This window comes from Peromyscus leucopus, chromosome 3 (assembly GCF_004664715.2).
Source record: "Peromyscus leucopus breed LL Stock chromosome 3, UCI_PerLeu_2.1, whole genome shotgun sequence".
Taxonomy (NCBI): Eukaryota; Metazoa; Chordata; class Mammalia; order Rodentia; family Cricetidae; genus Peromyscus; species Peromyscus leucopus.
The window spans coordinates 46459879-46531967 of NC_051065.1; the positions used below are offsets into that span (position 1 = coordinate 46459879).

Genomic DNA, 72089 nt, shown 5'->3' on the forward strand with positions numbered 1-72089 from the left:
GAGAACTGTCTTCTCTTCGTGGGGAGAAGATATTTAGGAAACAAGGAGTATGCTCTATGTATGTGTGCTTGGGATATGACACTGTTCCCAGGGCACAAGAATAACTAAAGTAGGAAGCATACACAGTATACAGACAGCTGTACACATGCACATGTATTTCTAAATCTGTCTATCCATATTGAGAAGCTGGGAGTTTACTGATGTTTCTAGTTCACTCCAGTGAAGGCACTCTCCCTTCCCATGTCTGCAAATTTCTTAGGCAGTGCTGAGGATCCTGTTATCTGCTATTCTTATAAGGTATCCATGTCCCATCCCCAATCTGCGTGCAGCCAGTGGACTATTTCAGCTCTCTCCCTCTTGCACCTGCTAACATCTCCCCACCCTATCTATGTTTTGTCCTCTAAAGCCTGAACAACAATATGTAGAAGGTCTCCTCATTTCAGCTCAGGTTTCCACATCCCACACTAGGTCTGTGCTGTCTTGTCTGACCTCAATCTGCTGGGGCTTCAACAGCCTACATGAGGCTGCTTCATGTGACCCAAACTCAACTTCGGATATCCTCTTCACCTTATGCTGTCTCCATCTCCTTGCCCAGAACCCTCTTCTGCAGACACAAATGAATTCAGTCTTTAGCCTTCTGACCACAGTGATCTTTTGATTGGCAGTGTGTGTGGTCAGATTTTCCTTGGACTGCCAGCTCACAAGTAATGACATGGAAACACTGATTATTAATTTTGAAAGCTTGGCCTTTAGCTTAGGCTTGTCTCAACCAGCTCTTATAAATTAAATTAAACCATTTATATTAATCTACATTCTGCTATGTGGCTCTACCTCTCTTCCACCTAGTACCTCCTGTTTCTTTTCCATATCTGGCTTGTGACCCTTGTGCCCCTAGATTCATTCTGAGTTCCTCTCTTTGACAGGAAGTCCCTCCTGTTCTCTCCTGCCTAGCTATTGGCCATTCTGCTCTTTATTAAACCCATCAGATGATCACTTGGCAAAGACACATCTTCATATTGTACATAAATATCCCACAACAAGTATGCTTATTGTGTAATTTGAAGCACCAATAATGTGATAGAAAGGGAGTCTGTGCCTGAACCCACTTGCTCAAGATAGATCCTCCAAGGGTGAGGCTCCTGGTGATAGCCACTGAACATATACTTGCATCACTCGGGCACTCTGAGCCTTTGGTGTTTCTCTGTTCTTTTTCATTCACCCTGGGCTTTAGGAAGCATTGGTGATATTACAAACCCTAGAATCTTGTCCTACTTCAATCATTTTGTGCTTTGTAAAAATATCTTATGTGCATTTGGTCTTCATGAGGTCATAGTTTGTACCTTAACCACTTCCTTTGCTGTCCTTCCTGTTACAGCCTCAACCTCAGGTACCAGTATTTGGAAATCACCTAAAATATCCATAGAAGTTGCAAAGTGGAGGGGTAAAAGCATCTAGGCTTCAACACTGCACAAAGAACAACAGGCAACTAAAGAATCGTGAAGGGTGGAGAAATGGTCTTCCCCAGAGAAGAGCACACTAATTGGTTATTCAATACTAAATAGTCAACACTGAAAACATCCATACAAGCAATATTATACAGACCAACCAGGTTATATACATGTAAGAATAATTAATGAAAAAAGATGCCGTGGATTTCCAAAAGACCAAGGAGTAGTATATGGGAGGTTTGGGGGGCAGGAAAGGGAAGGGAGAAATGCTGTAATCATATTGTGTCAGAAATGAAGGAAATAATTAAAAAAATGAGGAAAAAGAAAGTATGGTGCTGAAAACAGCAACTGTTCCTGATTAAGTGCCTTTAGCCCTACACACCACTTGCTTCCTTGAAAGTGGACCTGGGAAGTGTGAATATCTCCAGGTGTGAAAACATTCTAATCACCACCTATTCATTGTCCTCACACTCCAGGTTTCAGAATTACAGAAAAAAAACTGTTGTCTCAGCATTAGAGAAACTTCCCTGAATTATGTTCTCCTAAGACTTTTCCCTGCTATGTTCTGGACACCAAACATGTTGAGTGTTTTCAAGTTCACTGATTGTAAGGAACAAAAGTGGACATTGGGAAAACTAAAGATAAATATTTTTTTTCTCTAAAAATATAGTCTGTATGTGTTTGTTATATTATGTGTGAATTTTGTAAATGGACAACCAGCACTAAGGTGAAAAAAACTTTTAAAATCACACTGCATGATATACAGACTATTGAAATCCATAATGCATAGGCTTCTGTCTTCTTAGCTTGGAGGGCATTCAGGGAAGGAATTTTAGGGAATGTAATTTGAGAAGACAGGTATGTGTCAAACCCTGTAATCTAGCCAGTCTTGGACCCTATTCTCTCTGTTTTAGTGGGGAGGGGGTTTCGAGGACAGATCTCACTCTGTAGCACAGGCTAGGTTGGAACTCAATACATATCCTCAGGTGACCTCAAACTCAAAGAAGCCCACTGCCTCAGCCTCTCAAATCTTGGAGTTACAAGCATGCATCACCATACCTAGCTTTTTTTTTCTCTAACAAATTCTGTTTTCTAAGAACTTAAACTACTGGCATGTGCTATCCAGCAACAAGAAGCCAGTTTTATGGGCATTTTTAAGAATTCTAGCTGCTATATAAAGAGAGAAAAGTGTCTTTTCTGGGTTGGCAGTTGACTTTTCTTGACTCACATGTTAACTGATTTAGAAGCCACACTGTCCAGTCACATCTAGCCTATGGTGACCACTTAGGCTGTTGTGACTGATGTCCTGATCCTGTGATTCCAAGGTGCAGTTATCAGAGCCAAAGCTCCGCAGCACTAAGGACAGAGTTTTCTCCTTCAACACAAGACATAACTTTCAACTGGAGGATTTGGAAGGCACTTTGGTGAAGCATAGAGGCTAGGTGATCCTTGGCAGGAAGTTGTAAATGAGGCTCAATCATCCTTCCAATAGAGTAAAGAAGCACACTGCTGCGCCTAAATTTGGAGCTTAAATGCAAAACTTATGTCTTACTGGAACTTAAAAATAATTGAAGAAATGGACAAAGAAATCAAAACTCTCAGCAATATTACAAAAGCCAAGCTACAACATAACTGGATCTGTAACAGGGTACAGAATGACAAAAGATGAACAAAGGCACCTAAGAAGTTTTGAGAAAATGCGGATGAAGGCAATAGGAGACAGAAGAAATTTCAATGACCACTCTAAGAACAGCTCATACTTGGGATGATCTTAGATGGATAAGTAAAAGATTTATCAGTTAAAAAATACAGAAAGTTATTGGATCCACTCATTCAGCAATTATTCACCAAGTTAATACTATGTGCTAGGTTCATGCTCAACTTGAGGGACAATAGTTAGCAAGCAAACATTGTATCCTCAGCAAATTTAAACTGCCTGGAACAAACAATGTATATACATTGTTTCACATAAATAGTATTTAAGTGGAAGTAATCCTAACAATGGGAAATTAAAGGCTGTTAGGAAAGCTTAGGAAGGACTGAGTTTAGCGGGAGAATGAAGTGAGAGGTGTTAAAAGTGAACAGAAGTTGACAGGGTGTGTATTGACCAGTGTGTTGGGAAGGCTCAGAATGGGCTAAGCTCCTTTGCTGTGCCCCAGAATTTAGGTATGACCTAATCTCAGTGTGGTGTAGCTAAAGGATTTTTAAGTATGGAGTTACATGATCTATGTCTATTTCACATCTAGTTCACTGCTGTGGAGGATGCACTGAAAGAGAGAGGCCATATCAGAAATAAGAATTTTAATAGCACTGTTTCAGTAGCTCAGCAGGGAGAATGTGATCCTGAACAAGGTAAGACACAGGTATTGACAAAGAAATTATACAATGATAAACCAAGAGTCTGTGAGATGAGCAGAATCTTCAGGGTTGATATTTGACTGCACATTATGTATAAAATGAATTGCAAAGGGAGGGGAGGCTTCCATGTTTCAAGTCTGAATATCTTCCTTGCTCTCTCCCTCTCTTCCTTATTTACTCTTTCCCTTCATCACTTTCTCCTTCCTTCCCTCCCTTCCCCTCTCTCCCTTGCTCTTTTGTTCTCTCCCTCCTTTACTCATTCTTTTTCCCTTGCTTCCCCCTTCCTCTCTTTCTTCTTGCTACAAATTATTATTTTTAATAGTACAATTTAAGATAACTTTAACTTACTGAATTATTTCTACAATGCTAGACTTCTACTTAAATTTCCCATTGGGTAGGTACTATATTTTAAAAATGTTCAAAAGATTTGATGGGAAGAGTTAAAAGTTTAAATAGTAGGATGGTTCCATTTTATTGCTTTGCTGGATACTTAAGACTTGGTCTTCTAGACACAAGTTTTGAAATAAAGCATAGTCTTTACCTATTTTGATCCCTCCTTCTCACCTCTGAATAGTGGCAGTGATGGCTACAAGAGTGCCAGAGTCTAGACTCATAACAAGACCATCTGCCCCCTACTAGATGTTCTGTGTCCTTGACTGCTGGATATCTCCTGTGTTAGGCAAATGTGATAATCACTACACTATGGAAACCTGCTCTCCTGTGTGTTTACGAGGGTTGTCAGGAGACAGACAATGCAGTCAGCAGCTCACTATTACAGTCTATAAGTACAAGCCCACTCAGCTCCTCTGGGCTGTATCCAGTGTCACCTGAAGGCTTCTTCCTTGGCTGCAGGTTAACTGACTTCCAGTGTTGGAGAAGGCCCGGGCAGGCAAAGAGATTTTAGTTTTTGAGAGAGAATGACCACCAAGTTTTTCAAAAACTTCTGTTGTCTAAATTTGGCTTCATAGCCAAAGGAAACTAATTTTGCTGGTATGGTGTTGTACAAATTTTCTCAGGCACTGCTGACAGAGCAGAGGTTTTTTCTTTATCCGTATTTGCCTCAGGGATAATCTCTTTCCTCTGCTGCTTGGACTTAGCATTTTTTCTGTCCCCAGGCCAAAAGCTTCCATAGAAATCTTTTTCTCCCTGTTTTTACTCGAAATTTTCTGATTGTGTTCATAGCCCCATAATAAGAAAATTAAGGACATAGTTCCTCTGTCTTGATGCTTATCTTAAGTTTTCTTCCCAATATTCCTACTCTACCTTACTCTAATTTTTTTAACACTATATTACTACTCTCTACTTCCCTTAATTTTCATGGAGAGAATTTTAAGAGAGCAAGAGAAACCTTGATAGAGAAGGTTCTATGCTGCAGCATTCTAAGGACACATTTTCAGTTCCCTTTTTTCTTTTTCTCCCAAGGATGAAACCCCCTGTCTCATTTTTCTTTTTTCACTACAATACTGGCCGAAATGCTTTCAGCACAACCCAACTACCACTATCACAAAGGATCTGGTTTTTTTTTTGTTGTTGTTGTTTTTGGTTTTTTGTTTGTTTATTTTGTTGCTGTTATTGTTGCTTGTCTTTGTCTTTGTCCCTGTTTGGGCTCCAGTGGTTGGGGAAATCCCACCCACACTTTTCCCCAGGGTACTCTTGAGCAGAAAGAGAAGGAAAAATTAGATAGAAAGATAACTGCAGAGAGATAGACAGAAACACAGGATAGCCTCATAGGTCTTGGATCCTAATCCATTGGGCCAAAACTGTCTCTGCAAAAGGGGTTTTAAACAAATGCCAAGGGGTGGAGCAAAAGACCTCCCCACAGCACAGCCAAGTGCAGACCATCCCAGACACCTGGTGACCATACATGTGGTCAAGCCATCCCTTAATGCACCCCTGCTATGCAAAAGCAAGCTCAGATCGAACTAGGAAAACTCTGTGGGCTCCAACACTACCCTACTATTTTCTTCAAATATTCTTAACACAATCAGGGTAACAGCCCAAGAAATGATGCTGAAATGACCCCTAATTGAAAAAAAATTTTGTTTCACAGGAGGCAATGTTAGTTTTAAGTTCTATTAATTTTTAAGAGATAAAAAACAGATGATTATGTCATTATTTTTCATTAATTGCCTGGAAGATAAGAAGAAACAAATATTGCTGTATAGTTTCCTTCCTGGTAGTTCTAGCTGAACTAGAAAGGCAAGATCTGAACAGAGAGAACCCAGAGGTAAGTCTGCAATCCATAGCAAGGTCCAGGCTTCAGTAAGAAAAGTTCATGGAGGATGTGTATGAAAATGAAACAATTGTAGCTTGGCTGTCACCTAACAATAGAAGTATATAGGAGCAGTGGGGATGGGGCTGAAGGCGGGAGAAGAACCAGAACAAACAGGAAATGGTCTAGGCAACAGCCAGGTGCTTATTCTGGTCCCTGATCCTGAATTTGGTTTCTTTGGGCTCCTTATATTTGCCCACACTGGAGAGTGTATTTTATTTGAAAAAACATAGTATATGATCTTCCTGTTCTGTATATGAAATCATCTACTTTGGACCAAAACTTCCTTTGTCGCTTCTCCTTTGGGTGACTTCCATCAGAATAAACTCCTTGAGCAGTCAGGGGACACTGCTGAGTGCTCTGGCAGAGCAGGATGGTGACAGAATGTCCCACAGCCAGGCTGTCAGGTGCTTATTACTGCACAGGAGCCCCAGGAGATTCCGTTTTCCCAGATGTTCCCCTCCCTGGGCTCAGGCTGTTTCTCAGATTTCCTAAGGAACAAGGCACAGGGCAGCCTTTCTGTTCTGCTCAGAGAGGGGTGGATTACAGTGGCTCTGACCCAGAAGAGAAAAATCAGTGTTCTCACAGACAAAAAAAAATCCCAACAGTTAACATACATACTGTTTATTGTTATTGACAGTTTCCCAAGTAAAAATTCAGACCAAACCCAAGGAGACATGACATTACAGGCCATTTGCCCTCCTGCTTTACAAAGTATCAATTGTATTGTTTGCCTTTTTAACTACTGAATTCTTATCTGTCCTCTTAAAATAATGACATGTGTTATTTGTACTATTATATGGATCACTAAGCATTTAATCCAGTTTCTTGTAAAGAATAATTAAAAATACTTGTAATATATTAATTATTAATATCATTAAATGTAATAATATAAATTATAGACCCTTTTTAGTTTTAAAAGTGGTAACATTTTACCTTATTTTCAAAATTGGGAAGAAGTTGGAGATATTTTATATGACTACTAGTGAGAAAAATCCAAAAGATCATGATTTCAATGCCCTAAATTAAAGTCCTCAGTATATAATTTTAATTTTCTTGCTAGACCTGTGTGTACTTGTTTTTTGATGTTCATAATTCTCAGCAGATTTGGAAGTAGCTTTTGACACAGAAAAATATGTAGATTTCAACTTAGAAAATTGAGTTGGTAATCTTAGTATATTTCGTTGTTTTCATTCAAAGATGAGCTACAAAATTAACCTTTACAGAAAAGGAAATTTTTTCCATTTCAAAGTTTTGGTTAGACTCCTCCTTGGTGCAGTATGGTGGGATGTGTTTGGCAGTATGGTAAGATGGCCTAGAACTTCCCTCTGCTACCTAGCATCTGCCATAGAAAATGTAGTTTTATGACTTTCCTGGATTTCCAAGAAGCAAGGGAATTTCCAAATGCTGTAAAGGTGAGTTGAGCCTTGTGTAAAAACACATTGTCTCAGACCTGTGTTCTGGGTACCAGTCAATGCCATTAGCTTTTCTATCTCTAGGTATCTTGATAGCATCAAAATGTTGGCCCTAGTTCCAGGGGTATTTGTAGATAGAGACAGGAGTTTTAAATAGAGTCCACACAGAGTGTGTTCCTGCTATCTTTTGGTGTAGTTGCTGCTATTTTGATGGAAATTTTTTAATCCCAGAAGAAATGCTTATTGTGTGAATGGATGAATTTTCATTCTTCAAGGATGGAAAGGACCACTCTGGGCTCCAGTAGATGAACAGCAACAAGACCTCTCTGGTATAATTCCTTACTAGTATGGCATGAGGGACATAGAAATGAGACTCCTGGTCTCTTGGCCTCACCCGTAGATTTCTGTTATATCTCAAGTGTCCTGAGGAGGCCCTGGTCTACAGCATTCATTGTTGGGTATAGGAGCTCACATCACGAAAGGCTGGATAGACTAGACTTGACTGAGCTAAGGCATAAAATCTCCCCTCCAAGAGCTTTGTTTATTCCTTTCAGGCAGGTTCTCCACCTGCACCTGCCTGTGGGTTCCCAGCCTTCTCACCACAAACCCTACTTTCTAATCCCTTGCAAGATCACATACAAGAAGTCAGCCAGGCCATCTGCTGGAACTTCAGTTCAGAGAAAGTCCCTTCACATGACAATCCCAGCTCACAGCCTCTGCAGACCACACTTTTCCATGCTATAAATAAATCAAAGTTTCTCCTAACCCTTTCTTAACCAATGAATTCTCTCAAATCTTCCTTAGAAGGCTTAATCTCAGAGTCACAGCTCCTCCTTGTGGACAGTGAATTAAAAAGCATTCTAAACTTGATCCCTATTTGCTTTCTGTTCATATTTGTGTTACAGTAGACATATTTGAAGGCAAGGTTGAGGTGTAGCAACTGAATAAAGAACAATGTAACCTGAAGTGGGGGAGGGTATTCTGAAGAGACACTGTATATCTCATTTTGGCTATCAGACTATTGAAACAATGGACTTCAAGACATCAGACTACTCCTGGGAATCTTGTTGGAACATTAGAAATTTAAATTTTCTCCCAGAAAAAAATGTGCCACTTGTCAGTCTACTTGTCAGAAGGATGAAGTTGAAACACTGTTGGACAGAACCACACTGTGACCAGTAGAAATTGCTTAGATATGCACATCTCTGGCCCTCTGTTTAAAACTGAAATGAAACTTTTTATCGGTGGAAGCCTGAAGATGGACTTTGGGGATTCACTGGGTCTTTCTGACCTTCTTTCCATTGTGAGCACAGTGTATAAATCTTCCTTTCCTGCTTTTCATTATTCAAACAAAATACAAAAGGGAAACAAAGCAAACAAATAAGACAAAAAATGTTTTAGAATTTAGCATTTCTGCTGTGTACTACTATAGGTGAGTGGCAGAGTTCTTAGAGGCAGGGATACACACAGGAGGGGGATTGTCATTGGTCCAAGGCTTTCCCAATCCAAACTGATTTCTCAATAGGCAATATCTGAGAAAGTGGTCCTCAGGGAATAAGCAAGAAGGCGGGAACAGGGTGAAGCAGGGGCTGACTAAGGCCACTATGGAGAAGTGGATTCCTAGGGTGCTGCTAGAAGAGGGCAGCCATTGTCTTCAGGCACCCTTGACTTCAGAAGCATCTTACACAGAAAAAGAGAAGAGCTTTTGTCCACAGAGGCCACAAGCCTGACCCTACCTCCATCTTTCACTCAGCCTGAGTCACACAAAGCACATGGTTTCAGGCTCATTCACAGGGGTAAGCTATGAGAACTAGAGCATGATTAAGTTCTAAAACTTAGGAGTGGTAAGCCCTGAAGCAGAGACTAAAATGTAACTATTTGATAGTTGTTCTCTTGCTGGATATAATTTGAAGAAAAGTACTGTTTCACAGATTCTGCAAATGATGTTTGAGTTCTCAACTAGACATTGAGTGGTCCACATTTTTTTTGTGTGTGTGTGTGTGTAGTGTACTTTCATGTAAGGAGGTCTTGATGCCCTTAATTATTGATCAGGTTCAAATTTAATGCAACACATAGGAAACTGTCATTCAAATATTCTGAACTAGATGCCAGTTCGGATCCCATTGCTAAATAATGAGAATAAAGACTTACCAGAAACATGTATCAGTATTTCATAAGACCCTAAAGAGTACTCATACCCTATGTGGAAAACAAGAGATGATATCATTCAGGTCACTAAAGTCAAATATCTTTAGATGAATTTATACGCTGGGGTTTCTAGCCGTGATGCTAGAACAAGTTGCAGAAGGTTGAACTCCTTACTTTCTTAAGGGTGTTTCCACCCCAAATGTGAGCATGCTCAGAATGTACCCTGGCTTTCAGTGTTGGATCGGATTATTAGAAAAATCAACTAGAAAAGATTATTAAATAGAAATGATTTGTGTTTGGAGACATTTGTGGGTGCAAAGACAGTAAGGACACAAAAGGCCAAAAGTTCACAGCAAATACAACTGACAGGCATTTGCTTTAAGACCATTTGCCAAATTAGCACAATCTGCTAAGTGCCTGACGGAAATAAGGCTGAGAGAGTGGGGTGCTTCCTAAAGCAACCAGTAGCTCTTGGATGTGTAGAATAACATGATGTTCAGTGATACTGACCACAAATTCCCTGGGAAAGCCCCATGCCTTGAGTATGCTGACAGGAGCAGGGGACTGCTGAAGATGAGCACAAAAGAACCCTTGAGGGGAATGAAAATATTTTGGTGTCAGACCACCAGTACAGCTCCATGGATTTTGTTAAAATGCATGGAATTTTACATTTGAATAAATATTATGTTATATGAATTTCATGTCAATAAGACTGCTAAGTGCTCAAAGCATTCTTTAAAACTTAAAACACTGACCCTTTAAAACTAAGAGTTAACAATGATCCCATGGACTCTTCAAAGCCCAGCTTCAGCTTAACTCAATCATCAACTTAATGAAAATGACCTGCCTCTCTTAGAATTTCTTCAAAATCTCTGTCCTTTCAAAAGGTAGATGAAATCATTCAGGGCTTCAAGTGTCTCTAATTTTTCATATACTTCAGCTTTCACATGACTTACTTGGTCCGTGAGGAAAGAAGATGATATCATCACAAACCAAGACATGACAACAGACAGAGAAGTGTCTCCAATAAGATTAGATATTGCAGTTATTAGGCACTGGTTTTTAAATAGATAATGTTTTTAACAAAATAAATGTAATGGAGAATTTTAGCAGACAACTTGAAACTGTAATTATGGTCTAAATGGAAATTCTGAGCTAAGTTATACTGATTGCCTAATATATACATTCAATATATTTGTTTACAAAGAGAATGAACAAAGCTTAAAAGAACAGTTAAGATGCAGAGATAAGGTAAAACTGCCCAGACCAAATCAGAGGCACAGAAAACGAGAAAAGTACAAATGAAAGCATGTCAATTGGGCATTTGTGTAGGCAGGTGATTGATTGCCAATCTAAGATTTCTAGAGAATCAGACTAATAGAAATCCTCTGATCCACTGTTGCACACTTTTGGACTATGCCTGCATAAGTGCCATCCAGGCCACTACCATAACTCAACACCCACACCTAAACACTATTCCTATAGAGTGGGCCAATGTCTGCTGGTCTGCACGGAATTGCTCATCACAGCTGTGACTGGCATCAAATGACACAGTTTACACTTTTATCTGGGCCAAATAATCATGGCTTCGAGGTGATGGTCAGCCACAACAGCTAAAATCACAGGAGGTTCATAGCTGTAAACTTCAGAGCTGATGCAACCAGTGGTACCCAAGGCATAGCTGATGTTCCTTGTTTTCCACCTCTACCAGCAATTCTAGGTTTCCTTTAGCCTTGTTCTGTTTGTTCTTCTGTGGGTTGTTCCTTGTTCAGTGGGATGGTGCCAACCTTTACTTCTTATGGCAGTGGTTCTCTGTTCTGTGTTTGTTTAATACAGTTCCTCATGTTGTAGTGACCCCCAGCCATAAAATTATCTTTGTTTCTACTTCATAATTTTGCTATTGTTATCAATCATAATGTAAATATCTGAAATGCAGATGGTCTTACGCAATCCCTGTGAAAGGGTCATGCAACCCCGCAAAGAGATCCAGACCCACAAGTTGAGAACTGCTGCCTCATGTCTTTGATCCCTTAAGTAGATCTACTTGCTCACATTGTGACTGATTCACTCACCAAATTGTTGCTGTCACCACAGCACAAATGAGAGGAACTTGAGTGAATTCATTGAATTCCAGGTCAACTTTACCTAGTTCCCATGTGGAGTAGCAAATTTGTGACCACATGATCATCTGTTTTATAGACTCTATTTATTTAACATCTATTTATATAAACTCCATTTCTTATCCTAACCTTCCTGCTTCCAAGTTAAAGGAACCAAAAAGACCAAGACATTTCCAGTTCAGAATCAATGGGATACTTATTGCATCTGTGTTTGCAGTGTCAATTTCTTCCTCCTCATCTCATAAATGAGAATTTCTTATCTGACAGATCTGATTAATCCAGTGGCAGGAACTTCAAATGTGGCCCTTGAGGCACTAGGAGTGACAATGAGGGGAGCAGTGAGTGTACTTCTAACTTATGGGCCGAAATCTAAACAACTCTTAATAAAGCAAACAAAAACTCCAATGCAGATCAAATGAAGAAAAAACAAAGAAGATATGAGTCACTCAGTTACTTGCTAAGAGATTATTCACTCAAGTTTATTTCCCAGCCACACTCTATGGTGTCTGCAGACAGTCTGTATATCCCATGGCCACTGATCATCCATGGATGAGATAGCCTATTTGATCATTTGATTTCAGATATGTATCTGTTTAAAAACAACTGCAATTAAAAAATAAATAAAAAGCCTTCCTTCTCCTGGGGAAGCCAGGAGAGAGGCAGGTACATGAGTATTTGTGTACAGGAAGGAGGTGTTTTTGCAAGACTGTGTATAAGCTGCTGGCACAAAAGTACATGGCTGAGTCCTCCAACATTGTGGGCTGGATCTTCAGAGTGAAATATGAATCCTCTTTCCTTTCAACTGAAAACCGATCCTCCTTGAATAGATCAGACTTGTCCAAGGTTTTACTACCGGAGAAAGAAACCAGAAACTCCATCTGCTGTCCCAAGATCAGTTTATACCAATAAAAGGATATGTGATTAGAGACAGGGTCACAGCTGAGGGTCACCATCTGCCCCACATGTACCACTTCATGACTTGGGGTCTGCGTGACTTTGGGTCCCGTGAGTCCTGTGAAAACAGAAAGAAGATTAACAGAATGTTTTAAAATTGTCTCAATATGAAATGAAAAGTGTCTAGAATTCTTAAGAATCCACCTGTTTCCAGGAAACTAAAAAATATCCAACATAGGAGCCAGATATCCATAGTGGGGTCACAGCAGGAACGTAGCTTCTCTTAGTTTGAGTTACTGGGTATCAGAAACAGAGGCAGGACATACTACACTCCTATGGTCCCAGAGGCAAGGTCTGACAGTTACTGGTGAGTGGTAATACAGTGCCCTCTACAGGTGAAAGGAGCAAATATTAGTACTAATGCGTACACCAGACACCCAAGGTTCAGGATTCTGTTGTGCCTATGAGATCTGATGGTGTGCACAGAACAGAGGGCCATTACCCGGAATAGTCAGAGGGATTCTGGCATTCAGCATAGGAAGTTTCCAGAAATAAGTCTTTCTCAGAAATGCCAGAAGGTTTTCGTCTTTGATACTGTGGTGAGCAACAATCCAGAGGCATCAGAGTCTACAGTTAACAATACAGAGTACAAAGACTCAGCATGAAGATGAAAAAGATGTAAAAAAAAGAGTCAAGCATGAAAGTGTTAAAAGCTCCAATGAGAAGGGAAAGCAGGAGTTGAGAACCTGACCATAAACAAGGAGAGTAAATCCAACATTGGTACAGATCAAATGAGTGATTTTCCTGGGATATGTGAACTTGAAGAGCCCTGTGGGAGGAGGTAGAATGTCATGGAAAAGGTGTGAGCATACTTGGAGCCAGAATGAGGACTGAGGTACAGGTTCTTCTTGAAAAGAAAAGTCTCATGAGGGCACATATTGGCAGAGGATTGGTGAGAACAGTTAAGAGGTTCATAAAAAGATTTCTCAGGACTAAAACCCTTGAAACAACATTCAATTGAGCTTGCCAGTCCCATATTCAACTCTAGATCCATCTTACTCAAGTCAAGGACTGTTGCTGTGCAGACATAAAATTTGGCACTATGATATCTAATTGGCAGGTCGTGTTGTGGTTTGAGGTTTCTACTTGAGTCCTGTGCACTACTGACTGAATCTCGAGCTCAGGTGGACCTGTTAGAGCAACCATTTCCTGGATAGACTGAGGAGGTTTGTGTACAGGGGGGCAAGAGCTCTGAAGGGCTGTGTCTTGGCTGCTAGCACAGAAATATGTGGCTGAGTCATCAGGCTCCAGGGCTGAGATCTGAAGGTCTAGGTCGGTTTTCCTTGGATTGTGAGGTTGGAATCGGGTTGAGATAGTCTGGTTTTCAATGAGTTTTTGGAGGTTATAAGAAAACATGAGCTGTAGGGACTTCTTAGCACTTTGTCTATACCAGTACATAGCATTGTGAGATAGATGCTGTTCACATTTCAGGGTCCTTTCATTCCCCTTGACTGCCACCAGATGTTTTGGTGTCTGGATAATTCTAGGATCCACTGGACCTGTGGGAATAACAAACCAAATTTAATTCTCAAAAAAAAATTATAACAGGATGTTCCACGAAAAATACAGAAGTATATTGATCAAGGCTAACACTTACCTGCCACCAAGAGACACAGGGCCAGGAAGTTGAAGAGCCTGAAACCCATCATAATGTTGCACAGGATGGGATCTATGTCTCCTTTTTTTGGACCTGGCTGTCTAGGTGCCTTTTACTTACCATGTGAAAGGGTTTGCTCGGGTGCTCCCTGTTCCTGTAAGTGGCTTCAGCTCATACTTCCTCTCTGCCCTTTGTGCTTGTCAAGGCTGATCATGCATACATAGTCTCCCAGACACAGACCATACCCAGCAGCCTCCCAAGGCACCTCTGACAACTGCTTGTACCAGCAAATGGCACACTCTTTCTCCTTTTTGCTTTGTAATACCTCTTCCTCCCCAACGCAGATTTAATCCTTTGGATAGACGCCCTTCCTTCTGCCTCTCATAGACTCAGCTCAGGCACACTCAGCCTTTCTTTCCTTCATCCCAAGAAAGGCAGCCTCATTGCTCATGAGAGCCTTTTCTGAAGCCAGCTGTCCATCATTTCAAGATGCAGTAATTTAATAACAAGGTAAGAAGCACATCAGCACTAAGGGGGAAGGAGAGGAATATGCTTCCCTCCAACACCCACTGGGAAGACCTCACCTTCCAGGGGCCTAAGCCTGCACACCTACAGGAGACATGCAGAGGGCCGTCAGGAACAATACCCTACAGGTTCAGGAAGTCCTACTGCCTTTGAGCTGGACTCACACCATCTCTCAACCAGAGCAAGAGACAAAGCCAGATGCTTTACTTCCTGCCCAACTCCCTTCCCAACCTTCCTTCTCATCCACCTCCATCAATAACCTCAAGAGTTTCAGTGAAAACGGAGTCCTTCACAACTCACACCCTGGCAAGAAACCATCACTTGTTTCCTTAAGCGGCTGGCCACTTGTAGTCTAACCAGGCTTCTGTGAGTATATGGGCACACAATTTAGACTTGGTTCTTTTATTATTTTCTTTCTTTTGAAAATGTCACAAGGATTGGGTTGCAGACCTGGGAGGACTGGGAAGTGAGCGTAATCAGGATGTATTATGTGAAAAATCCCAAATAATCAAATATTTGGGAAAATTTTTTCAGTATTGTCGTAGCTCCACCTGGAGGACATACAAGCACATTACACTCCTCCCAGTCTTCTCCCTGTCCCAATCATAGGGTTCCTGAGTTTGAGTTGAAAGAAGGATTAATTATCTAGAGGTGTTGAACTAAGGGAATCCATGGTAACTCCAAGGAACAATGTGCTGACTGAAAACATGCATCAATTGGTTAAAAACTCCATATTAGTCAAAAAGTACTGAATGCATCCCTACTTAGCAGGCTCTGCTCACACACTAGGAATAGAGAAGTAAAATAGACTATTATGAAATAGGCTATTTTAGCTTGTTAAAAAACCACCAATGAATAATGTTCTTCTTGAATGCTGAGATGAGGATTTCAGTGCACACTTTGGGAAAAATTGGCTCTAAATGCTTTAGGCACCTAAATAATCCATATTCCTATTTCCACTGAAAGCTGGTTGCAGGTAACGGAAATATCAACATAGTTATTTGTAACATCCTGCCAAACATTCAGACTGTTGGGGTAACCTTCTGCCAAGATGCCCACTCATCGTCTGTACCAGGAACCCCAGTGTCCCCCAACTCTATCATGATGATTTACAGGGTACGGATGGTTAGTTGTTTGAATAAATGATAATGTTAAATAATAAAAGATGACAAGCAAAGGGCAAGTCTAAATATTTCAAAGAGTATGGGATTTTGGCACGGGCTTATTTATGTTGGTGGTTTTGCATAAATTGAAAGTGCCACCTCAAGATACAAGATCAAAATGTAACTGACTGAATATATTTATCCGGCATGAGTTAGTTGAACATTTGTACTTTAAAGGTGGTCATGGAACAGTACCTCTTCAATGTGTGCCAACTGTTGTTGAAAGGAGCTATGGGAGTGGAAGGGGGATGTTTTCTTTCTTTAGTCACCCATCCGGTCATGATCCCCTCATTCTTTGGAGACTCCATCGCTTTACGACACAGAATGTCTCTCACATTTCCCATCCTCCCTTAGTTTTATATCTATTATTTATCTGAAGAGAACTGTTTTCTCTTAGTGGGTAGATGATATTTAAGAAACAGGGAGTATGCTCTATGTATGTGTGCTTGGGATATGACACTGTTCCCAGGGCACAAGAATAACTAAAGTAGGAAGCATACACAGTATACAGACAGCTGTACACATGCACGTGTATTTCTAATTCTGTCTATCCATATTGAGAAGCTGGGAGTTTACTGATGTTTCTAGTTCACTCCAGTGCTGGCACTCTCCCTTCCCATGTCTGCAACTTTCTTAGGCAGTGCTGAGGATCCTGTTATCTGTTATCCTTAGGAGGTATCCATGTCCCATCCCCAATCTGCATGCAGCCAGTGGACTATTTCAGCTCTCTCGCTCTCTCACCTGCTAACATCCTCCTCACCCTATCTATGTTCTGACTCCTCGAGCCTGAAGAGCAGCAATATGTAGAAGGTCTCCTTGTCTCAGTCCAGGTTTTATACCCTACACAAGGCCTGTGCTGTCTTGTATGACCTCAACCTGCTGGGGCTTCAACAGCCTACATGAGGCTGCTTTGTGTGGCCCATTTGTATTCTAACACCACACGCAAGCGGGGATATCCTCTTCACCTTATGCTGTCTCCATCTCCTTGCCCAGAACCCTTTTTTGCAGACACAAAGGAATTCAGTCTTTAGTCTTCTGATCATAGTGATCTTTTAATTGGCAGTGCATCCAGTAAGATTTTCCTTGGGCTGCCAGCTCACAAGTAATGACATGGAAACACTTATTGTAAATTATGAAAGCTTGGCCTTTAGCTTAGGCTTGTGTCATCCAGCACTTATCACTTAAATTAACCCATTTATATTGATCTACATTTTGCTAAGTGGTGTTACCTCTCTTCCACCTAGCACTATCTGTTCTTTCCCCATGTCAGGCTTGTGACTCTTGTGCCCCTAGATTCATCCTGAGTTCGTCTCTTTGACAGGAAGTCCCTCCTCTTCTCTCCTGCCTAGCTATTGGCCATTCTGCTCTTTATTAAACTGGTCAGAAGGTCCCTTGGCAAAGACACGTCTTCACAGTATACATAAATATCCCACAAGTGTGCTTATTGTGTAATTCGGGGCACCAATGATGTGATAGAAAGGGAGTCTGTGCCTGACCCCATGTGCTCCAGGCAGCTCTTCCAAGGGTGAGGCTGGTGGTGACAGCCACTGATCATGTACTTGCATCACTCAGGCTCTCTGAGCCCTTTGTATTTCCCTGTTCTTTTTCATTTACCCAGTTCTTTAGGAAGCATTGGTGATGCCTTGACACTGCAAACCCCAGAAACTTGCCCTCCATCAACCATTGTGTGCTTTGTAAAAATAACTTATGTACATTTGGCCTTCATCAGGTCACAGTTTGTACCTTAACTACTTCCTTTGTGTCCTTCCAGGCACAGCCTCATCCTTTCTTTCCAGTATTTGGAAATCGCCTTAAATAACCATAGAAGTGGCAAAGTGGATGGGGGAAAGTGCCTGGTCTTCAACCCTGTACACAGAACTACAGGCAACTAAGGAATGGTGAAAGCTGCAGAAATGGTCTTCCCCAGAGAAGAGCACACTAATTGGTTATCCAAGACTTGATGGTCAGCCCTGAAAACATCCATACAAACAACATTATACAGACCAAATAGGTTATATACATGTATGAATAATTAATGAAAAAAGAGGCCATGGATTTCCAAGAGAACAAGGAGGAATATATGGGAGGGTTTGGGGGCAGGAAAGGGAAGGGAAAAATGATATAATCATATTATCTCAAAAATAAAGGAAATAATAAAAAAGAAAGCAAGGAAAAAGAAAAGTATGGTGCTGAAAACAGCAACTGTTCCTGATTCAGTGCCTTTAGCCCTACACACCACTTGCTTCCTTGAAAGTGGATCTGGGAAGTATGAATATCTCCAGGTGTGAAAACATTACAATTACCACCCATTCATTGTCCTCACACTCCAGGCCTCAGAATTACAGGGGGAAAAAAAATCTGTTGTCTCAGCATCAGAGGAACTGCCCTGAATTATGTTCTCCTAAGACTTCTCCCTGCTATGTTCTGGACACCAAACATATTGAGTGTTTTCAAGGTCAATGATTGTAAGGAACACTAAGTGGACGTTGGGCAAACTAAAAATAAATAAATAGAATCTTTAAAAATATAGTCTGTATGTTTTGTTATACCACGTGTGAATTTTGTAGATGGACAACCAGCACTCACTAAGATGAAAAAAAAAAAAAAACTTTTAAAATAACACTGCATGATATACAGACTATTGAAATCCATAATGCTTAGGCTTCTGTCTTCTGAGCTTGGAGGGCATTTAGGGAAGGAATTTTAGGGAACTTAATTTGGAGAAGAGAGGTTTGTGCCAAACCCTGTAATCTAGCCAGTCTTGGACCCTATGCCAACATCTCTCTGTTTTGGTGTGGAGGTAGAGGTTTCAAGAGATCCCTCTCTGTAGCACAGGCTAGGTTGGAACTCACTATATATCCTCAGTTGACCTCAATCTCACAGCCCACTGCCCTAGCCTCCCAAATCTTGGAGTTCCAAGCATGAACCACCATACCTAGCTTTTTTTCCTCTAACAAATTCTGTTTTCTAAGAACTTCTTCAACCACCTATGAAGAGCCGAAATCTAAGCCTGCTTGCTCTGGCTGGCATGTGCTTTCCATCATCAAGAAGCCAGTTTTATGGGTGCTTTTTAAGATTTCTAGCTGCTATATAAAGAGAGAAAAGTGTCTTTTCTGGGTTGGTAGTTGACTTTTCTTGACTCACATGTTCAATGATTTGGAAGGCATACTGTCCAGTCATCTCTGGCCTATGGTGACCACTTACGCTGTTGTGACTGGTATCCTGATCCTGTGATCCCAAGGTGCAGTTATCAGAGCAAATGCTCAGTAGCACTAAGGACAGAGTTTTATCCTTCAACACAAGACATAACTTTCAACTGGAGGATTTGGAAGGCACTTTGGTGAAGCAAAGAAGCTAGATGATCCTTGGCAGTAAAGCTATTGATGTGGCTTTATAGTCTGTTCAATAGAGTAAGAAGCACAGTGCTAGGGCCAGCATTTGAAACCTAAATGCAAAAATTATGTCTTACTAGAACTTAAAAATAATTGAAGAAATGGACAAAGAAATCAAAACTCTCAGCAAAATTATAAAAACCAAGCTACAACATAACTGGATCTGTAACAGGGTAAAGAATGACAAAAGATGAATAAAGGCATCTAAGAAAATTTGACAACAGGTGGATGAAGGCAATAGCAGACAGAAGAAATTTCAAAGACTACTTCAAAGAACAGCTCATACTTAGGGTCTTTGATGGATAAGTGTAGCCTAGCCCCGGCAGTCCCGCAGCCCACTTATAAATTAAATATACAGACTCATATTATTTAAATGATTTGGCCTAATGGTCCAGACTTCTAGCTATATAGTTCTTACATCTTAAATTAAAACATTTCTATAAATCTATACCTTGCCACATGGCTCGTGGCTTACCAGTATCTTACATGTTGGTGCTCATGGCAGCGGCTGGAAGTGTCTCCTGACTCAGCCTTCCACTTCCCAGAATTCTCTTCTCTACTTGTCCCACCTATGCTTCCTGCCTCGCTACTAGCCAATCAGCATTTTATTTATACAGAGCAATATCCACAGCACTTCCCCTTTTCTTTTTTTTTTCCAAAAAGGAAGGTTTTAACTTTCACATAGTAAAATTACATATAACAAAACAATTATCAAGCAAGAATTATTATTACAATATCTAGTCTATTTAGCAAAATTAAAGAAGATATCCTATCTGTCCTATATTTGTGAGTCTAAAGCTTCATATCTAACTTACCTTTTATCATAACTAAGGAAAATTGTAACTATATTGTCTTCAACTACATCATAGACCTCAGAAGGATATAATATTACCTGAGAAACAGGAGATGGATGCAAGTAACTTTCAGGAGTCTTGCAAGAGTAGACAGAGACAGCTGGAAGCCTGGACAGTCATCCAAAGTTCTTTTGTAAAGTTAGGGCATCTGTCTTCAGCCCACAGGCCTAGAGTCTCTCAGTCACTTCTCTCTGTGTCCTGTAGAATATCTGGCAGTTTCCTCTGCAAAGCAAGAACCTGAAGGACCATTTTGCCAAGCAAAGTTCAGTGGTCACCTTCCTATGGGTCCTGCATGTCCAGTCGATCAAGCAGTCCAGGCAAGAACAGTTTCTTGCCCAAATGGCTATTTTTGCCAAGGAGAAGATAAACTCCATTATAGAGTGTCTTTGATGCCCATCTTCCTCTCTGAAGTAAATCAGTGCTGCCAGGAACAGACATGTCTCATTGTCCAGAAAGTCTAAAATTTTTAAAACATTTTAAATGCCATATTCTGTAGGTCTTTGAGTCTTTGAAGATTACCTATCTATCTGAAATATATCTATGTATACCTAGAAAACTTAACATGACTATAACATTGACTATAATAGAAAACTAATTGTTCCATTACAATTTAAATTAGTTGTATAAACATAATACTTTAAACATGAGTAAAAACACACATACAGTATAACAAAATTAACTTTAAATTTGGATCAATAAGCTAAAATCCATAGCAATGTAAAAACATTTTTAAACAAGTTGCTCTTTAAAAGTAGGTTCAATAATCTACCCCTTTATCTTATCATTATCTATATACTGCCCCCTTTTGTTCTTTAGAAAGAGATTGTAGTTATAATCAACCTGTTTTAAATAAAAATATTGGTTTTTCTCTGACCCACACCAGAGGGCTCTTCTGATATGGGACACAAGAATCTTTCAACCTTTTTTTTTCCCCAATATACTTGGTTTTAGAGAAGGAGTGAACCAATTCCATCTCCAAAGCCAGCTTGGTATATTTGGGAATTTGGGCGTAGCTTCTCATACTACTTCCTGCTGGGTGGGGATGCTGTATCTTATGGTGACACAAAGAAAATTTTAGGATTATGGAGTAGTCCGTGAGGGTGTATTGCCTGAGCCAGTTGCCTTGAAACTGTTCTGGATGTTGGATCATCTGTGCCATAGTATCATCGGAGACCTTTCAGGGGGTCGTGACTGGTCAAACCTGATGTATCTTAATCTGGAACAAATCCATAGCCTCTGGCTTCCTGTGGAAACAAAAGCAGAGCCTCTTTTCTAAAGCAACATATCCTTACATCCAAATTTTGAAGTTAAGATATCTTTAAAATACACATATTGGTTTAACTCAACAGTTTTTACTATCAAATGTTTTTCTGCAGTTAAGAATCCCAAAAACAACACAATCCAGATTCTCTGTGTGATATCCATCTTTATAAGGCTTATTTTTTATACTACCTTTAGTGTCTCTTTAAAGATGCTGGGAACCATAGTGGGTCTATATGGTGATATTTTATTTGTACTGAAATGTGATGTTATTTGTATGTTAATAAATAAAATTGCCCGGCTAGCTCAGTTGGTAGAGCTTGAGACTCTTAATCTCAGGGTTGTGGGTTGGGGATTTAGCTCAGTGGTAGAGTGCTTGCCTAGCAAGCACAAGGCCCTGGGTTCGGTCCTCAGCTCCGAATTAAAAAAAAACAAAAAAACAACAACAACAACAAAACAGAGAAATTTGCTTTCACAGTGCCTACTTATAATAATTCTCAACTGGTTAAAAGATTTCAATGGAGGGTCCTCCCACAGAGAATGTTGAATACCCTAACTCTGTGCCAATATTTTGTACAACAGCCATTGGAAGCAATATATAAAAAATTTCCTAAATCTATAATTTATCATTATATGGATTATATTTTACTAGCTGACTCAAATGCAGATACTTTAGAAAGAATGTTTGAAGAAGTAAAGAAAATTTTGCCTTGCTGTGTATTACAAATTTCTCCTGAAAAGATACAAAGAGGAGATTCTATTAATTATTTAGGATATAAAATAGAGCTTCCACCAACGCCCGGCACTTGGGAGGCAGAGACAGGCAGATCTCTGTGAGTTCGAGGCCAGCCTGGGCTACCAAGTGAGCTCCAGGAAAGGCACAAAGCTACACAGAGAAACCCTGTCTCGAAAAACCAAAAAAAAAAAAAAAAAAAAAAAATAGAGCTTCCATTGCATGAGTTGGCTGTTTGAAACCTGGAGCTTATGCAGGGACACTTGGCTCAGTCTGGTAGGAAGGGACTGGACCTGCCTGGACTGAGTCTACCAGGTTGATCGCAGTCCTCGGGGGAGGACTTGTCCTGGAGGAGGTGGGAATGGGGGGTAGGCTGGGGTAAGGGGAGGGGGTGGGAGGGGGAGAATAGGGGACCCCATGGCTGATACGTAGAACTGAATGGTATTGTAAAATAAAATATATATTAAAAAAATAGAGCTTCAAAAATTAGACCCCAAGAGGTGCAAATTAGGAGAGATCGACTACAGACTCTTAATGACTTTCAAAGGTTATTTGGAGATATTTCTCATCTACAAACTATTGTTGGGGTAAAAAATGATGAACTGAATAATTTGTTCAAAACCTTAGAAGGTGACAAGGACTTAAATAGTCCAAGAGAATTATCCCCTGAAGCTGAGAAAGAATTGGCCTTGGTAGAAAAGAAAAAGACAATTACTAGTTTTAAATATTTTACATTGGATTGGATTGTTTTATATTGTATACAAATTATATATATTGAAATTGATATTGTTAGAAAATGCTATATGTATATTTCTAATTGTTGAATGTTATTATTACCAACTATTAGGATATAAAGAAATGAAAGTTAGTAGTTAAACATTATAATAGAACTTGTAGTCATATTAGGTATGTTTTAAAAATTGAGCAGATATATTTTAGATAGACAGGTCATCTTCAAACCCTTCAGAGATCTACAGAATATGGCATTTAAAATGTTTTAATAACTTAGAAAATTTTTCTTTTTTGTTATGACTATGAGACATGTTGGCTCCTGGCAGTACCAATCTACTTCAGAGAAAATATGGGCATTGAAGAAACTGCATATGGAGTTAACTTTCATTGTGGCAAAAGTTAGCCACTGAACAACAAACTATCCTCGAATCAACTGCTGACAAACAGGACAGACAGGAAACGAAACAAAGAACTACTGATTCTTGCCAAAACAAGTATGGTTATGGCTTTATCAAAAGGCATCTTCTGAGGCCAGGACAATATGGCACCATCCCTGAAGTGGCCATCCGGAAAAGGTACAGTGCCCTTTTCTTCGAAGGCAGCTGAACAGGCAGTGGGCCGATGGCTTCTCACATGCAATGGAACAGCAGCTGAAGCAGTTATTCTTGAAGAGTAACTAAGCTCACGTCTCTCAATAGTAGACTGGCATTTAATAGAGGGATGTGAAGAAGAACAGGATGCTGAGATGAAGCCACATATACACAGCCAAGAAGAATGGACAGCTGAATTTAAAAAACATCAACAATTTCCAGAATTTAAAATCCTGAATCATGACAGGACACTAGTGGAATTCAGGTGTTTCTGGTATATGGACTGCTCTCACCCAATGTGAAGTCGAGCTATTGACCTTGTGTACATCCTACTTCACAAATGAGTCTGTCAGATATGCTAAGCCTATAGGCTGAAGATGATGCCCCAACACTGTGGAGAAACCTCAGGTGATTGTCCAGGCAGCTGGATGTTTCTGCCAACTCACAATGTTTTTGGAAGCTGCTTGCATGAACTTCCTGTTTTTATTTTTTATTAGGTAATATTATTTTCCTTCTTGGATCCCTGAGGGAGTTGAAGATTAGTTAGTTATAGTTTAAGATTAATTAGGATAGAAAGTGAATTAGATACATTTTGGACTTGCCAAAATAGGATAGATAATGGAATTATTTTCTCTGAATTTGTCAAATACAAATGGACTAGACTTTGTTTAGGTATTTATTACTTGTATATATTGTATATAGTTATTGTACTTTTGTATATAGTTTTTCTTATGTTAGTCATAACCTTTTTCCTTTTTTCTTTTTATTAAAATAGAAAAGGGGAAATATGGTGATATTTTGTTTGTACTGAAATGTGATTTTATTGGTATGTTAATAAATAAAGTTGGCCGGGGGTCAGAGCTATTAGCAAGCCATAGGAAAGCTGAGTGATGGTAGTGCACACCTTTAATCCCAGCACTTGGTAGGCAGAGCTAGGTAGATCTCTGTGTGTTCAAGGATATAGCCATCATTGGAGACACATGCCTTTAATCTCAATACCAACCATAGAAGACCTGGAGGTCTGTACAGACAGGCAGTGACTAGGAGGGCATGTGGTTGGGTTTACAACCAATAACAAGGCAGAACAGAAAGTCTTTATAAAGACAGACACACAGGAAATAGGTCTCTTTCGGAGAGGTAGGACTACCACGCAAGGAAGGGTAAGGTTTTTAGCTATTAGCTCTGACCTCTTGGCTTTCTTCTTTGCATTGGTTCTGTGTTTCTTATTTAATAAGACAATTGGTTACAGCTACAGGTCTATGCTTCTATCTAAGCAGCATGTAGCCCAGAAACCTCTTTTTTTTAAAAAAAAAAAAAAATACTAGAAAAAGCTAAATCCACCACACAGCAGCATAATGAGTGGCTTGGATATGCCTTCTTCCCATCATACTGTAGGTCAAAGTCCCATGCCATGAACACGCAATAGTAGCTCAAACCCTCAGGCTGCCGCTAACTTGAGAGAGATAAATAGATAGCTGTTTTTAGCTCCATTTTACAATCTTGTTTCTCAGGTTTTAGGTGGAAACTTTTGTCAATCTATTGGGTGCCATTTGTAGATGGAGAGTTTCTCTCCAGCTCTTGCCAAGCCCTGGCAGTCCAGCAGCCCACTTATAAATTAAATATACAGACTCTTATATTATTTAAATGGTTTGGCCTAATGGCCTAGGCTTCTACCTATCTAGTTCTTACATCTTAAATTAACCCATTTCTGTTAATCTATACCCTGCCACATGGCTCGTGGCTTACCAGTATCTTACATGTTGGTACTCATGGCAGCGGCTGGAAGTGTCTCCTGACTCAGTCTTCCTGTTCCCAGAATTCCCTTCTCTGCTTGTCCTACCTAACTTCCTGCCTGGCTACTGGTCAATAAGCATTTCATTTATACAGAGCGATATTCACAGCAGATAATTAAAGGATTTATCAGGGAAAAATGCAGAAAGTTATTGAATCCACTCATTCAGCAATTATTCACCAAGCAAATACTATGTTCTAGGTTCATGCTCAACTTGAGGCACAAGAGTTAGCAAGTAAAACATTGTATCCTCAGCAAATTTAAACTGCCTGGAACAACAGAATGTATATACATTGTTTCACATAAATAGTGTTTAAGTGGAAGTAATCCTAACAAAGGGAAATTAAAGGCTGTTAGGAAAGCTTAGGAAGGACTGAGTTTAGCTGGAGAATGAACTGAGAGGTGTTGAAAGTGAACAGAAGTTGACAGGGTGTGTATTGACCAGTGTGTTGGGAAGGCTAAGCTCCTTTGCTATGCCCCAGAATTTAGGTATGACCTAATCTCAGTGTGGAACAGCTAAAGGATTTTTAAATATGGAGTTACATGATCTATGTCTATTTCACATCTAGTTCACTACTTTGGAGGATGCATTGGAAGAGAGAAACATATCAAAAATAAGAATTTTAATAGCACTGTTTTCGTAGCTCAGCAGGGAGAATGTGATCTTGAACAAGACAAGACACAGGTGGTGACAAAGAAATTATACAATGATAAATCAAGAGTCCTTGAGATGAGCAGAATCTTCAGGTTTGATATTTAACTGCACATTATGTATAAGATGAATTGCAAATTGAGAGGAGGCTTCCATGTTTCAAGTCTGAATATCTTCCTTGCTCTCTCCTTCTCTTCCTTACTTTTCCCCTTCATGGCTTCCTCCTTCCCTCCCTCCCTTGCCCTCTCTCCTTTGCTCTTTTGCTTTCTCCCTCTTTTACTCATTCTTTTTTCCCTTGCTTCCTCCCTTCCTCTTTTTCTTCTTGCTACAAATTATTATTTTTAACAGTACAAATTAAGATAACATTAACTTCCTGTATTATTTCTACAATGCTAGAGTTCTACTTAAATTTCCCATGTGAGTAGGTACTATATTTTTAAAATGTTTAAAAGATTTGATGGGAACAGTTAAAAGTTTAAGATAGTAGGATGGATTCCATTTTATTGCTTTGCTGGATACTTAAGAGTTGGTCTTCTAGACACAAGTTTTGAAACAAAACATAGTCTTTACCTGTTTTCAACCCTCCTTCTCACCTCTGAATAGTGACAGTGATGGCTACAAGAGTGCCAGAGTCTAGACTCATAACAAGACCATCTGCCCCCTACTAGATGTCCTGTGTCCTTGACTGCTGGATATCTCCTGTGTTAGGCAAATGTGATAATCACTACACTATGGAAACCTGCTCTCCTGTGTGTTTAGGAGGGTTGTTGATAGACAGAAGATGCAGTCAGCAGCTCACTATTACAGTCTGTAAGTGCAAGCCCACTCAGCTCCTCTGGGCTGCATCCACTGCCACCTGAAGGTTTCTTCCTTGGCTGCAGGCTAACTGACTTCCAATGTTGGAGAAGGCCCAGGCAGGCAAAGAGATTAAGTTTTTCACAAGAAAGCTTTTAGGTTTTGAGAGGGAAAGACCACCAAGTTTTCCAAAAACTTCTGTTCTCTCAACTTTGGCTTCATAGCCAAAGGGCAACTAATTTTGCATGTATGATGTTGTACAAATTTTTTCAGGCACTGCTGACAGAGCAGAGGGTTTTTGCTTTATCCATATTTGCCTCAGGGGAAATCTCTTTCCTCTGATTCTTGGACTTAGCATTTTTTCTGTCCCCAGGCCAAAAGTTCCATAGGAATCTTTTTCTCCCCGTTTTCTCTCTGATTTTTCCAGGATTGTGTTCATAGCCCAATAATAATAAAATTAAGGACATAGTTCCTCAGTATTGCTGCTTATCTTTTTCTAAGTTTTCTTACCAATATTCCTATTCTACCTTACTCTGCTTTTTTTTACACACTATTACTACAGTCTACTTCCCTTAATTTCATGGATAGAATTTTAAGAGAGCAAGAGAAACCTTGATAGAGAAGGTTCTATGCTGCAGCATTCTAAGGACACACTTTCAGTTCCTTTTTTCCTTTTTGTCCCAAGGATAAAACCCCGTCTCAGTCTCATTTTTTCTTTTTTCACTACAAAACTGGACTGGCCCAAATGCTTTCAGCAAAATCCAAATACCACTTTCATTAAGGACCTGGGTTTTATTTATTTATTTATTTTGTTTGTTTGTTTTGTTGTTGTTGTTGCTTGTCTTTGTCTTTGTCCCTGTTTGGGCTCCATTGGTCGGGTGGCAATACCACCCCTACTTTTCCCCAGGGTACTTTGTGCAGGAGGAGAAGGAAAAATTAGATAGCAAGATGCTAGAGAGAGATAAACAGAAAAACAGTATCGCCTTGGGAGGTCCTGGATCCTAATCCATTGGGCCCAAACTATCTCTGTCAAAGGGCTTTTAAACAAATGCCAAGGGGTGGAGCAAAAGACCTCCCCACAGCACAGCCAAGTGCAGACCATCCCAAACACGTGGTAACCATACAGGTGGTCAAGCCATCCCTTCATGCAGCCCTGCTGTGTAAAGCAAACTCAGATCTAACTAGGATACTTTTGTGGGCTCCAAAACTATCCTACTATTTTCTTCAAATATTCTTAACACAATCAAGGGAACAACTCCTAGAAATGATGCTGAAATGACCCTAAGTGAAAAAAAATTTTTTTTTCTCAAGAGGCAATGTTAGTTCTAAGTTCTATTAGTTTTTTTAAGAGTTAAAAAACAGAAGATTATGTCCTGATTTTTCATTAATTGTCTGGAAGATAAGAAGAAACAAATGTAAACTTTCCTTCCTGATAGGTCTAGCTGAACTAGAAAGGCAAGATCTGAACAGAGAGAGCCAGAGTGAAGTCTGCAATCCTTGGCAAGGACCAGGCTTCAGTAAGAAAAGTCCAGGGAGGGTGTGTATGAAAATGAAGCAACTGTAGCTTGGCTGTCACCTAAAAAAAAAAAATGTACAGGAGCAGTGGGGGTGGGGCTGAAGGCCGGAGAAGAACCAGAACAAACAGGAAGTGGACTAGGCAACAGCCAGGTGCTTATTCTGGTCACTGATCCTGAATTTGGCTTCTTTAAGCTCTTATATTTGCCCACACTGGAGAGTGTGTTTCAGTGGGAAAAGCATAGTATGTGTTCCTCGGTTCTGTATATGAAATCATCTCCTTTGGACCAAAACTTCCTTTGTCACTTCTGCTTTGGGTGACTTCCATCAGAATAAACTCCTTGAGCAGTCAGGGGACACTGCTGAGTGCTCTGGCAGAGCAGGGTGGTGACAGAATGTCCCACAGCCAGGCTGTCAGGTGTGTATTGCTGCACAGGAGCCCCAGGAGATTCCATTGTCACAGATGTTCCCTCTCCCTGGCCTCTGGCTGTTTCTCAAGTTTCCTAAAGAACAAGGCACAGGACAGCCTTTCTGTTCTGCTCAGAGAGGGGTGGATTACAGTGGCTCTGACCAAGAATAGAAAAATCAGCATTCTCACAGGCAAAAAATCGCAAAAGTCAACATACATACTGTTTCTTATTATTGACAGTTTCCCAAGTAAAAATTCAGACCAAACCCAAGGAGACATCACATTACAGGCCATTTGCCCTCCAGATTTACAAAGTATTAGTTGTTTTGTTTGCCTATTTAACTACTGAATTCTCATCTGTCCTCTTGAAATAATGACATGTGTTATTTGTATTATTGTATGGCTCACTAAGCATTTAATATAGTTTCTTGTAAAGAATAATTAAAATTATTCATAATATGGTATTATTTATTGATATCATGTTTGCAATGTAATATAATTAATGTAATATTATGAATTATAGACCTTTTGCTATCTTTAAAGGTGGTAATTTTTTACCTTATATTCACTATTGGGAAGAAGTTGTAGATATTATATGTGACTACTAGTGAGAAAAATCCAAAAGATCGTGAATTCTATGCCCTAAATTAAAGTCCTCGGTATTAAATTTTAATTTTGATGCTAGACCTGTGTGTACTTGCCTTTTCTGATGTTCATAATTTTCAGCAGATTTTGAAAGTAGCTTTTGACACAGAAAAAGATTTAGATTTCAACTTAGAAAATTGAGTTGGTAATCTTTAGTATATTTCTTTGTTTCATTCTAATTGGAGCTACAAAATTAACCTTTGCAGAAAAGGATATTGTTTTACAGTTCAACAATTTGTCTAGACTCCTCCTTGGTGCAGTATTGTGGGATGTATATGGTAGTATGGGAAGAAGGCCTAGAACTTCCTTCTGCTGCCTAGCATCTGCCCATAGAAAATGTAGTTTTATGACATTCCTGGATTTCTAAGAAGCAAGGGAAATTCCAAATGCTGTAAAGGTGAGTTGAGCCTTGTATAAAAACACAGTGTCTCAGACCTGTGTTCTGGGTGCCAGTCAATGCCATTAGCTTTTCTATCTCTAGGTATCTTGATAGCATCAAAATGTTGGCCCTAGTTCCAGGGGTATTTGTAGATAGAGACAGGAGTTTTAAATAGAGTCCACACAGAGTGTGTTCCTGCTGTCTTTTGGTGTAGTTGCTGCTATTTTGATGGAAAATTTCTTATTCCCAAAAGAAATGCTTGTTGTATGAATGAATGTTCATGCTTCAAGGATAGAGAGGATGTCGCACCCCAGCAGATGAACAGCAACAAGACCTCTCTGGTATAATTCCTTAATGGTGTGGCATGAGGGACATAGAAATGAGACTCTTGGTCTCTTGGCCTCACCTGTTGATTTCTGTTACATCCTCAGTTGTCCTGAGGAGGCCTTGGTCTGCAGCATTCATTGTTGGGTGTAAGAGCTCACATCATGAAAGACTGGACTGACTAGACTTGATTGAGCTAAGTCATAAATCCTCCTTTCCAGAGCTTTGTTTATTCTTTTCAGGGAGGTTCTCTACCTGCACCTGCCTGTGGGTTCCCAGCCTTTTCACCACAAACCCTACTTTCTAATCCCATGCAGGATCACATACAAGAAGTCAGCCAGGTCATCTGATGGAACTTCAGTTCAGAGAGAGGCCCTTCACATGACATCCCTGTCTCACAGCCTCTGCAGACCACACTTTCCCATGCTATAAATAAGTCAAAGACACATAGAAGCCCTGTCTCGAAAAACCAAATACCAAAAACCAAAAAAACGAAGTTCCTCCTAACCCTCTCTCAACCAGTGAATTCTCTCACATTTTCCTTAGAAGGCTTAATCTCAGAGTCACAGCTCCTCCTTGTGGCCAGTAAGTTAAAAAGCATTCTAACTTTGATCCCTACATGCTTTCTGTTTATATTCGTTTCCCAATAAACATATTCCATAATAGGTTGAGGAATAGCAACAAAATAATGAACAATGTAACCTGAAGCGAGGAAAGGCATTCTGAAGAGACACTGCATATCTCATTTTGGCTATCAGACTATTGAAACAATGGACTTCAAGACATTAGACTACTCCTGGGAATCTTGTTGGGTCATTAGAAAGTAAAATTTTTCCCAGAAAAAAAAAAATGTGCCACTTCTCAGTCTACTGGTCAGGAGGATGGAGCTGATAGACAGGACCACACTTGAACTGTAGAAACTGCATAGATATACACATCTCTGGTCCTCTGTTTAAAACTGAAAGGAAACTTCCTATCTGTGGAAGAATGAAGAAGGACTTTGGGGATTGAGTGGCAGAGTTCTTAGAGACAGGGATACACATGGGAGAAGGGTTGTCATTGTCCAAGCCTTTCCCATCCCAAACTAAATTCTCAACAGGCACCATATGAGAAGGTGGTACTCAGGGAATAAGCAAGAATGCGGGAACAGGGTGATGCAGGGGCTGAGTAAGGCCACTGGGGAGAAGAGGGCTCCTCGGGTGCTGCTAGAAGAGGGATGTAATTGTCTTTAGGCAACTTTGGCTTCAGAAGCATCTTTCACAGAAAAAGAGAAGAGCTTTTTGCCACAGAGGCTACAATTCTGACCCTACCTCCCTCTCCCACTCAGCCTGAGCAGTCACACAAAGCACATGGTCTCAGGCCCATGCACAGGGGTTTGCTATGAGAGTCAGAGGCATGCTCAAGTTCTGAAACTCAAGAATGATAAGCCCTGCAGCAAAGACTGAAATGTAACTATTGGATAGTTGTTCTCTTGATGGTTATAATTTGAGGGAAAATATCTGACTCACAGATTCTACAAATGATGTTTGAGTTCTCAACTAGAATGAAGTGGTCCGTGTGTGTGTGTGTGTGTGTGTGTGTGTGTGTGTGTGTGTGTGTGTAGTGTAGTGTAGTGTACTTTCATGTAAGGAGGTCTTGATGCCCTTAATTACTGGTCAGGTTCCAAATTTAATGCAACACATAGGAAACTGTCATTCAAATGTTCTGAACTAGATGCCAGTTCTGATCCCATTGATAAATAATGAGAATAAAGACTTACCAAAAAACAAACTAGCATGTATCAGTATTCCATAAAACCCTAAAGAGTACCCATTCCCTATGTGGAAAACAAGAGATGATATCATCCAGGTCCCTAAAGTCAAATATCTTTAGATGAATTTATATGCTAGGGCTTCTAGCCATGATGCTAGAACAAGTTGCAGAAGGTTGTACTCCTTACTTTCTTAAGGGTGTTTCCACCCCAAATGGGAGCATGTTCAGTACAGACACTTGCTTTCAGACTTGAATCAGATTATTACAATTTTCACACCAAAATCAACAAAAAAGTTTATTATAATAGAAATGATTTGTGTTTGGAGACATTTGTGGGTGCAAAGGTAGTGAGAACACGAAAGACCAAAAATTCTGAGCAAATATAACTGACAGGCATTGCCTTAAGACCATTTGCCAACTTAGCACAATCTGCTAGTGCCTGACGGAAATAAGGCTGAGAGAGTGGGGTGCTTCCTAAAGCAACCAGTAGCTCTTGGATGTGTAGAATAACATGATGTTCAGTGATACTGACCACAAATTCCCTGGGAAAGCCCCATGCCTTGAGTATGCTGACAGGAGCAGGGGACTGCTGAAGATGAGCACAAGAGAACTTTCAGGAGAATGAAAATATTTTAGAGCCAGACCATCGTGACACCAATACAGCTCCACGGATTTGTTAAAACTCATGGAATTTTACATTTGAATAAATATTATGTTATATGAATTTCATATAAATATAGCTAAGTGCTCAAAGCATTGTTCAAAACTTACAACACTGACCCTTTAAGATTAAGAGTTAACAATGATCCTATGGTCTCTTCAAAACCCACCTTCAGCTTAACTCACACATCAGCTTAATGAAAATGCCCTGCCTCTCTTAGAACTTCTTAGCAGAAAAATGTCTGTCCTTTCAAGAGGAAGATGAAATCATTCAGAGCTTCAAATTGTCCCTAATTTTTCATGTACTTCAGCTTTCACATGACTTACTTGGTCTGTGAGGAAACAAGATGATATCATCACAAACCAAGACATGACAACATACAAAGAAGGGTCTCATACAAGTTTAGAAGTTACAGTTATTCAACACAGATCTTTAAATAGGTAATGTTTTAACAAAATAAATATAATGGAGAATTTTGGCAGACAACTTGAAACTTTAATCATGGTCTAAATGGAAATTCTGAACTGAGTTATATTGATTGCCTAATATATACATTCAATATATTTGTTTACAAAGAGAATGAACAAAGCTTACAAGAATAGGTAAGATGGAAAGATGAGTTGAAACTGCCCAGACCAAATCAGAGGCACAGAAAAAGAGAAAAGTACAAATGAAAGCATGTTCATTGGGCCATTGGTGTAGGAAGGTGATTGACTGTCAATCAATGATTTCTAGAGATTCAGACTAATGGAAATCCTCTGATCCACTGTTGCACACTTTTGGACTATGCCTGCATAAGTGCCATCCAGGCCACTACCATAACTCAACTCCCATACCTAAACAACTTTCCAATAGAGTGAATCAATGTCTGCAAGTCTGCACGGAATTGCTCATCACAGCTGTGATTGGCATTAAATGATACAGTTTACATTTTATCTGGGCCAAATAATCATGGCTTCGAGGTGATGGTCAGCCACAAGAGCTACAAACACTGGAGGTTCATAGCAGTAAACTTCAGAGCTGATGCAACCAGTGGTACCCAAGGCATAGCTGATGTTCCTCATTTTCAGTCTCTACCAGCAATTCTAGATTTCCTTTAGCCTTGTTCTGTTTGTTCTTCTGTGGGTTGTTCCTTGTTCAGTGGGATGACCCCAACCTTTACTCATGGCAATGGTTCTCAATGCTGTGTAGTTCCTCATGTTGTGGTGACTCCCAGCCATAAAATTATCTTTGTTTCTACTTCATAATTTTGCTACTGTTAGGAATCATAATGGAAATATCTGAAATGCAGATGGTCTTATGCAATCCATGTGAAAGGTTTATTCAACCACCCAAAGAGATCGAGACCCACAGGTTGAGAACTGCTGCCTTATGTCTTTGATCCCTTAAGTAGATCTACTTGCTCACATTGTGACTGATTCACTCACCAAACTGTCGTTATCACCCCAGCACGAATTAGAGGAACTTGAGTGAATTCACTGAATTCCAGATCAACTTTACCTAGTTCCCATGTGGAGTAGCAAATTTGTGACCACATGATCATCTATTTTATAGACTCTATTTATTTAACACCAATTTATATAAACTCCATTTTTTTATCTTTACCTTCCTGCTTCCAATAAAAGACCAAGCACATTTCCAGTTCAGAATCAATGGGATACTTATTGTGTCTGTGGTTGCAGTGTCAATTTCTTCCTCCTCCATCTCTTAAATCAGAATTTCTTACCTGACAGATCTAATTTAACCAGTAGCAGGAACTACGAATGTGGCCCTTGAGTCACTAGGAGGGATGATCATGGAAGTAATGACCCTACTTCATGTAGAGGGAAGTTTATTGGTCCTGCCCAGCCTTATAGTTCTGAAAAATCTCTCCCACCTGCAGTCCCACAGCCGCTTATAAGATAATCATTCAGATGCTTATATTAATTATGAACTGTATGACCTATGGCTTCAGCTTCTTGCTAGCTAGCTCTTTCATCTTAAATTAACCAATTACTATTAATCCATATGTTGCCATATGCCCATGGCATTATCTATCTGCTGGCATCTTATTGCTCCTTGGGTATTGGGCTCGAGTTTCTCTAGACTCTGCCCTTCTTCTCTCTGTATCTCTGCTTGGATTTTCCAACTGACTCTGAGCTGCCTTGTCATAGGCTAAATTAGCTTATTTACTAGCCAACCAGAGCAACACATATTCACAGTGTATAGAAAGACATCCCAGAGCAACTTCAACTTTATGGTTAAAATGCTTTATCTAAACAACTGTTAATAAAACATTAAAAAATTCCAATGTAATTAAAGTGGAGGTAAAAAAAAAAAAAGAAGAAGAAGATATGAGTCACTCGGTTACTTGCTAAGAGATTATTCACTCAAGTTTATTTCCCAGTCACACTCTATGGTGTCTGCAGACAGTCTGTATATCCCATGGCCACTGATCATCCATGGATAAGATAGCCTATTTGATCATTTGATTTCAGATACTTATCTGTTTAAAAACAACTGCAATTAAAAAATAAATAAACAGCCTTCCTTCTCCTGGGGAAGCCAGGAGAGAGGCAGACACATGAGGGTTTGTGTACAGGAAGGAGGTGTTTTTGCAAGGCTGTGGATAAGCTGCTGGCACAAAAGTACATGGCTGAGTCCTCCAGCATTGTGGGTTGTATCTTCAGAGTGAAATATGAATCCTCTTTCCTTTCAACTGAAAACCGATCCTCCTTGAATAGTTTAGACTTGTCCAAGATTTTACCACTGTAGAAAGAAACCAGAAACTCCATCTGCTGTCCCAAGATGAGTTTATACCAATAGAAGTAAAGGTGATTAGAGACAGGGTCACAGCTGAGGGTCACCATCTGCCCCACATGTACCACTTCATGACTTGGCATCTGCGTGACTTTGGTTCCCGTGAGTCCTGTGAAAAGAGAAAGAAGATTAATAGAATGGTTTAAAATTGTCTCAGTATAAAAAAAGTCTCTGCAATTCTTAAGAATCCACCTGCTTTCAGGAGACTAAAAAATATCCAACATAGGGGCCAGATATCCATAGTGGGGTCACAGCAGGAGTGTTGCTTTTTCTAGCTTGAGCGACTGGGCATCAAAAATAGAGACAGGGCATACTACACTCCAATGTCCCATAGGCAAGTTCTGACAGTTACTGGTGAGTGGTAATAGAGTGCCCTCTGTGGGCAAAAGGAGCAAATATTAGTACCAAGTATATACCAGACACCCAGGGGTCAGGATTGTATTCTGCTTGAGATTTGATGGTGTGCACAGGACAGAGGGCCATTACCAGGAATAATTAGAGGGAATCAGTGCTCAGCAAAGGAAGTTCTGAGAACTAAGTCTTTCTCAGAAATGCCAGGAGATTTTTTTTCTTTCATACTTTGGTGAGCAACAATTCAGAGGCAACAAAGTCTACAGTTAACATTACAGAGTAAAAAAGACTCAACATGAAGATTAAAGAGATGTAAAAAAAAAAAAGAGTCAAGCATGAAAGTGTTAAAAGTTTCAAAGGGAGGGAAAAGCAAGAGTTGAGAACCTGACCATAAGTAAGGAAAGTAAATCCAGCATTGATACAGATCAAATGAATGATTTTCCTGGGATATGTGAACTTGAAGAGCCATGTGGGAGGAGGTAGAGTGTCATGGAAAAGGTGTGAGCATACTTGGAGCCAGAATGAGGACTGAAGTACAGGCTCTTGAAAATAGAAGTTACATGAGGGCACATATTGGCAGAGGATTGGTGAGAACAGTTATGTGGATCATAAAAAGATTTCTCAGAACTAAAACACTTGAAACAACTTTCAGTTGAGCTGGTCAGTCCCATATTCAACTCTAGACCCCATCTTACTCAATTCAAAGACTGCTGCTATGCAGACAAAGAATTTGGGAATAAGATATCTAATTGGCAGGTGGTGTTGTGGTCTGTGGTTTCTACATGAGTCCTGTGCACTACTGACTGTGTCTCTGGGCTCAGGTGGACCTGTTAGAGCAACCGTTTCCTGGATAGACTGAGGAGGTTTGTGTACAGGAGAGCAAGAGCTCTGAAGGGCTGTGTCTTGGCTGCTAGCACAGAAATATGTGGCTGAGTCATCAGGCTCCAGGGCTGAGATCTGAAGGTCTAGGTCGGATTTCCCTGGATTGTGAGGTTGGAATCGGGTTGAGATAGTTTGGTTTTCAACGAGTTTTTGATAATTATAAGAAAACATGAGCTGTAGGGACTTCTTAGCACTTTGTCTATACCAGTACATAGCATTGTGAGATAGATGCTGTTCACATTTCAGGGTCCTTTCATTCCCCTTGACTGTCACCAGATGTTTTGGTGTCTGGATAATTCTAGGATCCACTGGACCTGTGGGAATAAGAAACCAAATTTAATCCTCAAAAAAATTATAACAGGATGTTTCATGGAAAATACAGAAGTGTATGGACCAAGGCTAAGACTCACCTGCCACCAAGAGACAAAGGGCCAGGCAATTGAAGAGTCTGGAACCCATCATAATGTTGCACAGGATGGGATCTATGTCTCCTTCTTTGGGACCTGGCTGTCTAGGTGCCTTGTACTTACCATGTGAGAGGGTTTGCTTGGGTGCTCCCTGTTCCTGTAAGTGGCTTCAGCTCACACTTCCTCTCTGCCCTTTGTGCTTGTCAGGGCTGATCATGCATACATAGACTGCCAGACAGAGACCATACCCAGCAGCCTCCCAAGGCACCTCTGACAACTGCTTGTACCAGCAAATGGCACACTCTTCTGTCTGCTTTGTAATACCTCCTCCTCTCCTGACACAGATTCACTCCTTTGGATAGACGCCCTTCCTTCTGCCTCTCATAGACCCAGCTCAGGCACACTCAGCCTTACTTTCCTTCATCCCAAGAAAGGCAGCCTCATTGCTCATGAGAGCCTTTTCTGAAGCCAGCTGTCCATCATTTCAAGATGCAGTAATTTAATAACAAGGTAAGAAGCACATCAGCACTAAGGGGGGAAAGAGGGGAATATGCTTCCCTCCAACACCCACTGGGAAGACCTCACCTTCCAGGGGCCTAAGCCTGCACACCTACAGGAGACATGCAGAGGTCCATTACGAACAATACCCTACAGGTTCAGGAAGTCCTAAGCACTTTTGAACTGGATTCATCTCATTGCTCAACGAGAGCAAGAAACAAAGCTAGAGTCTTTACTTCCTGCCCAATTCCCTTCCCATCCTCCCTTCTCATACACCTCCATCAATAACCTCAAGAGTTTCAGTGAAAACGGAGTCCTTCACAACTCACACCCTGACAAGAAGCCATCAATTATTTTCTTTAAGCGGCTGGCCACTGGGAGTTGGACCATGCTTCTGTGAGTATATGAGCACACAAATTGGACTTGTTTCTTTTATTATTTTCTTTCTCTCTTCATTTTTATTTTTTTGAAGTGGAGAGGTCACAAGGGTTAGGTACAAGCCTGGGAGGGCTGGAATGTGAATGTAATCAGGATGCATTAATTCCCAAATAATCAATAAATATATTGGGAAATATTTTTTCAGTGTTGTCATAGCTCCACCTAGAGGAGAAACAAGCACATTACATTCCTCCCAGTCCTCATCTCCCAACCCCACTGCATAGTTCCTGAGCTTGAGATTCACAGAAAGATTAATTAAGCAGGGGTGTTGAACTAAGGGAATCCATGGGCTAACTCCAAGAAAAGATGTTTTGACATTTATTGGCAAAACACCCCAAATCAGTCAAAAAGTGCTGAATGCATCCCTACTTAGCAGGCTCTGCTCACACACTAGGAACAGAGAAGTAAAATAGACTATTATGAAATAGGCTATTTTGGTTTGTTTAAAAATCACTAAACAACAATGTTCTTCTTAAATGCTGAGTGTGGGGATTACAGCACACATTATAGAAAAATTTGATTGTAATTGTTTTAGGCGCCTAAGTAATCCATATTCCCATTTCTACTGAAAGCTGGATGCGGGTAAAGGCTGACATAATTATTTGGAGCCACCTGCCAAACTTCAGACTGTTGGGGTAACCTTCTGCCAAGATGCCCACTCATTGTCTGTACCACGAACCCCAGTGTCCCCCAAGTCTATCATGATGATTTACAGGGTACGGATGGTTAGTTGTGTCTGTATAGATGAGTATAATGTTAAATAATAAAAGATTACAAGCAAAGGGCAAGTCTAAATATTTCAAAGAGTGTTTCCAATGTGATATTGTTGGCACTGGCTTATTTATGTTGGTGGTTTTGCATATATTGAAAGTGCCATCTCAAGATACAAGATCAGAATGTAACTGTGTATGTGCTGTGCATACATGTGCGTATAAGTACACATGTGTATACAGGTATGAAGCATGTGTGTAGAAGCCAGAGGTAGGTGTCAGGTGCCTTCTTCAATCACTCTCTATGTTATTTTTTGAGGTAGGGTCACATGTTCAACCCAGAGATCCCTGATTCGGCTAGCTAGCCAGCTGCCCCAGGAATCCTGTCTTTGCCTCCGAAGGACTGTGATTACGGGAGGTCACCATGCTTACCCAGTTTTATATTGGTTCTGTGAGTCCAAACTTCAGCCTTCAGCCTTTCTGTCAAGTACTTTATCTACTGAGCCATTCCCCGAGTCCTGCTACTATTTTTTTTTTTTTTTGCCTGTGCCTCAAATCTGAAATTGTAGCTAGAATTTTCCTGCCTTGCCCACAGTCAGGACAAATCTTTGTCACCCGCCAGTCCCACAGCCGCTCAGACCCAACCAAGTAAACACAGAAACTTATATTGCATACAAACTGTATGGCCGTGGCAGGCTTCTTGCTAACTGTTCTTATAGCTTAAATTAGTCCATTTCCATAAATCTATACCTTGCCACGTGGCTGGTGGCTTACCGGGTGTCTTTACATGCTGCTGGTCATGGCGGCGGCTGCAGTGTCTCTCCGCGTCAGCCTTCCACTTCCCAGAATTCTCCTCTCTCCTTGTCCCACCTACTTCCTGCCTGGCCACTGACCAACCAGTGTTTTATTTATTGACCAATCAGAGCAATTTGACATACAGACCATCCCACAGCACTTCCCCTTTCTTTTTTTTTAAAAGGAAGGTTTTAACTTTTACACATCTCCAAAGTCAGCTTGGTATATTTGGGAATTTGGGCGTAGCTTCTCTTACTACTTCCTGCTGGAGGGGGGTGCTGTATCTTATGGGGACACAAAGAAAATGTTAGGATCATGGATTAGTCCGTGAGACCGTATCGTCTGAGCCAGTTGCCTTGAAATGATTCTGGATGTTGGATCATCTGGGCCATGGTGTCATCAGAGACCTTGGAAGACCTTTCAGGTGGTCTTGGCTGGTCAAACCTGATGTATCTTAATCTGGAACAAATCCATAGCCTCTGGCTTTCTGTAGAGACAAAAGCAGAGCCTCTTTTCCAAAGCAACATATCCTTACATCTAAATTTTGAAGTCAAGGTACCTTTAAAATATACATTTTGGCATAACTCAACAGCTTTTGTAATCAAATGTTTTTCTTCAGCTACAAATATCAAAGAGAACATAATCCAGATTCTCTGTGTGATAGCCATCTTTATGTGGCTTATTTTTTATATTACCTTGAGCCTATTGCTTTAAACAACAGCCTTTTAAGCCTGAAACGGCTCTGTGGCTGCTGGCTCCGCCCACTTCAGCTTCCCAACATGGCGGTGGTACCTTTTCCGCCAGCTCTGGGAGCCATCCTGGGTCTATGCTTTTATCCAAGCAGCGTGTAGCCCAGAAACCTCTTTTTTTGTTTTGTACTAGCAAAGGCTAAATTCACCACACAGCTTAATGTGCCACTTGCAGAGGCCTCATTCCTGCCATACTGCAGATCGAGCGCACACGCCAAGAACCCACCAGTAACTCAAACAGGCAGCTGCTGCTCATTTGAGAGAGACAATTAGAAAGCTGTTTTTAGCTCTGTTTTAGAATCTTTTCTCAGGTTTTAGGTGGAAACTTTTGCCCTCTCGTTGGGCGCCATTTGTAGCTAGAATTTTCCTGCCTTGCCCACAGTCAGGACAAATCTTTGTCACCCGCCAGTCCCACAGTCAGGACAAATCCTTTGTCACCCACCAGTCCCACAGCCGCTCAGACCCAACCAAGTAAACACAGAAACTTATATTGCATACAAACTGTATGGCCGTGGCAGGCTTCTTGCTAACTGTTCTCATAGCTTAAATTAGTCCATTTCCATAAATCTATACCTTGCCACGTGGCTGGTGGCTTACCAGGTGTCTTTACATGCTGCTGGTCATGGCGGTGGCTGCAGTGTCTCTCCACGTCAGCCTTCCACTTCCCAGAATTCTCCTCTCTCCTTGTCCCACCTACTTCCTGCCTGGCCACTGACCAACCAGTGTTTTATTTATTGACCAATCAGAGCAATTTGATATACAGACCGTCCCACAGCATGAAATACTCCAAGATTCCAATATTTTTAAAACCTTAATTTCATTTTTACTTTTATGTATATGTGACTTGGGTTCATGTGAGAGGTCATAGTCAAAATACCAGCAAAAGATAGGTGTAGTGGTTCATGCCATCACCAGCAAAGCAAGGCAGGTGATTTTTGTAAGTTCCAAGCCAGAGAGGGCTACACAGTGAGATACTATATCAAGTGAAACAAAAGCCAAATAAATGAACAGCTTCCAGTTTATGGCATTATGTTAGCATCCAAAAAATTTGAAATTTTGGGGCTAGAGAGATGGCTCAATGGTTCAGAGCTCTGTCTGCTCTGCCAAATGACCCAGGTTTGAGTCCCAGCTCCTATGCATTCTTCTGAATTCCTCTGGTACCAGACATGCATGTAGTACACAGACAGTTATTCAAGCAAAACACCCATATATTACACACACACACACACACACACACACACACACACACACACACATATATATATATAATATATATATATATATAAACCATGCACATATATCATAAACACTATATATAAATATCATACATATATAGTATTTTTAAATGCATCCCACACAATGAAGGTGGGTGTATTAATGTATGTTAGAATGATGGTACTTGAAGACAGTGACAGGAAAAGAACAGATTTTTCTGAATTACTGATGTGTTCAACATTTTGTTGTGAATAAAGTTTGTTCAACACAGAACTTTTATAAAAATTTATATGAAATCTGCATCATTAGTTCTTGCCCCATGTCACTTATTTATTTGGTTTTGCTTGTTTTGGACAGGGTCTCACTATGTAGCCGCAGCTATCATGGAACTTGCTTTGTAGACAAGGCTGGCCTCAAACTAACAGAAATCTTCCTACCTCTGCCTCCAGGGTGCTAGTATTAAAGGGGTGTGGCACCATGCCCAGCCACTGTGTCTTGTCTTCTGATGTATGTTTTTGTCTTTCAATTTCACTTCAGATTCTGTCCCCATTTCTGTTTCTCTATAACTCTCATTTCCTCTGATATAGTGAGTTCACTTCATAAAATCTTCACTGCCCTATCATATTCTACTTTTCAAATTGTGTAGTCTGAAGATTTCCTGTGTACCAGCCTGCTGGCAGTCGGAACAAATCTCTCCCGCTTGCATCCCCCATGTAAATACACAGAGGCTTATGTTAATTATAACTGCATGGCCATGGCTCAAGCTTTTTGCCAGCTAACTCTTATATACTAAATTAGCCCATAACTATTAATCTATGTGTTGCCACATGTTTTGTGGCTTTATCTGTGTTCCATCACATGTTGCTCCTTGGGCGGCTCACTGGCATCTCTCCTTGCCTTCTTCCTGTCTCTCTCTTTGAATTTTTCACCTGCCTCTAGGCTGCCTTGCCACAGGCCAAATGGCTTTATTTATCAACCCATAGCACACAGAAAGACATTCTCCCATCAAAATTGTTTCATGTTATCAGTTGCACCTGTTCTGACAGGCATGGGTTCCTGGTGCACCCTCTTTCAAGCCTGTGTGACAAAACTGAGAATTTATTTTAGTATGTTTGTGGGATGGAGTAGAGTCTGACCAAAAACTGGAGAAGCATCTTTGAAGTGAACTCTTAGAGAAGAGTTGGTATTTTAAAGCTGTATAATATGTGGACCAAAAATTATTCTAACTTGTCTGATTTATCCATTATTCTTTATGAGAAATTCATTTATTGAGGATATTGATGTCCAGATACCAAAATGGGAGTGATGGAGCAAGCATGGGAACTCATGTCCAAATCTAATGTTCTTTTTACAAGATTTTGTTCCTTATATTTTGATTCATATTCTGTCAAACTGCACCCTCCACTACTTTCTTACACCAACCTCCCAAATATAGACGTTCCTCAGCCTTCCTCTTCTTCACCTCTCCATAAACATGCTATAAAGAGAACACTAAGATGTTACTACCTTTATTTCAAATCATTGCAGTCTCTGAAATTAAACTAGCATTCATTTCATTTTGAATCCAGATAAAGCCATTTAAATGGTTTACCTGTTACCTTCTAGAGCAGACTAAGCAAGTTACTGCCTGTGGACCGTGTCTGGCTTGCAATCTAACTGTTAAAAATGAAGTTTTATTAAAACATAGGTATACCCAATCATTTACATATTTCTCATGACTATATCTGTGTAATATATCTGTAAACAGTGACTTTGACAGAGACATCCCCTGAAACAAATAAAAGTTTTTCAATTGACCTTTATACAAAAAAGTCATTGTAAATAGTTTTATGGTGAAAATCCCAAGTAACAAGAATAGAAATCCCCTAAACAAATACTCCATCCTTGAATAGAGTCTCAAGAATGCATGGATTAGGGCTCAGGTTCCCATCAAAGAACCTTCTGTACTCTGCCAGCGATGGCCTGTATGTGGCACAGACTAGAAATGTAGCTGAGGGTGGACCCACAGGTGAGCATCAAGGTGAATTTTCAGAAGCACTTACTTTGTGACCTGTTCCTTTGCATTTTGGTCATCCTCTTTTCTTATATCATGTATTAGTTGTCTTATTAGAATTTTTGAAGGAAATTCATTTAATTTGGAATTTCCCATGTGCATTAGAGTTGTAAAGAGGAAGCATTCCTTCCCAGTAATGAATGACATATTAGCCAGGAAAACAGCTAAAGAAAAAGCCAATGGGAGTCAATGGAGGAAAGGAGAAGCTTGAAATGCCTCCCATAGCTGGTTCCTCCTGTTCCTTCCAATGTGAATGTCAATATATTTACTTGAGTTCAGTCAGCCTCCAGTTTAGATTCAGCAAGTTGAGTCTTTCAAGGCCACTAAGCCATGTGCATGGGAAAGACAGCTAACAAATACAGACTAATTAAATATAAGCAGAGGCCTTTGAGACAACATGTGCTTGAATTCCCCAAAGCTCATGTCTGGTGCTATGAAGAGGATGAGGAAGGACACCCTCAGACAGTGCAGGAAGATCAGTTATGGTTGTAAGTGAGAATTCACAGTGTCATAGATCACAGATATTTTGCACAAAGAGTAGAAAAGGATATATTATTATGGGTCAGGGAACTTTCAATTCCATTATCCATTATCAAACATTACAGAATACTTCACAGAAGTTCAGAAGTTCAGGACAAACTTGTGATGCTCTTACAGGAGCTAAAAATCTATAGACTATGTCTGCATGTGTTTTTCCCCAGATTTGTTCAACCACTGTACATATCTATATACACACATATCAAATTATATGCACACACACACATATATCATATTCTAATCCAGTCTTCTTAGTATCCTGACTACCTTGAGTCATCCATACCATTTCCAGTCACAAACAACCATCACAGAAGCCACCATCGTTGATCCTGAGCTTGCTATTTTCTGGACCTAACATCCTATTTCAAGTATGATATGCTCGTCATTATTAATCTTCAACTTGAATTTAGATAGTGTGAACAGGATCATTTTTTAAAGTAACCATTTATTTTAATGTCCATTAGATAAAACACTGCCAGCACATGGAAGGTCAACATTATTTTTTAAGAAGAGTTTAAGAATAAAGAAGTCTACGGTGCTGGAAAGATGGTTCAGATACTAAAGCACATACTGTTCTTGTAGAGGACCCAAGTGAAGTCCCCAGAACCCACATCCTGTGGTTCACAAATACTTTTAACTCCAGCTCTAGGAGACTCAGCATCCCCATCTCCCCTCTGTGGGTACTACACTCAAGTTTACAAACACACACTCAGAAACACACATATACAAATAGTTTAAAAAAATAAAATTATTTTTTAAAAAGAAAAGGCTTCTATTCAACTCTCAAAGTATAACAGTGTTTAGCCACTGAACTAAGTGGTCCACGTGCACATAGGTGTAGAAATGTTACTAGAATCACTAGAGACCTGAGATCAGTATTTGATATTTTCCTATATGCGCAATACCACTTTTTGATGACTAAATCATTCTCATACCATTTAAGCAGAACCATGTTGTGTTGTCTTGTTTTGAGAGTGGGGAGAAGGTTGTGAAAATTATCATAGATCTACCTATAGTCTTACACTCCTGCCTGACAGCCTCCATTCTTTCCCTCTCGGAAGGAGTGAATGGGATAAAGCTCAGGTGGGATCACCAGACGGAGCACACAGTGGTACATGAGCTAATTATTGTAAGAAGTTCTGCACTGGGATGCATCTCTCCTATAGACTGAGGTCTCAGATGAGAATCTGGGGAAGTTCTGAGGGTGATATGGAATGGTACCGCTTCCAGCATTGTCATAGGAATCAGCAGCAGATCACTGAAGAGAGTGAGAAGATGCCCCTCATTCTGATCACTGTTCCTTCTCTTACTTTTTAATATTTTCTGACTTGAGAATCATTTAATGGCAACTTCCTACCTTGGACTCAATTTAATCAGTGAGTATCCAGAGTCTGTATTGGCACAACATTTAAGGGCTCTTCTTTGACAATAGCCTTGGATGCAAGACCTTTTTGTCCCTTTTTTTCCTCCCCTTCATCTGAAATTCTCAAGTGGGGGCAATTTTGCTTGGAGGGACATCGGAATTTGGCCTTGGTTGTCACAACTGCAAGAAAGAGGAAGTGAGTGCTCTTTGAATCTTAAGATTCTGGTAAACACCCTACATGGTGTGTGAGATAGATTCCCATCACAAAGACTTCAGAGGCCCCAAACGTCAATAGTGTCAAGGTTGAGAATCTGTCTTTCACTAATATATCATTTAGTCACAGTGACCAAAATATCAGACATAGATAAATTAAGAGAGGAAGATTTGATGGCTCAAGGTTTAAAAGGTTCTTTTCATCACTTAGGGAAAGACATGACATAGCAGACCATTTATGTCATTGTAAGGAAGGAAGCAGAGAAGAGAATCAGGCACTCTACTGATTTTCTCCTTCCTAACCACCTTTTTACTCAGCTTGGGCCTCCAGCCCAGCAATGAAGCAACCTACATTCAAGGGGAGAATTAACCCTCAGTTAATTGCCTCTGGAAATGCCCCTATACATGGAGCAAGAAGTAGACCCCTTCAAGTTCCTAGATAATTCTAAATCCTATGACAATGATAATAAAGATTAGTCATCCCAACTAAGTCTTTCTAGCACCAAAGTTTTAAAGCAGCTCACCCAAGAATGATAATTTTCCTAAACAGAAATAACATACTGGTGCATGAGTTGTGATTTGGATAGGCAGAGAGCCTCACCACTGTCTTTAGCTAGTGAGTTACTTTGTATGAAGATTTCCTCTAACCAGACATAGTAGTACATACCTCTAATCCCATCCTCCCTGGAGAAGCAAGCTAATGGACTGTGAGTTTGAATCTAACCTGGACAGTTTAACAAAGCCTTCTCAAAATAAACTTTTTTTTTTAAGCATTGAAGGAATAGGCATGATAGCACACGCCTTTAATCCCAGCCCTCAGGAGACAAAGGCAGGTAGATCTCTGTGAGTTTAAGGACAGCTGGTCTATATAAAGACCAGTTCCAGGGTTACATCGTGAGACCTGTCCCTAAACAAAGGTGGAGAGGGGTTTGTAGGTTAGCTTAGTGGTAGAACATATGTGTTCTGGCTTAGCGTGAGTGAGGCCCTGGGTTCAATTCCCAATACGGCATGGGAAAATTTTTTTTGCCTAGCTCTTGAGAGTTGACTCTTCCATTAATTCTGATAATTCCTGTTTCAGAAACGCAATTATTGAGAAAAAAATCATGAATTCCTTAATAGTCACTTAACTTGATAGCTTATTCTGTGTCCTTCGTTTTTAATGTATAGTGTTGCCTATATAGCCACCGCCAGGCCGAGAAATATATTTTAAGATACCCAGTGGAAGCCAGGCAGTGGTGGCGCACGCCTTTAAACCCAGCACTCAGGAGGCAGAGCCAGGTGGATCTCTGTGAGTTCGAGGCCAGCCTGGGCTACCAAGTGAGTTCCAGGAAAGGTGCAAAGCTACACAGAGAAACCCTGTCTCGAAAAACCAAAAAAAAAAAAAAGATACCCAGTGGATACCTGAAACTATAGATAATTCCAAGCCATATATATGTATATATATATATATATATAATTATATATATAATTTTTCTTATACAGTTTTATGATAAAGTTAGGATCACAAATAAGGAACATTAAGAAATTGAAAACAAGTAATGAAGTAGAACAACAGCAATAAAATAGAAGAAATACAGCAATATGCTATGACATAGTTATAGGAAAGTAATTAATTATTCATTCCTAAATGTTACTTTTAATATTTTTGGTTCATGGTTGGCTACGATCAATTGAAACCATGAGCAGTGGAAGGACAGATAAGGAGACCACCATACCCAGGACGCATAACAAGCTCTAGATGGACACCAGTCCTCATCTTTAACTTTATGAATTTTATTTATCAGAATTTCAAATAAGAGGAAATTTTCTTTTCTGGGGTGGGGAAATCCTTCCCACTAGTAATGGAAATGTAAGAGGATGTAGAAGATTAAAATGACCCTAGGACAAGGTGTAGATTATGAGTGATTGCAAGATAGACAATAGCGTGTCAAGGATCAGGGTTCCGGTGAGTCCTTAAGAAAAATGTTCACACCTGAAATGTCAGACTACCCAATATTTTTATCTGAGAACCTGAAAACCTGAAGCTCTGTCTTGTGACCTTGTTTTCCTACTATGGGGATAGCTCCTACCAGGTGAGTTTGTTTCTTCCATTCCCACAACCTTTGAAAAGAAAGGGTTGGTGTTTGGATAATTGAATTCTAAATTTAGATCTCTGAGTTTCCAATGAAAAATCTCTCCTGGAACCTATGGCCGTGGGAGTTAACAAAAGCCCTGGTCTTATAAATAGCCACGGAGGAAAGCCTTCACCCTATTTTCTGCTCCAGACACAGTGAGCAACCATGAAGACCTTAATCTTCCTTGCATTCCTTGGAGCTGCTGGTGAGTCCCTTTAATGAATAAATCAGTAAGAATTAATCATACAACTAAACTAGTACTTTGTGCCCTGGAATGTAGGGTTTGTATATAGGAGGCGTAAAATGTTGGAACAACATTATATAGTGGTGTATTTATGGATAGTTAAAGATTGCTTGCATTGAAAGATCATCTTTCAGCATAGATAGCGTAAGTAAGCAGACTGTCTTGAACTTCTAGGTAGAGTCTATGAATTAGGGGGTAAAGAGTAAGGATACTCCATAACAAAGAAAGTACTGGTATTGACCCCTCTGGAATACTGATTTTAATAACAGTAATCTGGGACTAGAGAGATGGCTCACTGTTTAGGAGCATGTACTGTTCTTCCAGAGAACCTGACTTTGGTTTTCGTTATCCATGTCAGGTAGCTCACAACCATCCATAACACCATCTCCAGGAAGGGGAGGGGAGACTTCTGGCTACCTCAAGCACTTGCACTCATGTGCACACCCTGCCCTCATAATTAAAAATAAAATTAAAAAAAATAACAGTAATTTTTATTCCTTGAAAATGGTATAAATATCAAACCTGAGTTTCCTGAACACTGAAAAGCTGATTATTTGATCTAGGGATCAAGACAGGAAAGAATATTTTATTTCTCATGGAAAAAAAAAACATGTGAGCTATAGTGCTCTCATATTTACTAATAAATTCTCCCTAATGTGAATCCATATGTCATTCAAATGGTTAAACATAGGGACATGAACACTTCTATGTTAGTGTTAGCTATTTATTAATTTTCGACAGGGCAAGGATTGTATTTTGGACTGAACAAAGGACTTAGTACATACCAGGAAAATATTCACCTGCTACAACATCTATATGACCCTCCATTTTATTTTCAGCTTTCATACAGAATCTTGCTAAATTATCCAGGCTACCTTTGAGCGTATTCTGCATCCTAGGCAGGCCTTAAGCTTGCCACTGTTCTGCCTCAGCCTCCAAAGCTGTGGGAATTACAGCCGTTGGCCAAAATGCAAGGATTTCACTAAAATTTTAGTGTTGAGATGTAATACTAGAGTTTCCAAAACTCAGTGGTATAAATTAGATGTGTCTGCTTATACTCCTGGAAATACCTTAGCTAATAAAATTACTCATCTCATAAAAATAATGGAAGACTCTGAAACTGTAAGCAATCTTGGTAGCAGTGGGTCCTATTACACAATACAGAAGCATAGGTTGTTGGTAGGGGAGGGAATCCTGTAATGTTTGGTAAAATTATTTATAAAAATTTAGGTGACAATCAATACAAAAGATAAGGAGAATAGAAACATTAGATAAGCTTTTGTTCTAATCAAGAATACTCTCAGATTGCTCCTTAAGTTTTCCTTGTTTCTTCATGGAGACAGGCATGCCATGCCAACAACTCACCATCATGCAAAGCTATCCATTTGCACGACTCCCGAGCAGGGTTCTGCTTTAAAGTGTTCCTCAAATACAACCACCATTTCTTGATTATATGAGATAGAAAAATGAAACAATTGGGTTTTTTTATTATTAACAGTCTTCCCTTTATTTTACATACTGACCACAGTTTCCCTTCCCTCCTATGCTCCCATTCCCAACCCCACCCCCACCCCGACTTCCCCATCTACCCACTCCTCTGTCTCCATCAGAAATGGGCAGGCATCCCATGGGCTTGAATATAGCATGGCACATCAAGTTCAGGTAGGACTGAGCTCCTCTCCCTGTATCAAGGCTGGGCAAGGTAATCCAGCATGAAGAACAGGTTCCCAAAAGCCAGCTAAGCACCAGGGACAGGTCCTGATCTCACTGCTAGGAATCTTAGAAACAGACCAAGCTACATAACTGTCATACATGCAGAGGGTCTAGGTCGGTCCCATGTAGGCTCCCTAACTGTTGGTCCAGAGTCCATGTGTTCCCATGAGCTCAGGTCAGCCATCTCTGTGGGTTCCTCCGTCATGACCTTGAACCCCTGGCTTGTAATTCCCTCCTCCCTTTCTTCAGGAGGACTCCCAGAGCATGGCCCAGTGCTTGTCTGTGGATCTCTGCATCTCCTTCTGTCAGTTACTGGATAAAGTCTCTGATGACAGTTAGGGTAGTCACCAATGTGATTACAGTAGATGGCCAGTTCAAGTACCATTTCCACTATTGCTAGGGATCTTAGCTGGGGTCATCCTTGTGGATTCCTGGGACCAGAAAATTTCCCTGGCACCAAAAATCAAAACAATTATAAAGCAGACACTTTATGGTGGCTATATTTACAAGAACATCCAACTCTCTTCTCAGTTGCTTTCCCCCTAAATGACGATGATGACAAAATTGTTGGCGGTTACACCTGTCAGAAGAATTCTCTGCCCTACCAGGTGTCCCTGAATGTTGGCTACCACTCATGTGGTGGTTCCCTCATCAACTCCCAGTGGGTTGTTTCAGCAGCTCACTGCTACAAATCGTAAGTGATCAATATTCACATTTCCATGCTCTAAAGCCATGTTTGCCTTTAGTTTTGTCAGCGTATAATTAAGCAACATGCACAGTTATACAGTATAGTTAAAACATGCAGACACTGGACTGTAGAAATGGCTCAGTGGTTAGGAACATGTGCTCCTCTTCCAGAGGCCTATGTTCAGTTCTCAGCAACCCACATCTGATGGTTCACAGCCACATGTAACTCCAGTGTCAGGGGATCTTATGCCTTCTTCTGAACTCCGTGGGCACCTGCAATCACACATACACATATCCACACAGAGATATACACATACATGTATAATTAAAAATAAAAGTATTTTTTAAAAAAATTAAATACTAAGAGCTTGATTCTGTCTCAACAATTATATGATCTGTTGAGAAACATTTATGTGGAGCTTTGCTCCAGAACTCACTGCTATCTTCCTAGGTGATGATACTCAAGACCAGAAGGGGAACAGTAGTTAATAAAGTATGTCTTCAGATTATGAATCACTACCTAGCTCTAACAAAGGGGAAAGGCCATGCAGAGATAAAACACACTGTATTTTAAGCACACTGTTAAAAGCAAGCATACATAATTCTGTTCCTATAACATTGCACGCCTTTGGGGTCAGGCTTGGTGGCTCACACCTTTAATCCCAGCACTCCTTCTCTGAGTCCTATTTTATCACACTATGTATTTGTATTTATCTCAATATCTCAAATCCTTGTATATCTGAAATCCTTGAGAATTACAACCAGAGGGAAAATGGCAAAAGCCAATCAATTTCTCCCAATTAACTCTTCATCTCCAACTCTTTAGTAGGGGTGTTTCTTCCCATCTTATATTTTGTATTTTAATGTATAAAGAACTGTGAGTATGTATTAACTAGCAGGGATACTTTTGCAAGAAATTCTCTGAACTGTAAGCAGCAAGGTGGTGCACAATGCTACCCAGGGTATAAAATCACCTGTGTGAATAAATGCTCAAACATGCTGCTATTTGGGTTTATTCTCATGATTGACAATTGGGAAGGGGAAAAAAATTGAAGGATACGTTTTTAAATGCTGATCTTTATATCCAGCCAAATTCAGGTGCGTCTGGGAGAACACAACATTGATGTCCTTGAGGGTAATGAGCAATTCATTAATGCAGCTAAAATCATCCGCCACCCCAACTATAACACAAACACCTATGATAATGACATCATGTTGATTAAGCTGAATTCACCTGCCACCCTCAACTCTCGAGTGTCCACTGTCTCTCTGCCAAGTTCCTGTCCATCATCTGGTACTAAGTGTCTTGTGTCTGGCTGGGGCAACACCCTGAGCAGTGGCAGTAAGTATCACTGGGACTTGATTCCAAAATGTGAGAAGACTAGATGTGAAAGGCATGCTGGGAGCAAGGTGGTCCAAATTCTCACTCAAGGGAAGGTTCTCAGGATAGATTTAGATATGGGCAGTCTTAAAATGCACAAATTAGAGTGAAGAAAATACTTGTGCTGAGACCATACAGTAGACACAATAAAAAGTGAACTATTAGAAAACCTCGAAGTGGTCAATTGAAATGGGGGATGTATGTAGACATCTCCAAAAACGTTCTCCCAAATTATAAGTCATGGGGAATTAAAAGACAAAGGAAGGGTTAAGAAAGAGGAAGAAGGTTGGGAATGATGCTTCCAAGATCACTGGATAATCTTCCATTTTCATTCTTGTGATTGACAGCCAACTACCCATCTCTGCTTCAGTGTCTTGATGCCCCCATCCTCTCTGATAGTTCTTGCAAAAGTGCCTACCCAGGCAAGATCACCAGCAACATGTTCTGCCTGGGCTTCCTGGAGGGTGGAAAGGACTCCTGCCAGGTGAGTTTATTTGTGGTTATTCTCCTTCTTACTCATTCTCTCTCTTCATTTACTTCTGTTTTTCTGGAAAAAGGGAGAAGAACCTTAACAGCGTCTTGAAGACTGTTGATGAGGGAAAGGAGTAGATTTTGAATAAATTATAAACTCTGTCTATGATATTGATGAATTAGGACTAAATGTAAAAATGATATACAGAAATTACTATAAACATTCCATCTGACCATGTACCTCAAAAGCTTTATTGTAGACTTTACCTTTGAAAAAGAACAGAGCTTTTGAGATAGCATTTGGTCTCCCCGGTTCTCACATTGTCATGGATTGATAAGCTGACAAGGAAAGAGGTGGGTCTATAAGAAAGGAAGCTATAGAATATTAGCATTCTAAGAAGACTGAAGCTTGAGTTTCTGGGTGCAGAGGAGTTATTTTATGGAGAATCTATGAAAATGGCCCAAGATAATGGAGTAAAAGCTTGAAGCCCATCCTCTCATTTAGACATATGTGAGAGTACTTATTATATTTTCTGTTATTCAGGGTGACTCCGGCGGCCCTGTGGTCTGCAATGGAAAGCTCCAGGGTGTTGTTTCCTGGGGTTATGGCTGTGCATTGAAAGGAAAACCTGGTGTCTACACCAAGGTCTGCAACTATGTAAGCTGGATTCAGAAGACTATTGCTGCCAACTAAACACCTTTATCTCTTCATAAACCATCTCTTTGTAGTCAAATTCACCATCTTTCTATGCCCCATCTCAATAAAAACATTTTCGTCTTACCATATCTGTCTATGTATGGTTATTGCTTGATAATGATGAACTTTCTTTTAAAATTTACTGCTAAAGGAGAAAAAGCACGGAGATTTGGATTATTTTATAAAGACAATTGGGAACGTTATATAGTATCTCATTCAAATATCATTTGGTAGTTTATTAATATATTTAATAGATTTTATTTGAATATTCAGCTATAATATATTCTTTCTTATGACCCAAAGTGGTAGATCTAATGTTAATTATTTATAATATATTATGTTAAAAGATACAGAGATAAAAGCAATGACTAAAATTATAGAAATGGTTAATATTGGAATATTTCTTCCTTGCTATTTTTCAGTCAGTCCAAAACTCTATATACTTCACTTTTGCAAGGAATCACCCACCTGTAGCGTGGTCTACCAAATATCTTGTTTTTAACCAGGCTAGTACTTCTACAGCAAATGCAGTGTTCAGAGATCCTTCTCAGCCACATCTCAAACTTCAACTTAAATGCTGCACTAGAATCCTGCCCCCAATTAAATGAAATCATTTCAGATAAAATAGGGATATTAACCTGAGGTCATAAGTCTCAAAGGTCTTGCTGTTGTTCTTCAGTCCTGCCAGACAGGGGACCACACTCTTAGTTTCTCATCAACTCTCCCCAAAAAACACCAATGCACAGATATCTGATAGAAGTGTGTGAACGAGAAGCCCCTACAGTAATTCCTATGATTATCTGGTATGTTTTGGTTAAGCGGTGGCACTCGTGGCATGCCAGTGGAGGAGAATGCTAATCAGAAGAATCACAAGCCATAGTTACCTTTTTAGAGCTTTATTAGGAGAGAGATGAAGAGAGGAAGAGAGAGAGAGAGAGAGAGAGAGAGAGAGAGAGAGAGAGAGAGAGAGAGAGAGAGAGGAGGGAGAGAGAGAGAGAGAGAGAACAGACAGAAGGAGAGAACATGGAAAGAGAAAGGGGACACACAGAGGGCCCACACGCTTTTTAGGCTGGGACTCTGTCACAGGCTGGTGACATAATTAGGGACAGAATACTTACAGTATGGCCATGAGAAAAAAAAAAAAGCATAGCAGCCTTGGATACACAGTGTAACACGAATTGCTAAAGGATCTTATTAATAAAAAACCCATAGTCAGACATTGGGGTGAAAACTGAAAGATGAGAGAAGCAGAGCAAGTCAGCCACAAGTTCTTACCTCTACAACATCCTCAGTCTAAAGTAAAAGACTTCCTGTTTACTCATGCCTTATATACCTTTCTGTGTCCTGCCATCTTACTTACTTCCTAGTGCTGGGATTAAAGGCATGTGCCATCACACCTGGCTCTGTTCCCAGTGTAGCCTTGAACTCAGAGATCCGGATTGATCTCTGCCTCCCAAATGCTAGGATTATAGGTGTATGCTAGCACTGCCTGACCTCTGTTTAATATAGTGGCTGACTTTGACCTCTGATCCCTAGGCAAGCTTTATTGGGTATACACAATATATTACCACAACACAGAATAATTTTGAACAGGAAATCTGTAACAAAAATTTCAGAAACAGAATAGATTCTACAGCACACACTTCTATCTCATAGTCCAAGAGACACTAAGACCGGGACACTAGCAGTTCTGGGGAAACATAGTTTCCTAGTTTCCTAATGTACTCTCATATTGTGTATCAGTGTCTTCCTTGTGGCCCTGGGAGCTGTCTCTGATGTACTCTTTCTTGGTAAATAAGCTGACCACCAGCCTAGAAGCACAAGCTCACAAGTTCATCTAAACCAGATTACCTCTCAAGGCTCCACATTTTTGGTGTCATAGAGCCTAGGGTTAATACTTTGATATAGAAATCCCAGGGAAACATAACTATATTGTCCATATGAAATATATCAGGAAAAGAGAGAAAAAGCTCCTTGGAGTCATCAATTTTCAATGTTTATATCTCTTAATTAATGGCATTCAAAAAGAGATGCTTTAAGTTCTTAATAGTGCATTTCACTACACCTTGGGTGAAGCCAACGGTCCTTAGCCTTGCATGCAAGACTTAACTATTCCATCACAACAAACCTTTTCAGTCTTGTTCGTGAAGTTCTCCCTGTAAAACTTGGTTTTATTTTTTAAATTAGCATGCAAAATGACAAGCTTCCTTATGGCATCTCCCCATCTCTCCATCCTACCCTTCCTAATTTTCATTATATTTATTGATTCCTTCATTTCCAGAATTCCTGTTTGCTTCTATTTTTCAGTGTCCCAAGATCCTTACTAAACTTTTCCATCATGGTTTTAAATTTTCCCTCCCAGGCTCTTATTTTCATCCACTTTGGTAACTTTCTTGTCTAGGTCTTGAACTGTGTGTAATTCCTTGTGTAGGTACTAAAGTAAATTCATTATCTTCTGAAAGCTTCTTCTGGCATTTCAACGACCTCATCCACTCGGTTTTCCAGTACTGAGAATGTATCAGTTTGTGACAGTGTCCCTGTTGAATGCCACCTCACATCTTCTTTGCTAAACGTTAGATATCTGTTAGAGTGTATGTGTCCTACAATTTGCACTTTGCCTTCCTTCTTTCTTTTTTCTTTTCTTTTTTTTTTTTTTTTTTGCTTATTTTATTTCATGCAAGTTCTCTGTCCTTGGATTTATGTTCATGGAAAGCTGACTATAGAAAAATTTGTTGGGTCTGGGGTCTCGCAATAATGGGAAACAAACTACCAAAGTCTATTAAACCAGAAGCAAACTTTATTCTAGAAAAATAAAAAGTAGTTATAAAACACCATGGGGCACAAAGCTTATTGGCTAGCTGAGACCACAGCCAATGTTGGAATTCTGAGGCTGTGCTTATAGAGGTGGGTACTGGCCTCCTTTCATACTATCAGGCATGAGGTGTATGCTAGGAGTCACATAGAAATATCAGGCATGGGATGCATGTTAGAAGTCACATAGAAACAACTATTAAAAGTTAACTTTGGTCCAGGTAGTTGTTGGCTATCAGGGGCAATTGGGTTAAAGGTTAACCCCTGGCTGTTGACAGCGGAGCTGGCTGTAAAGCAGAGAACCACTGTTAGCAGTTAACCTTTAGAGCTCATGACTGTCAGTTTCCATCTCTTAAGCTTAAAATTTTGTATTTCTATATTCCTGGACCCTTCAAATTATAATAGTTCTACAGTAGTCCCATTGTCAGGTACGGGAGAAGATATTTCAACAGTTCACTGGTGTCCCCTAAAATGTTTGGAGACTGGGACACTAAATTACTGTTTGGAGAAAAACGTTTATAATTTTTTGTTTTATTCTGATTACTGGTTTTGATTTTTTTCCAGGGTTAGGGAAAGGTCCAAAGGTATCAATATTTAAATAGGGATCTGAATGCGAAATGGGACAAGAAGAGATAAAGAATGAAAAGGAAAGTATATATGTTAGAGATTTGAAAAGCAGTAGATAAAATAGTGTATGCTAGGTTTTCAAAAAATGACAGCCTTAAAAGCCTTTTCCAATAAGATACAAGTTACAACAACTCAAGATTAAATGTACATAAATAAATAAATGATAGATGTTTAATAATAAGTTTTATATATAAAACAAAAAGAAAATTTTGATACTAAAATAGTATGAACACAAACGAATGACACATGAAAAAGAGGGCATTATGTTGTCAGTTAATGTTTTTTCCAATTCGAGGAGGCATGGCCCTGTGGTTACCTTATTTCTACTGGTCAAATTATTACACCAAGTTTGATGACAAACTTCCGGACTGATTCAAGTCCTTCATGTAAAATGAGGTGATTTTTAAGATGACTTAAGTAAAGCTTCCCACTGAACTGTTTGCCCCCTCTAGACATTTTGATAGTGAATAAATAAATTTGTGGAATTTTTATGTGGCACTTTCTTTCGAAGCACCACATTTGTAATCTTTGTACATGGGAGGTGAGATGAAGGCAAGATTATCAACAGTTCAAGGATAGCCTAAGAAACACAGGCATGAAGCTACCTGGGCCACTTGACTCAATTGCAAACAAAGTAAAATGTTTGCAGAGACTCGATGAAGCTTCTTTACTATGAGTGCCTGAAAAATCATCATCACATTACACACTTCCAACAACCAATACATGAATTGTATAACAAACAAAATGAATTAGAACAAAGCAAGAAAGAGAAAAGAAGACCAGCATTAAACAGGAAAAATATTAAATCCTGCAGCATCAAGTCCAGTAGCCATGGCATATGGTACTTTAATATGAATAAGCAGACCTGTGGTTTTGCTGCCTTTACCCTTCATGAACCTCTCTTGGTCTGGGTATATTCACAGCCTTCCAATTTCCTCTCTCTATATTCTATGTTCCTGGAAATTCTAAGGTTTTATATCTTCTGTGTTATAAGTTTCACCATCACAGTTGGACAAGGCAGACTCTAAGGGAATTCCTACAGGTATTATGTGTTTATCTAGGCTCTCTAGTTTTCCTTTGAAATCTGGATAAAAGCTTCCACAACATTGCACCAGTAGCATTCTGCATGTTTCAAAACCATCATCAAGTGAATGACAACAAATTTTGCCAAAAACACAACTGTCTAGGTTCAAATGAATCATTTTTGCAAACTCTATAAATTTGGTTTGATAAATGTGCACACTTAAGGAAACAAGTTCCTAGGTGGTTGGGCCTAAGTCATACATTTAATGGTCATCTACCATGAGAAAGTAGGCTTCATCCAAGAGATGCAGGGCTGCTTCATCATATGATAATAAGTCAATGTAATCAACCATATAAACAAACTGAGAGGAAAAAAAGAACATGTTCATGTGAAACATGCTGGAAAAACCTTTGACAAAATCCCATACCCCCTTGTGATAAAAATTCTTGGAGAGATCAGGGAAATAGAAACATACTTAAACATAATAAAGGCAATTTACAGCAAGCCTATAGCCAACATGAAATTAAATGGTGAGAAACTTGATGTGCAATCTTAATTAGTCTTACTAATAAAAACCCAGAGTCAGATATCGGGGTAAAAGCTGAACGATCAGAGAAGTAAAGGAGCAGCCACTGTCACCTCTTACCTCTCAGACTACTCAGACCAAAAAGGACTGAGCTCCTTTTCTGCCCACCTTACCAATTCCTCTCTCTGCCCAGCCATATCACTTCCTGTCTCCTGTCTGTACAGACCTTCAAACCTCTATGGTTAACTAGTGGCTAGCTCTACCTTCTGATCTTTAGGCAAGCTTTATTTGTCAGAACACAAACAAAATATCACAACAGAAACTCAAAGCAATTCCACTGAAATCAGGAACAAGATAAGGCTCTACACAATCTCCATATCTGTTCAATATAGTACTTGAAGTTCTAACTAGAGTAATAAGAGAAAGGAGATCACATGAATACAAATTTAAAAAGTAGAAGCAAAGTATCACTATGTGCAGCTGATATGATAATATACATAAGCCACCTAGAAATACTACTGGGGAACTCCTACAATGGATAAATACCTTCAGCAAAGTGACTATAAGATTAACTGAAAAAAAAATCAGTACCTCTCCTATATATACACTACAAACAGGCTGAGAAAGAAATCAGGGGAAAAATACCCTTCACAATAGCCATAAATAATATAAAATACCTTGGGGTAACTCTAACCAAGTAAGTGAAAGACATGTATGACAAGAACTTCCAGTCACTGAAGAAGGAAATTGAAGAAGATATCAGAATATGGAAATGATCTCCAATGGTCATGGATCTGTAGGATTAACATAGTAAAAATGGCCATGTTATCAAAAGCAGTTTACAAATTCAGTGCATCAAAATTCAAACATAATTCGTTACAGACCTTTAACAACAATATTCAAATTCATATGGAAAAATAAAAAAATCCAGAATAGCTAAAACAATACTATACAAGAGCAGAACCATCCCTGATTCCAAGCTGTACTATAGAGCTGTAGAATGAAATCCGCATGGTATTGGCATAAAAACACACATATTGACCAACAGAATCAAATTGAAGACCCAGACATAAATACACACACCTATGGACCTGATTTTTGATAAATATATCAGAAATATACAATGAAAAAAGGAAGTTTATTGAACAAATAGTGCTGGTCTAACTGGATGTCAGCATGTAGCAGAGTGCAAATAGATCCTTATCTATAACCCTGTACAAAACTCAAGTCCAAGTGCATCAAAGACCTCAATGTAGAACCAAATACACTGAACCTGATAGAAAAGAAAGTGGAGAATGTCCTGGAAAGCATTGGCACAAGGGACAATTTCTTAAACAGAACACTTATAGAACAGGTATTAAGACCATCAATTAATAAATAGGAACTCATGAAACTGCAAAGCTTCTGTAAGGCAAGGATACTGTCAATAGAACAAAATGACAGCCTAAAGACTGGAAAAAGATTTTCACCAACCCCACATCTGACAGAGGGCTAATATCAAAAATATATAAAGAATTCAAGAAACTAGAATCAACAAACCAAATAATTCAGTTTAAAAATAAATCTAAACAGAATTCTCAACAGAGGAATCTCAAATGGTAGAGAAACACTTTTAAAAATGTTCAACATCCTTAGCCATCAGGGAAATGCAAATCAAAATAACTCTGAGGCTGCATCTTATGCCTGTCAGAATGGCTAAGAATAAAAACACAAGTGACAGCTCATGCTGGAGAGAACATGGACTAAGGACTAATACCCCTCTATCTTTGTGGAAGTGTGAACTTGTACAGAGACTTTGGAAATCAATGTGGCAGTTTCTCAGAAAATTGAGAATCAATCTACCTTAAGACCCAGCTATACCACTCCTGTGTATATACTCAATGGATGTTCCATCCATACCACATGGACACTTGCTCAACTATGTTCATAGCAGCTTTATTCATAGCATCTAGAAACTGAAAGAAACCTAGATGTCCCTTGACTGAAGAATGGATAAAGAAAATGTGGTGCATTTATACAATGGTGAATTACTCAGCTGTTAAAGCAATGTCATCATGAAATTTGCAGGCAAATGGATGGAATTAGAAAAAAAAGTCATCCTGTGTGGGCAACCCAGCCCCAGAAAGACAAACATGGTATTTATTCACTTATAGGTGGATATTAGTTGTAAAGTAGAGGATAACAATGCTACAATCCACAGACCCAGGTATAACAAGGAAGGCTCAAGTGGGGATGCATGGAATAGATTTTGAGGGTGGACTACTGGAGGGTGGGGATAGGAACATAAGGGAACAGGTCTGAGGGTGGGGAGGAGAGTACTGGGATAGATGACTGCAATTGGGGAAATTTTCTGGCATATGTAAAAACCTAGTGTAACAGAAACTCTCAGGGATTTACAAGGGTGTCCCTCGAGAAAACTCCTAGTAATGGGAGATTAAGAATCTGAACTGGCTATATTCTGTAACTAGGCAAGAATTTCAGTGTAGGGACTGGGACACCAACCCAGACACAAAACTTTAGACCTACAATTTCTCCTACCTGAAAGATGAGGTAAAGGTGGAGTGCAAGATGGAGTAAAGGTGGCAAAAAACACTGTGGTCACAATGACTGTCCCAATGAGACCCATGCCAAGAGAGGTAGCCCATCCCTGACACTGTCTAGAGAGCCAGGAAACAGGCTGGATAGTCCAAAGGCCAGGATAGAACCAAACAAGTCAAAAAAAAAAGTCAATGAAATGATTCCTAAAGATACTGCTATACTCATAGACCAGAGCCTAGCACAATCATCATCAGAGAGGTTTTATCCAGCATCCTGAAGGGGGCAGATATAGAGACCCACATCCAAACATTAGGTGGAGCTCAGAATCCTGCACAAGTGTAGGTGGATTTTTCCTTGGGCCACCAGCTCACAAAAAAAAAAAAAAAAAAAAAAAAAAAAAAAAAAAAACATGGAGACTTATTATTAATTATGAAAGCTTGGCCTTAGCTTGGGCTTGTTTCTAGCTCTTATAACTTAAATTGACCCATTTCTGTTAATCTACATGGTGTTGCATGGCTTGCAGCTTTTACCGTTCCTCCTGCATGTCTTGATACCTCTGTGTCCAGCTATGACTCCCCCTTTCTTCTTCTCCCCAGAGCTCTCTGTCCCCAGAAGTCCTGCCTAACCTCTTCCTGCCTAACTAATGGCCATTCAGCTCTTTATTAAACCAATCACAGTGTAAAGGAATATTTCACAACACAGAGAGGATGAGGAAGGATTGTAGGAGCCAGAGGGGTCAAGACACTACAACAAAACAGTGCACTGAATCAACTAAGCAGGCCTCATAGGGACTCACAGATACTCAACCAACAATCAGGAAGCCTATATGGGTCTGACCTACATCTTTTGCTTATATGTTATAGTTGTGTAGATTGATGTTGCTGTGGGACTCCTAATAGTGGAAGAAGGGGCTGTCTCGGACTATTTTGCCTGCACTGGGGACCCTTTCCTCCTACTGGGTTGCTTTGACCAAACAATATGAGGGGAGGGGCCTAGGTTTATTATAACTTGACATGCCATGTTTGGTTGATATCCACGGGAGGTTTTCCCATTTCAATGGGAAAAGGAGGAGTGAAACTATGGGAGAGGGTATTTGGCTGGGGCAGGGGGCAGGGAGGGGAGTGGAAAGAGAGGCTGCCCTCCTCTCTTTCCAGTTTACCTGCTCTGTAAACTGCAATCTGAATGGAATATATGAGAGAGAAGTAAATTTAAAAAACAAACATGGAAATGCCAGAAACATGGTGTGTATAGAGGAAATTTGAAGCCTTGAGTAGACCAAGAGCAAGAGAACACCCTGTTCATGTGGGCTAAACTATGAAATACAGTCCATGGTTTCATGAGTTGAACTGGATCCTCAGTTCATGGTCCAATTTTGGGAGGCGAGGTTGAGTCAGGAAAAGTGGTTAACAGGGCCATGTCTTTGTGTGTTACCTCGAGTCCTAATAGCTTCTCACTCTATGTTCTGGCTGTCATGAACTGCTGAGTCTTCTTTGCCAACAGCTTCTGCCACCATGATTTGCTGCACAAGTGTATGAAGCCAAGTGATGTAAGACTCAATCCTCTCAAAGCAAGAGCCCAGGTCAATCTTTCCTTCCTTAACTTGTCTTTGCATGTAATTGTCATAGAGCTACAAAATTCAACCACCGCTTATTTATGGTTTCTCAAGTTCTTGGGACAATGTTGCAAGCTAACATGGAATCACCCACAAATATTTATTCTTCCTCTGTACCATATGGCTACTTGGCAGATATTTAAGAGTAGAAGTTTATAATGCAAGATTAGAAAACTATGGAGGATAATTTTTATATGCAAGCTTTCAATTCATTCTATAATTAGTATCTAATGGACACATGACTACACTAATGTCTCAGGGAAGAAAGAGTACTAATAGTTCTCAAATAACTTGAGTTTTTGTGGGAAGACACTTGAGAAGAAATTCAGGTATAAAAGGCTGTGCAGCCTGGTTATTACTCACAGCTTATAGAGAATTGTGAGCAAAAGGGAGACTAGACTAGTGTAAGAAATGAGCATTTATGAGTCCAATTGCTTAGAAACTACTGCAGTCATAGACCAAAGGATAACTTTCCTTCTTGAAGTAGAAGAAGAGCTTGCTGTCTAAGAGGTAGTGGCATTGTGGGCATAAAGGATCCAAGTGTTACAGAGTTATGCAAGCTTGTATCTAGATCACTAGGAAAACCTGGCCTTTGAGCCACTGTGTAGAAGGGTCAGATTGCATTAAGGTAGCTTGTGAGTGGGCTCTGCATGAAGCTATGGTTGAAGCTCAAGTGGATGTGAATAACTACAGTCTTAGATGGGCCAGGAGTATGGCTCATCTGCTGAAAAATGCTAGTAGTTTTGGGTTTCGCCTCCCTGGGAGATAATGTGTACCGTGTGTGTGGTAAGACAAGAGAGGTGGGCGGTCCAAGACTCTTGGAAAGCATATATATGATGCCAGGATGTGCTCCAGGTACTTCACAAAAAGTATCATGAGTCAGTGCTCATTCTTCAGAGTCACATTTTTGGATTGGTTCATTCTTTCCTTTCTATTTCAGTGCCTCCTTTTTGGCATGGAAATGTCTTTCTTGGATCATTGATTTTGGAAACATGTAAAGCTTTTTGTATTTGTAGGAGCCTAGTGTGTACATGCTTTGTGTCTCAGAGGGGATTCTGGGCTTGGGCTTTTGATCACTTGGAACTGTTTTGAGAGTGAAGACTAATGAGAAATTTACTTCTGTTTTGAAGCTGGGCCCTGAGAAATTTTTTGTAGCAGCCTGAGCTTCCTAAGTCAATATGCTTCCTTTCCTTACCTCTGAGAATATAGTTATTCTTTTCTAAACCCTTCCATTTATTCCACTGTGTTTTTACTCAAGTCCATTTTGTTCTTCATTTCCATGCATCATTTAAAATTATCCCAGGAAGCTTTTTTAGGCTCTTTTATAGCAATTATGTAGTTTGGTAATCCATGAACAAATGATGATTAGAGGAAAGCAAGTGAGAAAACATGACTGATCTAAAAATGCAGGTGACAGCTCTATACTAAAGGCCACATGACAGTAGTGGAGTTAATACACATACTGAAAAACTTTTTAATGTATAATTATTGTTGGACATGGATGTAATTCATATGCAGTCTGTATTTGAGTGAAGGTTTGGGTGAATTGAGGTGACTCAAGCCAAAATTTAGAGGAAAAAATATATTTAAAAATAATTCTTCAAGGGCTTTAGAGATGCTCAGAGGTAAAGAGCATATACTATTCTTATATAACTCCAGAGTTTGGCTCCCAGTAAACATGTCAGCCAGCACTCAAATCCCAGTATATGCAGAACAATGGAATATAACACCTCTTTCCTCTACAGGCACCTGGCTTACATGTATGCACCTCCACGCCGGCACATATATATTTGTAATTGGAAAAAAAAGTCTTAAAGTTTCTTCATCTTGAGTTTGCAGTCACTAGGCACCATAGAGATTCTCGGCTTTTAGAAAATTAAGAAAAAAGTAAGGAAGACACAGCACTGTGTCGTAGAGCATACAAGACACAAGGCATCAGGACTGTTCATGCTGAATTTCCGTTTGTCAAAGAAAATACTTGGATAACTTGATAATGTGTAATAACTGCAGTTTTAGGTTATCTATCTTATGTTATAAATATACAATCTGCCATGAAGCAAGTCTGAACAGGTATGTGTGGAAACTATGTCTTAAAATAAATTGTATCCTACCTACTAATAAAGCATTAACATTTTTTTTGGAAAAAATAGTGATAATTGTAAGCACATTCAACACTGTATCCCATATACTTCACACACTATAGAAGGAAATACGTAAAACCTTATTGTCAGTTGAATGTTTATTTGTTTACACTGTTCTCAACTCTCTGACCGTATTCTCATTTAGCAACAAGTTCTCAGAGAGCACCAAATAATATGATTGTAGTGGATACCCATTCCAGCTTTGATCTGGAAGTTCCAACCCCCATTGAAGCTTTGGTAACTGTCACGTCTATAAGGCGGGGCCAAGGGAGGACCCCGAAGACCTGAGATCCGGATGCGTTGGCACTCTTGGTTCCTGGACCCTGGATGCTGGAGGTAGACCGAGCAGAGTTCTCTAGAGAACACCGGCAGACTGTGCCACGCCTTTCCCAGACTCTGTAAACTATCCATTCATTTTTAAGTTACCCCACAAAATAAACTTCCTTTTAACTACATGGAGTAGCCTTAATAATTTCACCAATATAGGATGCAAGAATAAAACACTCACAGGTACAGAGCAGGAGAAAATGTATTTATTTTGACCTCATTTCAGAAGGGGGAGGAAAGAGAAATGGACAAGGAACTGGTGATTCACATAAGGGAAGAAACTCAGTTGGCAGCCATGGTCTCCTGAATCCAGCTCAGGTAGTTGCAGACCTTGGTATAGACACCAGGTTTGCCTCTCAGGGCACAGCCTGTACCCCAGGAGACAATGCCCTGGATCTCTCCATCGCAGATGACAGGGCCACCAGAGTCACCCTGGTCAGAGAGAAAAGACCATTATCACATGCTTATGCTGATGTGAACAAATGGACTTCAAGAGGCTTTCCCCTTATCATGGCGCTAGTTTGGCAAATATTAATACCCTGAGGAGCAATGCAGACTCCATGTCTATCGACTTGTCCATTTCCTTTCCTTGTTCACCATTTCTCAATAACTGTGTGCTTCCTAATTGACACACAAGGTCAGGAGAACCTGAGAGCTTCAGGTACTACTTTCTGTAATCCTTGCTGTCCTGCCAGAGTGGTCACATCCCATAAAACAACTTTTCAGAAATTTGTTTTTATGTGATATTTACACCACACCATCTTCTGTACATATTTTACCATTGAGCTTAATCATCAATATCACAATAAGAAAACCTGTTTGATCTCTTGTTTTTCATCATAGGCTTTTGTATTACAACATGAAATCTTCCAGACAAATGTACAGGCCTCTCAGCCAGGAAAAATATACAGAAGAGAATAGACTGCGAGTTTTGGGGAAGAACTCAAAGAACACTCACATCACAGGAGTCCTTTCCACCCTCAAGGAAGCCGAGGCAGAACATATTGTTGGTGATCTTGCCTGGGTAGGAATTTCTGCACGAACTGGCAGAAAGAACAGGGGCTTCCAGACACTGAAGGATTTCTGGGTATTTGCCTGTTGTGAGCAAAAATGGAAGCTAATTGGACCATGAACTGAGGATCCAATTCAACTCTTGAAACCATGGACTGTATTTCATAGTTTAGCCCACATGAAAAGGGTATTCTCTTGCCAAACATTTGTCATTTAAAAGTACTTTTGTTTTGTTTAGAAGGTGTTTGATTTTATAAATTTTAACTAACATGCTGTTCTTTTCATGACGATATCATCAATGGCTTAGATTTCAAATACTGAGACACGGTTTCCTCTAAGAGGTAGATACCTCAGGGAAAAACAAATACTTGGGCATCTCTTCTACTTCTCACTTGAACTTTCACTTCCTTCGCATCACTGATTACACCCACTACATACCTCAGCATCTTGCTAATAGCTCATTCTTATTGTGATTTCCACATTGTCTCAGAAAAGCAATCTTCTGGACTTCAGAGAGTATATTTCAACGTCACCCATGTTGAAAACTTTTGGGAGTATGGCTCCCAGTGAGTATTTGCGCAAGTGGCCACCAGTATACCTTTCATCTTTCACATTGTGCACATGGAACTTAGAGTCATTGACACTTACCTCCAAGGTTCACAGTGTTTCCCCAGCCAGACACAAGGCACTGAGCACCTGTAGATGGGCAGGATGTAGGCAGAGAGATTGTGGACACTTGAGAGTTGAGGGTGGCAGGTGACTTCAGTTTAATCAGCAGGATGTCATTGTCGACAGTGGTCTTGTTGTACTTTGGATGGCGGATTATCTTTTCTGGATCAATGAATTGCTCACCACCCTCAAGCACATGAATATTGTGTTCTCCGAGGCGAACCTGAAGGCTCCTGCATGAAAAGGTTAAGGATTTCTGAGTATCCCTGTTGAGCTGTTTCTCTTCCAAGTTCAAAGTTCAGAGTAGAAGAACACAAACACCATCTTCTTAAACCATTTAGTCCAACAAGGACTATGCAGTTAAGGTAGTATTATGCCCTACCACCAATGTACAGCATAGAGGATTCCCTAGGGTGTGTCCTGTAAGTACAGATTTATAAAGGGCCATCCCCTTGGAGCTGGTAAGAGAGGACTGATGGGCCTTAGATTACAGGAATTTGAGTATTGTTCCCTTACCTTCCCTTATAGCAGTGAGCTGCAGACAGTACCCATTGGTCACTGATGAGGGAGCCACCACACTGATGGCCATAGCCGTCATTCAAGGACACTTGGTAAGGAATGGAATGTTTTGGACAGGCATAGCCTCCAATGATCTTGTCATCATCATCACCACCAGCAGGGAAAGCAACTGAGGAAGGAGTTTGGATCATTAGCACAAGACTTGCCTCAAACTTAGTCTTCTACATGATGTTTGTACAGAAATGACATGTATCTTCCTGTTGAGTAACATATACTTGTAGTATTTTAAAGGTATCATTTCCTAACTTTAGCAATACTCTTTTGATATCACTGCTTATAGAATCTAAACATGAAAAGAATATCTTCACACATTTGCAATATGTGTATCTATATGTGTATCTCTCTCTCCCTCCCTTTCTCCCCCCCCCCCCCCCCGTGTGTGTGTGTGTGTGTGTGTGTGTGTGTGTGTGTGTGTGTGCAGCATAGTGCCTTTGCAGAGGACAAAAACAACTTCCAAGTGACCACTCCATCTGTTCATTGCATGTCTCCCAGCATCTTTCCTGGGTCCTAAGACTTAGGGGCAAGCACCTTTATATAAGGATCAATTTTCCAGGCCAGATAATGTACTTTAATCTATTTTTTAGTCTTCTTTATACTTAATACATACAGAGATTGAATGAGTTAATTTTTTGTATACAATTTGTATACACCATTTAATCACCATCCTTTGATTTGCTTCCCAGAACTTCACTTTGATTCTAATTATCTACTGGACATATATCAATACATTTAGCATTTTTAATGAAGACTGCTTTCCTAGTTTTGGAAAATAATATTTTATTATTCATACTGAATTCCATAATTTTATATGCTTTATATAGATGATATCTTCCCCTAAGTTTTCTTATAGAGACCATAATCAATCTCTCTGGGATACATTCCAATAGTTAAAATTAATGGTGATGTTTCCAAATATAAGAAAATTTACTAAACCAAAAGCCATTTAAATTGTAAGAATTTAGTTTTAAATTTAGAGATTTTGATAAAAAAAAAGAAATTTTTGTTCTTCATTATTGAATGACAGTATAATAAAAGACTGATTTCATTAGTAACAATTTTGAGAGACAGGGTCTAAGGTTTTTTAATCTGTGGGTAATAGCATATCTCTTGTAGTTATAATAACTCTGTGTAAATCAGCAGACCTTGATCTTCCATGGACTCTGGATTTAATTTTCTCACCATCTTCTTGGAGCAGACAGTTATTCCAGTTATTTACACTGCCCTATAGAGAGGGAAGGCACACACTGGTGTCACGTGTCCTTTCTTTTCCTGACTAAGCCACAGAACACATAAGTGTAGGAAATAGTGTTGATGGGTCACTTGAAGGTCCTTGCACATGGAGTATGTACTCAAAATGGCCTTTACTGTTTTCCCACCCACAAATCACAAACTTGCATGTATGATAGAATCCTTGTGAAACGTTCCTTTAAAGACTCACCAGCAGCTCCCAGGAAAGCAAAGAAGATGAAGATCTTCATGGCTTCTCTGTGTGTCTGGAGTAGGTACTAGGATGAAGGCTTTTCCTTCACAGCTATTTATACCTCTAGTTTTGGCTTCAACAGCCAGGACCACAGTGCCAAAAAGGGTGATATCATTGAACACACAAAAACACAAATTTAGAGTTCTGTTCTTTGATTGATGGAAGGTGATTCAGCATCAAGTTTCCACATCCCCTTTCCTCCCAGTTTTCCATAAAGGTAATGGGAATGGAGGTAACAACTCCAGCTGGTGGCTATGCATTCTTCTAGTAGGAAAGCACACTGTAGAAAGACCAAAGGTCAGGTTCAAGGTTTCCAGAAATCTAGACACAATTCACAGGAACCCTGTTCCCCTGGGAACTTAGAAATGTGTCTTCTTTATAGTACAGCCTTGTGCATTTCACCTGCTGTGTTTAACTAATATTATGTCTTTTATGATTATATACTTTTTGTAAGGTTTGTTTTAGATTTCAATTTGATATTATCTTCCTATTCTTAAAAAACAACCTGTACTAAATAGAAAAAAAGAACAAATTTGAAAACAATTGTAAGCTATTCCTTATTTTATTACTAAATAGAAAAAAATTTGAGAAACCACCCATTTCTTATGGATAGGGGTGTTGTTATTAGTAAATTATGCTAGTTAGGGAATAGAAACTTAAAGCCTGAGAAAAGCTTCACCTGTAAGTATTCTGTTAGCTATTTTGTCATCACTGTGAAAACCATGGTACAGGAACCGAGGAGTAATGGTTTTACTCTGGATCCTGGTTTGAGGGTATAGTCAACATAGGCACTGGAAGCAGTTGATGGCTGTTGGTTTAGGATTGTGTGTGTTCTTTTTCACATCTGGGCAGATTAAGAAGGAGTGATCACAAAAGAAGGTGAACTGCAATCATAGCCTTTCTCCCTTATGTCTGAGACTCCTAGTACTGGAGGATATGGAGCCTGGACCAGGCATTTTCTGAAATCAGGCTGGGTTCCCAGTCAGGGAAGTTGAACACCAACCCAGTCACCAAATCTAGGACCCACAACCTGCCCTTTCTGCAAGATACTCTGGGTCCATTGTGGCTTAGAACTCATGGGAGTGAGCAACCAATGACAGGTTCTACCTGGGTCCCATATCAAGGATGAAGCCCATACCTGACATAGATGACCAGGATCCTGAAGTTGGATGGCTCAGATACCTAGGGTAGAACCAAACATGACTACAAAAGAAAGTCTATAAATGGTTTCTAATGATGTTCTGCTGTATTCTTAGGATGGGTACCTAGCCCGGTGGTCATCAAGGAGACTTCCTCAAGCTGTTGTGTTGAGAGCAGTTACAAAGACTCACAGTCAAATATTAGATGGAGCTTCTGGAACTCTGAAAAAGAGGAGGAGGAAGGAGAGTAGGAAACAGAGGGGTTGAGGACACCAGAAGAACATGAATCAATTGAGAATCAACTGAGCAGAACATATAGGGGTTCACAAAGAGTGAAGCAACAAACTCAGACCTTTATGTTGCATACACATTGTGGTTCTTTAGCTTGCAGTTTTTGTGGACTCCTAACCATGGGAAAAGGGTGTCTCTGACTCTTTTGCGTATACATGGAATCTTTTTCCTCTTACTAGACTGCCTTGTCCAGGCTTTTATGATGATTTATGCCTAGTCGTATTGTATCTTGTTATGTGTAGTTCAGTTGATATCCCTAGGGGGACTGCTCTTTTCTGCAGGGAAACAGAATATCAGTGGATCAAGGAAAGAGGGGACACTGGGCGAAGGAGATGGAGGAGAGGCTGTGGTTGAGATTTAATATGTGAGAGAAAAATAAACATAAAACAATAAATAGAATGCCTTCAGACATAGGACTCAGTCACAGCGATCTAGGAAATTGTTTCCTTAAGTATGTTTTTATTACAGTTAGCTACATAGGTTGTAAAAAGTTTCTAACAGGATCTATGTGATCTTAGGCATAGCTGAAGTTGGAGCAAAATTTGAGGTCATTCATTTGATAATTATTGTGCAAATGTGCAGAATGAGAGTGGTACAATTCCATCAGTGCTTCCAAACAGATTTCAAAGGAAACCCTTGGAGTCAGAACAAGCATACAGGTTCATAATAACTGTGGGAATCCATTACGAGTAGGGCTCTTCCTTCTGTGATGGTAAAAACTATTTCTTAGCACTGATATAAAACCTTAAAAATGCAAGGACAATGGAATATATAGCCTAAAAAGCTGAAGGTTCTGAGTGGACCAAAATGAAGAGAGACAGCCTGGTCAAATGTGCTAAAGATGGCAAGTCTGTAGGTCTACTAGCTCATGTCAAGGCACCATATGTCATGGGTGCTGACTTGGTGCTGCAGGATTTTACTGCTTTTGGTTTTAAGTGTTGGTCTTACCTTGTGATCTGTTCTTTCCTTGCTTTGGTCTTATTCCATTTGTTTTAATACAGTTTGTACATTGGTTGTTGGAAGAATGCAATGTGATTTTAAGTTTGAAGGAATTCACAATGAAGAAGCTTCCTTGAGCCTTAGCATACACTGTTCTTTGTTTAATCGAGAGTGAGCCCAAAGTGACCAAAGTGGACCAAGTTGGCCTCAAGTCTTCTGTATCTGAAGCTAGACTTGAAAGGCTGATTACCCTTATCTCATCACTCCTACCAAGTACAAACATTACAAATATGTGCCAATATCTTGTCTACATAAAGATTTTGCATATATACTACCTTTCCAGTTTTAAACTTTGCGGCATTCTTGGAAATGATCTAAATACATTTCTCACTATGAAACATGCATGAGCTTTTGGGTGTCAGTTTCAAAAATTTGTTGGTCAACTATGAAATGTACCTCACAGTCTTGTGTGTTAAATAACTCTTCCACAGTTTATAGGACTACTTTGGGAGGTGGTGTACAATTGGAGGAAGTAGCATACAGGACCATAACTTTCTATGTTATATCTAGTCCTAATATGTTCTCATTCTTTGTTTTCTCCCTGTTACAAAGTCATGGATCTCCCCTGCCAGCAATTTCTACCACCATAGTTTACTACCCACCTACATGAAGCCAAGTAACATTAGACTCAAACTTATCAAACACCAAGCCCTGATAAGGCTGTCTTCTCTTAAGTTGTCACATAACATGATGTTTACAGAGATACAAAACTTGTTTGATATCAGTGCCAAATACAAAAAATTCACTGATAAGATACAATCCTTAGAAAGACCTACTAATTAAACTAAGAAAAATGTTCACGCACAGAGGCATTTTAGTGCAGAACCACTGCACCATTACATTATGAAACTGAAGAAGGATGGCCCAAGATTATTAGAAAAGCAACCTTAATTTATCTACCTTTCAAGAACAACCACTAGATGGTAGCCATCCCTAAAGCAATTTGTAAATTAATTGGGATCATATAGAAATGTTAGATATGAAGAGATTTAAGGAAGCAGTAGTTTCCTGTGATATTCATTCAACCTTTGTAAAGCAGATGTTAAATTTAAATTCATGGGCCATTTGGAAGAGAATTATTCCACAAGACTGGAAAGATTTAGGTACAGCTGTATTGGAGCTGGTCTTTGGTTACAATGGAAAACATGGTAGAGAAGAACATAGGGTCATAGAACAATGAAGCAGGGCTAAAGATAGGGAAATTTCCCAATAAGAGATCCTCAGTTGGGCCCAGTTTGCTGATTTTCAAAGACAGATTACATTTGATGATCACATCTTGACTGTAGCTTGAGTTTTCCTGCCTGGCTTACATTCAGGACAAATCTCTCTCACCTGCCAGTCCTACAGCCGCTCAGAACCAACCAAGTGAACACAGAGACTTATTTTGCTTCAAACTGTATGGCCGTGGCAGGCTTCTTGCTATCTAATTCTTTTATCTTAAATTAACCCATTTCCATAAATCTATACCTTGCCACATGGCTCATGACTTACCGGTACTTTACATCTTCCTTGT

At 39.8% G+C, this 72089-nt stretch overlaps 2 protein-coding genes and 4 gene segments (V, D, J or C); 1 reads left to right on the forward strand and 5 right to left on the reverse strand.

Annotated features, from left to right (window-relative positions):
* Positions 1 to 2688: 2688 nt before the first annotated feature.
* LOC114687303 lies at positions 2689 to 13065 on the reverse strand. The segment is given in 3 exon segments: positions 2689 to 2823; positions 12445 to 12773; positions 12860 to 13065. Coding segments are annotated over 3 exon segments (513 nt in total).
* A 649-nt stretch (positions 13066 to 13714) lies between these two features.
* Positions 13715 to 14848, reverse strand: LOC114687304. The segment is given in 2 exon segments: positions 13715 to 14214; positions 14313 to 14848. Coding segments are annotated over 2 exon segments (552 nt in total).
* A 16316-nt stretch (positions 14849 to 31164) lies between these two features.
* LOC114687305 lies at positions 31165 to 35624 on the reverse strand. The segment is given in 3 exon segments: positions 31165 to 31326; positions 35065 to 35393; positions 35477 to 35624. Coding segments are annotated over 3 exon segments (540 nt in total).
* Positions 35625 to 36283: 659 nt separating this feature from the next.
* Positions 36284 to 37557, reverse strand: LOC114687306. The segment is given in 2 exon segments: positions 36284 to 36831; positions 36928 to 37557. Coding segments are annotated over 2 exon segments (600 nt in total).
* A 10163-nt stretch (positions 37558 to 47720) lies between these two features.
* LOC114687311 (cationic trypsin-3) lies at positions 47721 to 52889 on the forward strand. Its single transcript, XM_028861982.2, has 5 exons — positions 47721 to 47814; positions 50098 to 50260; positions 51342 to 51595; positions 51982 to 52118; positions 52650 to 52889. Exons 1-5 carry the CDS (start codon positions 47775 to 47777, stop codon positions 52797 to 52799), a joined length of 744 nt encoding a protein of 247 aa, XP_028717815.1. The 5' UTR covers positions 47721 to 47774; the 3' UTR covers positions 52800 to 52889.
* Positions 52890 to 64668: 11779 nt separating this feature from the next.
* Positions 64669 to 68159, reverse strand: LOC114687312 (trypsin-4). Its single transcript, XM_037203621.1, has 5 exons — positions 68106 to 68159; positions 66605 to 66776; positions 66068 to 66321; positions 65367 to 65503; positions 64669 to 64840 (listed from the first exon to the last, which is right to left on the reverse strand). Exons 1-5 carry the CDS (start codon positions 68143 to 68145, stop codon positions 64691 to 64693), a joined length of 753 nt encoding a protein of 250 aa, XP_037059516.1. The 5' UTR covers positions 68146 to 68159; the 3' UTR covers positions 64669 to 64690.
* Positions 68160 to 72089: the final 3930 nt, after the last annotated feature.

Excerpts from the sequence above, each read along its gene's own strand:
- LOC114687311 (XM_028861982.2), top strand. The coding sequence starts at position 47,775 with ATGAAGACCTTAATCTTCCTTGCATTCCTTGGAGCTGCTG. Across the intron at positions 47,815-50,097 it reads TGCATTCCTTGGAGCTGCTG|TTGCTTTCCCCCTAAATGAC; the intron begins GTGAGTCCCTTT and ends CTCTCTTCTCAG. Across the intron at positions 52,119-52,649 it reads GTGGAAAGGACTCCTGCCAG|GGTGACTCCGGCGGCCCTGT; the intron begins GTGAGTTTATTT and ends TCTGTTATTCAG.
- LOC114687312 (XM_037203621.1), bottom strand. The coding sequence starts at position 68,145 with ATGAAGATCTTCATCTTCTTTGCTTTCCTGGGAGCTGCTG. Across the intron at positions 66,777-68,105 it reads TGCTTTCCTGGGAGCTGCTG|TTGCTTTCCCTGCTGGTGGT; the intron begins GTGAGTCTTTAA and ends CTCCTTCCTCAG. Across the intron at positions 65,504-66,067 it reads AAACACTGTGAACCTTGGAG|GCAAATACCCAGAAATCCTT; the intron begins GTAAGTGTCAAT and ends TGCTCACAACAG.